Genomic DNA, 72089 nt, shown 5'->3' with positions numbered 1-72089 from the left:
TTTTAAAACAAATGTATGCAATTCAATTAATCCCAAAACTCAAATGAGTCCTCAATATTTCAAGATTCTCTAAATCAATCCTAATGGGCAAAGTTTTTGAAAAACTTTTGAAAAATATGGTTTTGAGAAACAATATATGTATAGTTTTTCATAACAACAATATAATTTAATCAAAACACAATAATTTGAAAAATAACATTTTTTTTATTTCGAAAATTTAAAAAAAATTTGAAAAATTCTTGTGTTTTTGATGAAATTAGTTGTAACATTTAGTTTCTAATCACTAAATAATCAATGCCCGATCACTATTTCAACCTAGAACTAATTAAAACTAATCCTATGTTCAAAAATAATGAAATAAAGAGTTTAGAAAAATTACCTTGAAAGATGAAGATTGAGGGGATTTAGATGTTGTTTGCACGGCTTTAATGATTTCAACAGGTTTAGAAGATGATATATGAAGTAAATTCCGATTAATATCGTCGATTTGAGACAAAAATGGAGATTTGAGGGTGTAGGAGGTGAGAACGGCGGAAGAGATAATAAAATGAGGGTTTTTGAGATTTGGGGTTATTCTGCCCGATTTTAGCAGAACCCCAGGGGGGTATCGATTCCCCTGTGGGGGGAATCGATTCCCCTTCAAATGGGGAATCGGTTCCCTCAGGGGGGATCGATTCCCTCTGCACAAAAATGCTAAAATCCGATTTTTTTTAAGCACAAAATGCTAAATTAATCTTTTCTAGTGGTATTGGCAACTCATATATCAAACATTAATTATGTTCAAACAATTAAATTAATCTTTAATCGATTTTTGAACATAAAATTAATTTTCACTAAGAATCACAAACCCCCCCTAACTAATAGCAAGAATGCAATCAAAAATTATAAGCATTTTTCAAGATTTATTAAAAGTGCTAAAATTATTTTAAACACTAAGTGAAGATAGGTTGGTCAAACCTAATTCTCTCCTAAGTGTCCAAAATCTTTCATTGTCTAAGGGTTTTGTAAAGATATCCGCTAATTGGTGCAAAGTATCAACAAATTCTAGAACTACATCTTCCTTAGTGACATGGTCTCTAATGAAGTGATGTCTTATTTCAATGTGCTTAGTTCTAGAGTGTTGGATGGGATTTTTAGTGAGACAAATAGCACTAGTATTGTCACACTTGATAGGAATAGTACCTACTTCAATTCCATAATCAAAAAGTTGTTGTTTCGTCCATAAAACTTGTGCACAACAACTACCAGCTGAAATGTATTCGGCTTCAGTGGTAGATAATGCAACACAATTTTGTTTCTTTGAAAACCAAGAAATCAGCATATTTCCAAGGAATTGGCAAGTACCGGAGGTGCTTTTCCTATCTAATTTGCATCCTCCATAATCCGCATCAGAAAAAGCATGCAAGCTAAAGCTAGAGTCTCTAGGATACCAAAGTCCTAAACTAGGAGTGTCCTTAAGGTATCTAAAGATTCTCTTAACAGCTAGTAAATGTGATTCCTTAGGACATGATTGAAATCTAGCACATAAGCAAACACTAAACATAATGTCCGGTCTACTTACAGTTAGATAAAGCAAAGAGCCAATCATTGACCTATATAATTTAACATCTACACATTTACCTCCTTCATCTAAGTCAAGCTTTGTTGAAGAGCTCATTGGAGTGTTATGAGGTTTCCCATTTTCCAGTCCAAACTTCTTGAGCATATCTTTGACGTACTTAGCTTGATTAATGAAGATGCCATCTTTTCTTGCTTGATTTGGAGTCCCAAGAAAAATGAGAGCTCCCCCATCATGCTCATCTCAAACTCACTTTGCATTAGCTTAGAAAATTCTTGGCAAAGAACATCATTAGTAGAACCAAATATTATATCATCAACATAAATTTGAACTACTAATAAATCTTTACCTTTTCTCTTTAAAAACAATGTAGTGTCAACCTTTCCTTTTAAAAAATCTTTTTCAATTAAAAAAATTTGACAATCTTTCATACCAAGCTCTAGGAGCTTGTTTTAAACCATAAAGAGCTTTTGTCAATTTTAAAACATGATCCGGAAAATTTGAATCTTCAAAACCTGGAGGTTGTTCCACGTACACTTCTTCTTTTATAAAACCATTTAAAAATGCACTTTTAACATCCATTGATATAATTTAAATTCATTGAAACATGCAAATGCTAATAACATTCTAATTGCTTCCATCCTAGCTACGGGAGCGTATGTTTCATCATAGTCTATGCCTTCTTCTTGAGTATAGCCTTGAGCAACAAGTCTAGCCTTGTTCCTCACTATATTACCACTTTCATCAAGTTTATTTCTAAAAACCCATCTAGTACCTACAGTAGATTTATTACTAGGCCTTTCAACTAATGTCCATACTTTACTTCTCTCAAATTGATTTAATTCTTCTTGCATAGCCATAATCCAATGTTCATCTTTTAATGCTTCTTTGATGTTCTTAGGCTCTATGCATGAAATAAATGCAACATAATTACAGATATTTCTAAGAGAAGATCGAGTAGTTACCCCTTTTGATGGATCACCTATAATTTCACCATCTTTGACATAGTTGTACTCTCTTGGAAAAGATACTTCCCTTTCTTCAATGGTTGGATTCTCGAGGGGATCATGAGTTTCCTCATCTTTTGTTTCTTCCTTTGATGATGATTCTCCAACGTCATATCTAACGTCATTTGCTTGTACAATACCTACATCATCATTAACAGAAGAATCCTTCCTCGGAAGGGGATTATCATCGAAAACAACATGTATAGACTCTTCTACAACTAAAGTTATTTTATTAAATACACGATAAGCTTTAGAGTTTAAGGAATAACCCAGAAAAATTCCTTCATCACTTTTAGCATCAAATTTACCAAGATTTTCTTTACCGTTGTTTAAAACAAAACATTTACATCCAAAAGGATGAAAATAGCTAATGTTAGGCTTTTTATTTTTGAGAATTTCATATGGAGTTTTCTTTAAAATTGGCCTAATCATTACTCGATTTATAACATAACAAGCAGTATTTGTGGCTTCCGCCCAAAAATATTTTGGCAAATTATTTTCACAAAGCATGGTTCTAGCCATTTCTTCTAAAGTTCGATTTTTCCTCTCAACAACTCCATTTTGTTGAGGGGTTCTAGGTGCTGAAAAATTGTGGCTAATACCATTAGAATTACAAAACTCAATAAATCCAAGATTTTCAAATTCAGTTCCATGATCACTTCTAACACTAGTGATAGAGTATCCTTTTTCATTTGGATTATTTTTGAAAATGTGATGAAATTTTCTAATGCTTCATCTTTAGTACTTAAGAATAGAACCCAAGTGTATCTAGAATAGTCATCTACCAAGACAAATGCATATTGTTTTCCTCCCAAGCTAGTAGTTCTAGTTGGCCCAAAAAGATCTAAATGGATCAATTGTAATACTCTACTAGTTGATACATCATTAATAGATTTAAAAGAAACTCGTTTTTGTTTTCCTTTAGCACAAGCATCACAGATTTTATCATTATCAAATTTAAGCTTAGGCAACCCTCTTACTAAGTCTCCTTGAATTAACCGTTGCAAAACACTCATACTAGCATGACCCAGTCTCCTATGCCATAACCAACTATCATGCTCATCCTTAGCAACTAGGCATAAATTAGTCATATCAATAGAATCTAAATGCACCATGTAAATGTTTCCTATTCTATGACCAACAAGCATAATCCGATTAGATGCAATGTCAATGACTTTACAACCATTAATTTCAAATAAGACATTGAATCCTTTATCGCATAATTGACTAATACTCAATAGATTATGCTTTAATCCATTCACATATAAAACATTCTTAATTTGTATGGAAGACGTATTACCTATTGTACCAATACCTTCAATGTAACCTTTTGAATTGTCTCCAAAAGTCACTTCTCCTCCATTTTTGGCGTTAAGCTCAATGAACCGGCTTTTGTCTCCGGTCATGTGTCTTGAGCATCCACTATCAAGGTACCATGAATTTGAATTTGTTTCCCGTGCCTTGTAGCAATGCTCCTTTCCCTACAAACATAGATTAATTTTTGATTTTTGGTACCCAAATTCTTTTGGGTCCATATTCATTAGTTTCCAAAATCTAGTTCCCTTAGGTATCCATTTTTGTAGGATATCTTTATCTTTAGTAGTAATGAGTCCTTTAGGAACCCATATACTTCTAAATATTTTACCATTTAAGGTTCGTTGAGGATTTCTATGATTGTAGTTTCTAAAATCTTTTCTAACAAAGTTGGATTTTGAATTTTCTCCTTTTTCAAAACGTTTTGTTCCAACTTTATCAAAAGAGATTTTAAGATCATCAATTTTCTTTTGATGATCATCATTGACCTTTGAAAGTAAATTTTGCAAATCTAAATTTTTCTTTTCAAACTCTTCTAGTTTGATTTGCAAATCTTTAATTTTACTTTCAAGATCATTGTTGGTTTTGGATATGAGTTTATTTTCATTTTTCAACTTTGAAACATCATTTTTATATTTTAAAAATAATTTCTCATAATCCGAAGCCAACCCATTATATTCCTCTAATAGCTCATCATAAGATAAATCATCAAAATTAGATGAGTTAGAGGTTACCTTAGAATCTTCCCCGAATGCCATCAAGCACAAGTTTGCTACTTCTTGTTCCTCTTCATCGGAACCTTCTTCATCGCTCCATGTAGCCACATGAGCCTTGTGCTTATTCTTTGATTGACCCTTTTTCTTCAATTGTGGGCAATCATATTTGACATGCCCCGGCTTTTTGCATTCATAGCAAATGATTGGGTCCTTATCTTTTGGTTCATTTTTGAGGCCTTCGTTTCGTTTGAATTTTCTTCCTTGGTAAGGTCTCATCATTTTTCTGAACCGTTTGGCAAACAATGCCATTTCCTCGTCATCATCATCATCATTAGAATCACTCTCATCTTTTGTGGATTTGAGAGCAACTCCAATGTTTTTCTTCTTCTCCTTTGGTGTCTCTTCAACTTTATCAAGGTCCACCTCATCTTCAAGCATCATCTCATGAGTGAGGAGTGAACCGATAAGTTCTTCAAGAGTTAAGGACGATAGGTCCTTAGACTCGATGATTACCGTCTTCTTTGATTGCCATGATTTTGGGAGGGAGTAGACTAACTTCCTCACAAGCTTTTCATTTGAGATGATCTCTCCATATGATTTGAGACCATTGACAATCGTTGAAAATCTATCCGTCATAGCTTTGATGTCTTCATTTGGTTTCATCCTGAAATTTTCATAGCTATGCGTTAGAATACTAATTTTTGATTTCTTTACCTCATCGGTACCTTCATGTGTGACTTGAAGCTTGTCCCATATTTCTTTGGCGGTTGTACACGATGAAACTCTTCCGTATTCATCTGGTCCAAGAGCACAAAAGATAATATGGATGGCTTTGGAGTTGAGCTGGAACATTTTTGTATCTCCTTCACTCCACAACCTTGGATGAGTGATAGGCTTAATGTATCCTTCTTCTACGGCATTCCATGCTCCCATGTCACTTGCTTGAATGAAGTACATCATTCTATTCTTCCAATAGGTGTAGTTAGCTCCATTGAAGAAAGGAGGCTTGTTGACGGGCATAGAATCGAGACCGGAGTCGAAGTTTGAAGCGGAGGCCATTGATGACTTTAATAATCGATATAACTCTTCCCGAATCGACTCAAGAGGCGATAAAACCTTCAAATGAGTTAGGCTCTGATACCAATTGTTGAGTTAATCGAATGACGAAATTGGCCAAGAGGGGGGTGAATTGGCAATAAAAATTTTGTGGAAGCTTTTGCAGAAAATTGAAAGTAATTGCACAACGATTTACAGTTGTTCGACTTTCTCAAACAAAGTCTACGTCCACTACCTTAGCTATCCACACTAAGGATTTTCCAACAAATTCACTAATTTGTTCTTTCTTTTGAGGCCAAAGAGATAACCTTACAATTCCCTCAAGAGTATACCCCAACTCTTGAGAACACTCTTTTCTCAAAGAGAAGATTACAAATTTGCAAACTTACAAGAAAACCTCACAAGGTAAGATGTTTGCACAATTCTAGAACAAAGAAAAGAACACTTAAAGATGAATACAATTGAGCACAAAAAGTGTTCTTGAAAGCAAAATGAATATTGAATGAAAATGGGCTTGAAATGCTCAAACTTGAGGTTTGATGCTTTCTCTTTGATTCTCTCTTGATTCTAGTTGCTTGATATTTCTTGTTGTTGATCAATGGCTTCTAAGCTTGCTTAAATACACCTTGGATCACTTCTGAATGTTGGGGATAATTAGAGAAGATATTATAGCCGTTTAGTGTGAAAACATTTAATAAAACAGCTTGGAGCGTGGGGGGAATCGGTTCCCTCTCATAGGGAATCGGTTCCCTAAGTGTAAAATTCAAATATTTCGACCGTTGAACAGGGGGGAATCGGTACCCCCTTGGGGGGAATCGGTTCCCTCCGAGCATTCTGGAAATCTCGGAGCCAAACCATTCAGGGGGAATCGGTTCCTCCTATGGGGGGGAATCGGTTCCCTCTGAGCAATCTGGAATTTTTGGCTTTGAATTGGTTCGAAATACTTTGTAAAATTATTTTGAAATTGTTTTATGATTAAAACTTAATTTTACACTTAAGTAAGGCTCAAAAAAGATTTTTGAAATATTTGGAGTAATGTTTTGATATTCGAATAGTTATATCGAATATACTTAGAAAATCATTAGGAAAATCTTAAAATCCATTTAACTTAATTTGTTATATCGAAATATTAAAATGTTTCAACAATTTCTTTTCCAAATGATAAACCACAGTTATTCTATATGTGTTGAATCATAGATCTTAGCCATACACATTCACGACTAGTTTCATGGATTGCTAAGATTTCTACATGATTGGAAGAAGTTGTTGCAATCGTTTGCTTCATGGAGCACCAAGAGATTGCTATATCATCGTATATAAAAACATATATCGCATGTGATTTATCGTTATGAGGATCTGACATAAATCCTACATCTGCAAAACCAATCAACTCTGTTTTGGATTTATTATGGAAAAATATACCTATATCTTTTGTGCCTTGGAGATAACGAAATATTCGGTTAACTCTTGTCCAATATCTTCGAGTTGGGCATGAATTAAATCTTGCTAGAAAATTTACAGAAAATGATATATTGGGTCAGGTATGAATATCAAAATACATCAATGCCCTAATTGCATTGAGGTATGATACTTCGGGACCAAGAAAAACTTCATCATCTTCCCGAGAACGGAAGGGATCTTTACTCGATTCAAGTGCTCTTACCATCATTGGGGAAGTCACTGGATGTGCCTTATCCATATAAAATCACTTTAGCACATTTTTATATACGTTGATTGATGCACAAGGATTCCATCTCTTATGTGCTCAATTTGTAACCCCAAACAAAATTTCATTTTTCCAAGGTCTTTCATCTCGAATTTTTTCTTCAAACAATCAACTACAGTTTGAATCTCTTCAGAGTTTGAAATGATATTTAAATCATCAACATATATTGCAATAATAATGTATTCAGTTCCAGACTTCTTAATAAAAATGCATGGGTAAATTGGATCATTCTTATAACATTCTTTTAACAAAAACTCGCTTAGGCAATTATACCACATGCATCTGGATTGTTTCAATTCATAGAGGGATCTATTCAATTTGATTGAATAATATTTTTGAGAAGTTGAATTAACTTCTTCTGGCAGTTTAAATTCCTCAGAGAGTTTCATATAAATGTTGGTATCTAGTGGGCTATACAAATAAGTTGTTATTATATCCATTAGGCATAAATCAATCCCTTCTCTTATAGGCAGACTTATCAAAAATCTAAATGTAGTTGCATAAACCACAAGAGAATATGTCTCCTCATAATCAATTATAGGTCTTTTTGTGAATCCTTGTATAACCAAACATGATTTATGTCTCACAATTTCTCATTTTTTTTAATTTTTTATGCACAAAGACCCATTTGTATCCCACTAGTTTCACACCTGCATGTGTATGAATTACTAGTCCTTTCGCTAGCGATTTCAATTCAACTTCAATCAATTCTTTCCATTTTTTCTAATCATCTCTTTGTCTACATTCCTTAATTGATTTTGGTTCATGATCCTCTTTGTCATTCATAACATCTAGTTCTACATTGCAAGCAAAAATATCATTGTCATCGATTTGATTTCGGTTCCATTTAATATCGGACATGACATAATCAATAGAGATCTTTTAATTTCAAGTACTTGAGTTTATTCTGAAACTATTTTCCCAGTCATGTCTAAATTCTCTTCTAGAGATCTTAGTAAACCCATTGTTTCCTCGATTTAGCCATCATTATCCTTTATTCTTTTTCATTTTCGAGGATTCTTATCTTTGGAACCAATTGGTCTACCACGATTTAGAAATGCATTAGATCCATTAGCAACTAAAATTTGTTCTTCTGGGACGTCAAGTTTTATTGGAACATTCACAGTTGGTATATGTGACTTAGTCACTCTCTTTGGATCAGTAAATGCATCTGGTAATTCATTAGCTAAACTTTGTAAATGAATAATATTTTGAACTTCTAATTCACATTTCTTAGTACAAGGATCAACATGAGATAATGATAATTATTTCCAATTAATTTCCTTTACCAACTGTTTGATCTCTCCCCCTAATGTAAGAAAAACTGACTCGTGAAAATGATAATTCGCAAAACAAGTAGTAAATAAATTCCAGTATATGGTTCTAGATATTTAATTATCGATGGAGATTCAAATAAAACACATATACCTAACCTTCTTTGAGGGCACATATTAGTTTTTTGTGGTGGAGCTATTAGAACATATACGACACATCCAAAAGGTCTTAGAGAGGATATATTTGGTTCCTGACCATGAACTATTTGTAATAGGGAGATTTTATGATAACTTGTTGGCTTGATACGAATTAATGTTGCTATATATAAAATTGCATGCCCCTAAGCAGTAATTGGGAGTTTAGACTTCATGAGTAATAGTCTTGCTATCAAGTGAAGTCGCTTAATTAAAGATTCTGCTAGACCATTTTGTGTATGAACATGAGCTACATGTGTTCAACACTTATTCCAATGGACATGCAATAATCACTAAAATAATGAGAAGTAAATTCTCCAGTATTGTCAAGACGAATTGTCTTAATTGAAAAATATGGAAAATAGGTACGCAATCGAATCAATTGAGCAAGTAACCTCGCAAATTCCAGATTTCGAGTTGATAACAAAGATACATGGGACCATCTAGTCGATGTATTGATTAAAACCATAAAATACCTAAATGTCCGCATAGGAGATGTATTGGTCCACATATATCCCCTTGAATTTGTTCTAGAAAAGTAATTGATTCATAATTTATCTTAATAGGTGATGGCCTAATTATCAACTTGTCTAGTGAACATACGGTACATGAAAAAATATTTTGAAGAATTTGTTGACTCTTCAATGAATGCCCACATGAACTTTTGATTATTTTTCGCATCATAATTGAATCGGGATGGTCTAACCGGTCATGCCAAACAATAAAATTATCAGTAAACTTCTGGTTTACTATAACATGTGTTGCTATTGAATTGATCTTCATGTAGTACAAACCAGTAGATAATGTAGGCAACTTTTCAAGAACTTGTTTATTGCCTTACGTAATTCTTGTAATTTGAAGAAATAAATGATTTCCTTCACTTATAGTCTCAATATGATATTCATTTTGGTGAATATCTTTAAAACTCAATAAATTTCTTGAGACTTAGAGGAATATAATGCATCAATGATTTTAAACTTTGTTTCCTTTGACAATATTATATTTGCTCGTCTGGAGTCTTCTACAATGTTTGTACTACCAGATATAGTGGTCATACTTCCTTATTTTATTATTAAGTGAGAAAAATATCTCTTATCTTTGAGTAAGGGCTGAGTAGTTGCACAATTTGCTAGGCATAAATCTTCATCATTCAATGCTAATTGCCTTTGAAAGGTATTCATAATTTTCTTCAAAGAGACAAAAAATAGTCATAAAACAATTATAATCTCCAAAAACATATATCCAAATCCAAATAGTTAAAATATCCCGACAGTAAAATGTCTCATAAAAATAATAATAAATTGTCACTCTAAACATAAAACATAGCAATAAAGTCCGTAAATTATAACCTAGATAATTAAAAAATAAACATAAGCTAAAAGAGCTTAGACGATCAATGAAAATGTGTGGACTTAATAATTTCTTTCAGGGGTAAGACAAAAATCAGCAGTTTCCAAGTGGGTTGTATTGATAGCATCAAAATTACCTTCGCCATCTTTATACACAAGATTTGTCTCTATTTTATTTCCCTTCTGTTTTAGTGACTGCTGATAAAGATCAACTAGATGTTTTTGAGTACGACATAGACGTGACCAATGACTTTTTCCTCCATAATGATAGTATTTATTGGTCACATTGTGTTCATTTTCTTTCTCATGCTTGTTTTTATCTTTACGATCTCACTTTTGGCGGGAAAATGAGTTTCTAAAATGATCATATTCATATCCACATCCGCGACCATAACCACGACCACAGTCGCGTCTATTACCACTTCCATTGGCATAGTTTGTTTCTTTCAATTCTTGCACATTTTTAGTTGTCACATTATCTTCAGGGAATGGAGAAAAACCATTTGGTCATAATTCATGGTTTTTCGTTAATAGTTCGTTGTTTTGCTCAGCCACTAGGAGATAAGAAATTAATTCAGAATATTTCTTGAATCCCTATTCACGATATTGTGTCAGCAGAACTATTATTTGCATTGAAAGTGGAGTATGTTTTTTCTAACATTTATGCATCAATAATTTTCTCTCCACATATATTCAACTGTGAAGTGATTCTAAACATGATCGAATTATAATAACTAACAAATTTAAAATCTTGTAATCTTAAATTCAACTACATAACGAGCTTTAGGCAAAAGTATAGTTTTTTGGTGGTCATACATTTCCTTTATATTGATCCACAGGATTTGAGGGTCTTTAACAATAAAGTATTCAATCTTAAGACCTTGATGAAGGTGATGTCAAAGGAATATTGTGGCTTTAGTCTTATATTGAGGAGTTGTTTTATTTCCTTCATTAATGGTCTCACCAAGACCCTTTGAATCCAAGTGAATTTCAACATCTAGTATCCACGATAAATAGTTATTTCCAGTGATGTCCAAGGCCATAAATTCAAGCTTTGTAAGATTTGACATGATCACTATTATAATTAAAAATAAATCAATTGGGTGAATGTCGCTTACTCATATACATACCAAAAAATTATTATAAACATGAGAACAAAGTCTAAAAAAATGAATAAATTATAATTAAAATGATAATGCATGGATAAACTCTAATCGTGATGGTCGATATAAAAAAGTCAAACAACAAAACATGTTTTATAAGATGAACTAATAAAATATGAGATATCTAAATTAAATCACTATTACAAACAAGAGACTTGTATATTATAACAAATCATGCAAAGTCAAAAATATCTTAAATAGTAAATCTCAATGAATCACTATATACGAGATATCTAGATTAAATCATTATTACAAACAAAAGACTTGTATACTATAACAAATCATACAAAGTAAATGTCTCTTAAATAGTAAATCTCAATGAAAGAAGTCATGTCACATGTCCTTGTAACAATGATAACAGATTACACCTTAATAGATGCTAGATTGGATATCCACATACTTGAGTGAAATTGGAATGTTGAGTTCACTTTTGTTCAGCAGTAATATTTTTGTATCGTTTGCTTTGTTCCTCCAAACGATTTACTAGATTGCTTGAATAATCTCTTTAGTAGAATGTCACGCCGATAACGTCTTTTAAAATAAATGAGAGTTTCCTTTTTATAGTTATTGTCGGTATCTGAAATATTTACCTAGAGAGTCAATAATTACGTATAGAGAAGTAAGTTGAGATTCCCTTTTTATTTTCAAAAGAAGCCTGGAAACTTGAATTGAGCTTTGATACTAAAGGTCTCTTCCTAAACTCACCAACTTCGATGAAAATCATGAGATTCTGTTACTCTATCATGCCCGGTAACATTGAAAATATCAACTGAATGGCTAAGTTTTGTTGTTTATTTAATAAACGTCTTCAACGGTCCAATTAAAATAATGATACCAAATCTCGTAACGTGATAGGATCAAAGGAGATGGCATGAAACGTAAACATATATATTTTATTTTTCTTTTGGCCAAAAAAGCCAAACTCACGGCACAATCCAAGGCACGTGCCTCCTGATGTCATCTCTTCATGCAAATTTTACCCGTTGGATCTACCACGTGGATATTACCCGGTGCCCCACCCAAAAAAAGATAAAAAAAAATAGAGAGGTCGGGTCCAATAAAAGCCAAGGACCACGTGTGCGATTGAGAAAGGTGGCGAACGGTCGCACGCCATTGATGTCCGCGCCTCAATGGGGACAGACCCGCCGTGTATCATGCGATTCATGGCCGCCTGCTTTGGTTAAATTTCACACGGTCAAAAACAAAAAGAAAAGTTAGATAAAAAGTGACTTCTTGCCTTTGGTATTTGGATTTTACATGACAAATATTATATCTATCCTTGTCTTGTTGGATTGAGATGTCAAAAATATATCGTAGCGGATGAAAATGAATGGCGCGTCTCTAGTGAAAGCTACTTGCTGATAAGACTGTTGCTTGAGGTGTAAGACAGAAAATTTCTTGTGACAGTAACATATTTAGGATGAATTACCTTTTTAATACCTTAACTATTAATTTTGGTCCATTTTAGTATGTAAATTTTTATTTTTTTAAATCATACTTAAAATTTAGTTTTTATTTCATTTTGACATCTCATTCAAAATTTAACGTTAAATTTAAAAAAATAAATAAAAGTTGATGTATTAAAACGGAATAAAACTGATAGTTTAGATACTAAACGCATTAAGTTTTTAACGACAAAATATTAAAATGAAACAAAAATGGCACATTAGATATATTTTTTTAAAAAATAAAAATTTAGGTATTAAAATGAACCAAAACCGATAATTTAAATAGTAAATGTAGAATTTACACTATATTTTAATAAATAAATAAAAGTTATTTCGTAGGCTCATTTGTCTCGTTTGCGTTATCCAAGCATAATTGTATGGTCTTATTTAATTGTATAGCTCTCATTGGGCAACCTGCTAGATCGTCTTATTATTCTCTTATACTTCTCAACAGATTTAAAGATAAGAAAGAGAGATTATTTTTTTATAGATTTTAAGTTCAAACAATTAACCATCATCAATTTATTAAAAAAAGTAAACAGAATTAAAAATAATATGCACTTGATTACAGGGGCGGATGAACTAAGCTCCTTAGGGGTCAAGCACATCCCATTATTTAGGGAAAAAAGTGAAATTTAGTATAATATGTTAAAAAAAATGGAAAAAAATAAAAAATTTTGAACCCATTATTTTTAAGAAAAAAAAATTAAAATTTTAGACCCCTATTTATAAATTTCTGGATCCGTCATTGCTTGATTAGGTTTCAAAGAATACGCGTGGGGATGAAAACAAAAGAAAAATGTAATGATGGGGATGATAGTAATTAAGGTGTGTTTATGAAACAGTAGAGAATTGATTGCTCGTAAAAAAGGCAAAAGAGAAAGAAACATGTAAATGAAATCCTTAATTTCCTTGCCCCGGAAGAGTTTGGAACCCAATTATGGAAGCATGCAAAGCTTACACGCAAATTATTACATATATCATATCAGCCTGCCATACCCATTCTATTCATATTTCATTTCAGTATTCTTTTAGTTTGCATTTATATCTCTAACTAGATTTAATTTAAACAATTATTTAATTAATCCTTTAATTATTATGTTGTTTCATTGTTTGTGCCTCACCCCCGCACGTGTATCGACTTTAGTTTTGTCATAATATTTATTTCCGGTTTCCACTCCAATCCCATAACCTAATCCGAATAAAACCCAAAGAAACAGGATCCGATCGTCTTCTCCTTTTCTTTTTCCGCTTTTTTCTGTAAAGGTTTCCGACAGGAAGACGTCTCTTTTTCCCGCCATTGGCAATAGAACATACATCGTCCCTACATATATATCGAGCGAATGAATGGAAGTTCCACCTACCTAATTTAATTAATTATCTAAGAATTACATTAATACAGACTCTATCTTATCTTCTTAAACGAAATTCACAACCGTACACGTTGCCCTTTTTATCTTAATATATACTGATATAGCCTACAAGATTACATGTTAAATATATATTTTTTATTTAACAACGTGTTTAAGGGGTCTGCAATTAAAATCATGAATGTAATACAGAAGTTAAATGGGACTCAATATACATATAATATGTCTAACAGTTCATTTTTCTGGTCGTCGTTTGTTATTTATGTCTTATCTATTCTTAATTCTTTTGCTATTTGAAGTATTGTTTGTTTCACATGTATACAATCAAGATTGCTACAGTTTAATTTGATGTTAATTACTTATACAGCCAAACCAAAGCCTGAAGGGCTATATTATTATTATTATGGCTTACGCCGTAAGAATATCACATGGAGGGGAACTCCGTTCACACCGCGAACCAATTTAAAGCTGATCAAAGATCTACGCATGAATGACAACCGGTACTGTTTCGATTCCGTACATGTATTTGACCTACAGTTGCCCGTCGATCCTTTATTAATTCTCTCTTTTCTCTAATTCTTCCAAGCCAAAAATCTCTCTTCTATTTCTTTCCTTCTCTCGCTAAACAAAAGCTCTCTTTCTTTCTCTGGTGAGTGCAAGTGTTTAGTTTTTTTTTCTTGATGAATGAAAACTGGAGTATTTGATTGATAGGTGGAGAGAAAAGAGGGTATAAAGATCGAAGATGTACTGGGAAACTCATTGTATTCTGACTACACAATGAATAATTTCCCATTACAAAGTACGTTTGATTTGTGTAGCAGTGAAGACGAGAAGATCCGCTCTTTAGGGTTTATGGACTTGCTGGGTGTTCAAGACTTGATCGGTCCTCCTTTCCTGGAGATCATGGCAGCACAGCAGGTTTCCACTCCTCCCTCCAAGAAGATCGAGTCTCCCGAGGTTATTAATCAGCCTGCGACTCCTAAATTTTCCTCTATTTCATCTGCATCAAGTGAGGCTGTTAATGACGAACCAGTTAAAGAAGATGACCAAGAAGAAAACCAGCAAAAAACCAAGAAACAGTGAGTTCAACTCTTTCTCTTTCTATAACCTTTTTTCCTACTATTTACTCATTTTCCGTGTGGGAGAAACACTAAAGAGACAAAGATGAATCCTTTTTATGTGTGTGTTTGAGTCTGTGTTTCTGTTCACTGTCAAGCAAGTCTCATTTTTGGAACTAATTTGGAAAAAAAAGTGAGGGTTTTGTTGTCCATCAAAGTGATTTGAAGCTGATGGAGATTTTCTTTTGGCGTTTGTGGGTTTAGGTTGAAACCCAAGAAGACAAACCAGAAGAGACAGAGAGAACCGAGATTCGCGTTCATGACGAAGAGCGAGGTTGATCATTTGGAAGATGGGTATAGATGGAGAAAGTACGGCCAGAAAGCTGTAAAAAACAGCCCCTTTCCTAGGTACCAACTCCCAATGTTCAAACTTCTAACCTATTTTGCTTCCCTCATTCCGTATGATATTCTTTTCACCAATTTAGATAAAATCTCAGATAATAAGTTTACACTGTTTTATTTCTCCAAGGAGTTATTATCGCTGCACCACCGCCTCATGTAATGTGAAGAAAAGAGTCGAGCGATCTTTCAGTGATCCAAGCATTGTGGTCACCACTTACGAAGGCCAACACACTCACCCCAGCCCGATCATGCCTCATCCGAGTCTTTGTGGTTCTCATCTGACTTCACCCATCTCTGCTTTTGGCATGCCAACGCAAAAAACTCCACCTCACTATCAGCATCAGCATCAACAACGACCATTTACCGATAATATTGGTTCCATGAACGCCCGTTTTCTTCATGAGAAGCTTATTTGCAGCACGTCAGTTCCAGGACCGTCTTTGCTTAAAGACCATGGCCTTCTTCAGGACATTCTACCATCCCATATGCTGAAAGAGTAGACTAGAACACCAATTACCTTTACATGTAATTCTCTCACTTGGGGCGTGAAAAGAAGGTACAGAGAAATGATCAGTTCAGTTCACTGGTATAGTAATTTTCTTGCTGACAGGCGCCGGTTCCTCTTCAAACAAACCACGATGAATATTGCTATATATAACTTTTTGGACTTGGTTTCTTTTTTTGGCCTCATTTGGTGGCTCTGGATCTGTATAGATTATGCAGCAGGGAAATTTGCTTCTTTCTTCTTTAATTCTTCTGACCCCTTGTTTGTCCTGTACCTTTTGTTTTTGTTATTATCAAACGAATCTGTTGCTTGATGGCTAGGGTTCATCAGAGAGAACAATTAATGTGGAAGCTTAGAAAGCCTTCTATTTGTCCGGGAATCATCGAAACCCCGATTGTTCGTATAGCACTATTGACACCTGCACATTTAGTGGGGGCAGATGGAACAATAACTCAACTAGGCCTCATTGATCGACATTAGAACAGCATGTTACCTTTTAGCACGATTGCCTTTTTGTCCTACTTAGAAAGGCAACTGTTACAAAGATTATTTTTAAATAATCAAACCACATTAACGTAAGTGTAGTTATAAAAATAATTTGATCTTTGTGTAAAATCTTTCCAATAAATTGCAACTTAAACCTTCCAAATATGAGCCTCGATTCCCGATTCTCACCAAATTACCTAAAGTAGACCCTTTTCCTCCTCTAAAATATTTGACTAATCACCGTAACGGCATTGTTTCTCTAAATTCGTTAATTTTCAACTACTGCTGTTCATTATAAGGTTAAAATCTAATCAAATTGAATCAGTTTGATTAATCATCAAAATTTGTTCAACAAGTGAATAGTTAAAGTTTTTTTCCCCAAAATTCAATTATCAATTAATTTAATTCGAAGTCGATTAATTATTAAAGAACATCAACAAACAAAGGGCTCCACAAAAGTTGGTATTTAACAATTTCAGTGTTCCATTTTTGCCTTAAAAAGACGTTTCTAAACATACCTGACGCCAAAGACCATAAGCTATGTGCATGAAACGACAACTACATTGAGATCAAAGAATCAAAATAACCTACAGTCGAATCCGTGTATTTAACTACAATAATCATCACCTGTGCAGTGCTCCAGGAATCTTACCATCTTGAACAATAAACCATGCATATCGTACCCGTTGATCATGGCGACTTCCAAGGGGCAGTAGCTAATTTTTTAAAATCACGCAAATTGTTCTGAACCTGTTCATTTAGAACATCAACATGCAACTTCAAACCAGCGATTTTAAGATTTTCAGCCTCCTTATCTGACTGTATGACGGCACGACGTTCTTGTAACTCGGTAATTTTCTTTTCAATCTCTTCCATCTCTTCATCCAATTTAGTTACATCCTCTGTATTCTCAATTATCTCCCTTTCCGTATTTTTTATCTCTGCTGTACGCTGTCCATGGCCTTCCTTGATTGATAGTAATTTGTTCAAGCGATCTCGAAGCAATGTAACAACAAATCCATGCTTTTCCATATAACTAAGACTATAAAAAATGCTATCAAATGTATCTCTAGGATCATCAAAACACAACGCTGATATCTTCTCGAACAAACTGGCAAAGGTTACCATGATACCAATTGCCGATCCTTCGCGAAACTCCTCTCTGTTTTCAGCCAAAGGTTGAAAATGTGGTTTTTGGGGCATAGTTTGGAAGACATCCATAGATTCAATTGTTTGCCAGAGGCTAGATTTCTTTACAAAAGGCAAACTCCGATCGTCTTCCAATAGGCTTCCACTTCTTGCATCCACAGCAAGAGATTCTACCGGAACATCAACCAGTCCTCTATCCTCATTGCATTCCTTGACAAGCGCAGAGGGAAGTCCTAGAACGAAAACAAGCATACTCAACAATTTCATAAATATACAAGCCAAGTCATGATCTACATTCTGTACACATTAGACAAGCGGTAAAAGAGAGGAAATGACCAATAAAAGAAAATGAGGATTCACAAATCTTATGAAGCAGCTTACTTGAATTTTCATCACCTGAAGACTGGATTGCTACTATCCATGTTGAGAGAGGTTGGTCCTCATCAGCCATGTTTGAAATCCCAGCACTTGGCAAGTGAACCTCTTTTGTTTTGGGATCATCACTTGTCCTTCCTCTCAATGCATCTTGAGAGGCTATACCATTAACAAATATAATGTTAGTTTACAATTTATAAAGCGAGCAACCATAAACTACAAAAGAATAAAACATATTCGGCCTTAATTATATTTCACTTGTAATTCAGGTAAATGACAGAAAAATAAGTAAAAAAACAAAGGTGGTTGATAACATGCATTAAATTTCCTCCCAACATCACCCTCCTGTCTCTCATCCCCCAAACTACAAAACTTTCCCCTTCTTCCATGTGAATCACTAGCCCAATGCTTCAACTATAATTCTTCTACAATCATTTAGTAAACCACTTGGAAATCTCATTTAATAAAATAGTAACTCATAAACTAGGGTTAAAACATTGGAAGTGGCTCTACCCCAATGCTTCCTAAAGAACAGACAGCCTCATTTACCTGCCAGCTCCAACCCTTTCTGTTTTGACAAATCATCTTCATTACTTGTACAGTCTTTTACAACATTTTTATCAGCAAGACCTCCAGCACCATTTTGCACCTTACCTAGAAATCATAACAGTAAGTTTACATGTACACTCATAAACGAGCTAGAGCTTAAAGTATCATATACCGGAAACAAAAGCTTTTGGAGTTGTAACTACTGATTTGCGTGGCCTTCCCCTCTTTCCGGTCTGATTTACACCAACTTTATGCTCCCTTATTTCCTATATCAGTAAGACCAGCAGTTAAAAGAAGTATCACCGGAAGATTATGTACGGAAATAAGTCACTAAAGGGGGTTCTTATTCCATGTTTGATACAATAGCAAGATAAAGACAAGACAGGGAGCAAGCTCAAGAAAACAAAAAGCTTCAGCAAAATGAGCTAAGAACGGTTATATAGGCATTAATTATAAAAAAACAAAATCAAATATTTTTGTTTACTTTCTATAAACCATTCCCATTATACCAGTAGCACATCTACACACTTTGCTCACAAGAAAAAAAAAAGATGAATTCATGTTTAAAGAGGGTGGGGAGTTGCAAGAAAATGGATGCAACAACATTTGATTTCCAGGGGTTGAGAATAGCTTACAACAACAACAAAAAACCAGTTTACTTGTGCATATTTTCAGAAACCAAGTCTAAAACCAAGCACACTGCTAAATTGTTCAACTTTTATAAGCACTTGAGAACAATACCGATGAATGTTCAAAATAAATGTTCAGTTGACCATTGGGTGCAATATTAAACACTTTCAACACTTCCTACTAAGAATTTAAGTCACTTCAAATTTAATAGTAGGTTTATCTTGGCCAGAGACTACTACAATGTTGCTTACCATGCTTTTATTTCTGACTGAATCATTTACTCTTTTAAGAAGATCCCTTATCTGAAAAGATTTTTTATCGCATAAAGTCTTTGTGAACTTTGCTGTTAATCCAGAGATGATAGGCATATCAACTTCCTTTGTTTTAACCTCTCCTTCATTAATTTCTTCTGCAGTCTCTAAAATTCCCTCCTTCGCTGAAAATATGTACCACATTATTTAAAAAAAATTATCAAATCAGCACACATTTACCAATGGCTATATGTACCTGCTGTCAAAACCTGTGGGCCTTTACCAGGTGACTTTCTAGCTCTTGTGCTCCTTTTCACAAGGTTATTTGCAATACTGGCAACCGAACCAACTTTATGCTTCTTAGCCTTCTGCATTAGAAAGGAGAAATGGAGGTCAAATAAAAGTAGTAGAGACAGAGATGATCAATAAGATAGCTGGTTTAGCCTACAAAAGCAAAATGCCAATAATCAATGATCATTACCCAGTTAGAATGGTGGTGTTGACAGAAAAGGTGGCCATTCGAAGCAGTTTGCTGCAGAGTAAGCAGGGCACATTGAATATCCCAGTTGGAAAACAACTTCACTTAAACGCTTCAAACAACTCATTAACCAATATAAACTATGTCAAGAAGGCCACGTTTTGATGATATTCAAGTAGACGTGATTCTTTTAGTTAGAAAGTAGAATAATTCTAAAGGGGAAGGAAAGGATAATGTTAATTTCTTCTTTTTGTATATCTTTTTAGTGGTTCCACTTGAAGCCACAGATAATTTTCTAGCATGATTTAGAACAGAACATAAATATACTCCCACACAGAAGTTTGAGAAGCTATATGCTTTGAATAAAAGGCAACTCGGGGAGGCAATACATATCCAAAAGAATACGATAGAATAGTAAAGAATACAAGATTTTTTAATTATATTTATACATTTCTCATCATCAAACAGAGAATGTATTGACATATACAAAAGAAACAGAAATGGAAATAAATTGATTCAAACTTCAAAATGAGAAATCTAACTCACAGTCGTAGCTTCTGTTAAATAGCTCTCAGTCTTAGAACAAGACCAATCACCAGCAGTTTTCTTCGTGAATCCAACTCCTGTACCTTCTTCACATGATGTTTCATCAGGAATTTCTTTTAACCGGTTAGATGTGACTAATAGTGATCCATAATTTCTATCTGAATAATGAGGAGAGGGTCTGATGTGGAGGGAATCTACAACAACTGTTACTGCACCAGACTCATCGCCGTTCTTAGAGTTCTGCTGCTTAACCAAGAAAGTAGTGTCCCCATTTTCTTTTATGACTATTGCAGGGAACCAAACATCACGTAAGTTTTCATCATTGGTATTTACCTCCACTGCTGTCCCTGAGCTAAAAATTGAACCTGTTGATTGCTTTAAAAAAATATTAAAAAAATTCAATTGGGCTGCACATATCATCAATTCCACAAATGACAAAATGAGGGACAACAATACAGTTTAAAGAAATAATAAAGAGATGTATAAACTTTTACAATCAGATGCAGAGTGAAACATATATATAAAAACAACATAAGAACAAATAAATCTGACATAATTGAGAAAAAAAACGTCACTCGAAAAACAAAACATGCATGATTCAGGAAAATTAAAAGTTTGAGCTGCTATAATTACATGTAGCATCCAACTGAATTTGGATCATTTCAAGTAAAAAGTAGATGCCAAGAAAGAATTATCAGAGCTATAACAAATAGATCATAGCAAGAGAAACATGGTTAGAGTTAATTATCCCTTTCAAGCACTAAAAAGAAAAGACGCTAACCATCCCATTTTCTGTTCAACAGTAGTCATAAAAACATAATTCTAATAGAAATCTACAGGCTGTCAGATCCGCAGTTTCAATAGAAAAAATACTACTACTACTACTACTGCTGCTGCTAATAATAATAATAATAATGATTACAATATTCATAAAATTAATGAACCCCGCAAAATACACTTCTTCCTCTACAATAAGAAACACAAAAATTCAACTCGCATTTATGAAATAGAACCCGAAACTCCCATATTTAGGGGGGAAAACAAAAGAGAACAAAAACAAAGATGGCCACGTTAGCACGTACCTGCTTTTCGGGTCGAACCCATTTTCCATCGATCCAATCCCAATGGACCCTCAAATCCTTCCCATCAAACTCGATAACATCAGGTGGATTATCAAAATAAACCATGTATTTCGCCTTTTCCAGAACCTTCCTCACAACCCCGGTCCACCAACCATCTCTATGCCACGCATCGACGATCTCGTTTACCTCAAAACACGAAAGATCATCCTCTTTATCATTAGGCGGCAATGGACGTATAAAATCTGGGTCGACGTATTCTGTCAAAGGGGACGAACCATCTTGAGCTCGTAAAGCCTTGTAGCGAACCAAGGGCCTCTTGCGTTTCTTGGAAATGGACTTAGGAGGGGATTCAAGAATTGTGGCCAAATACCAAGGCCCTCGAAAGCCTTCCTCGCCGCTGCATACCTCAATCAGGGTTCCTTTAGCGGTGGGTTGCTGTTGCAGCGTGTCAGGTTCAGGAGGAGGATTCACCATTTTTGCTGGATAGTGGAGCAAACGGTACGGAATGTTTCGGGATGAAAACCCTAGGTCCCTAGGGGGTTTTGGTCTTTCCAGTCAAACAGCTTGTAGTTGTAACTTCAGCAAATAGAAAAAGGAGTACGCCAAGTATTTGTAAAAAAAATCAATATAACTTTTATAATATATTTTCTCTTGATATAATCTTTTTAATTCACAAAAAGAATATAATATTATTCTTTGATCAAGTTTTTTTTTTCACTAACGTCTCCAACCTTCTCACATTTCATCTATTTTAACCATCAATACTCAACTTAGCGATAACAAAACTCGACTATACATAAAAGATAAAATATTTTCTTTAAATTTTTAGTTATTCGAGTTAAGTTAGAGTCAATTCAAATTATTGATTAGCTTTTTGAGTTTGAATTGAATTGAAATTTGAAAATTTCGAATCACTTACAAAATAAAAAAAATTGAATAAATATTTTGACAAATTTACTATTTAGTGTCTAATTTCTTTATTCCTTCAATCCGTCATTCGTTCTAAGTTTATTTTTTTTCTAAATTTGAACCACATGCTCATAAATAATCATATAATATCTATGTAATTTAAATCTCTTTTTTATTACAAGTTTATATATATTTTTAATTTAGTCCCTCAATTTTTCGTAGTTTCCTTGAAAATGACTGTCCCTTATTCCCACTATAGAATACTTATGTAGCTTCAATTCCTATTTTTTTTTACTAAAAAAACTCTTTTATAATTTAGTCCCTTAACTTTACATTTTACTTGATTTGATCTTTTGACTGTAATTGTTTGTAAATTTTTTATTTCTATCAATTCTTTAATCCATTTATACTCTCATCAATACTTTATCCTCAAAATAACTTATTTAAAATATAATATGTAAATATTAGATTGTATTTGATATATTAAATAGCATTATAATATGAAAAGAATGTGAAGAATTTATATATCTTATATGGTTAGAAGAAGTAAAACAATTAGAACCTTATATCATAATACTATAAATAATTACAATTAAATGTGTATATAAACTCAAACAACTCAACTCAACCCAGTTTTCATAAACGCAACTTGAATAAAAAAAAACTTCAAGTTAAATTTGAGTCATAAAATATGTATTCGTTAATTCAAATAACTCAATTTTTCAACTCGACTCGATCCGATCAAATGCTCACCCCTCAACCAACAAACACGACACAAACTCATTTACAATTGATTGAAATCCATTATGAAACCCAACCCTTAAACTAAATTCGACTTGGTTTAGTTTTCATTTTAATTTATTATATGATAATAATAACTCTATGTGAAGTAGTTCAACGATCATTGACTAATGTAAATGACGTGATCAAAACTCCTTACATGTCACCGATTGCATGAACATATTTAGCGCCTAAGTAGCTATATATATATATATATAATTTCAATCGTACAATGAAGTAGTAAGTAAATAGTTCACCAAACCATTTCTTCCCCGCAAACCAAATGACAAAGTAATTCACAGTATTTTCCTTACAGGAATAATATTTGGTTTTACTTGCATTAATATTGTTGGTTGGCCATGTTAGAATAGAAGGAATAAGCTGACGTGGTTGGGATGTTAATCAGTTGATAGAGATTCTGTTTCAGCCGTTGGGCTTTTGACTTGGTATATTTGGGCTATAAAAAAGCCTGGTTACTTTGTAATCAATTAAACATGAATGAAAAGTAACTTTCCCAAGATCCCTTTTTACTTTTTATCAGTTTAGGTTTTGTTTGTGAAGAAGTTTTAACCGTCTTCATTACTGTTTAGTTCACGGTGGTTCTTCGGTCATCGGATTTATATTTTCTGTTATGGTATCAGGGGTATTTTCGTCTGTTTCCGTTGTTCTTCGTTTCTTTTTCTCTCCCTTGTTTCGTCGTGTATCTCGATAAGGTGTAAGCTCCATTGTTCTTTGTCTTACTGTTCCTGGTCGATTACTCTGTAAGTGCTTCTTGATTTCTTCAATTATGTTGGGCATTGTGCTCTGAGATCTAGTTTCTTTCATTTGTGCTTTAGTTTTTCTCATTTTTGTATGGTGATTGCTTTATTTGGCTACTCTGTCCTTCACGGTTTGCGTGTTAGGGTTTCATTTTTGTTTCCTTGCCTGGTTCTGTTTGGTTGCTGATCATGAAGTAGTAATGTTAATTCGAGTGTTTTACATGGATTTGCTTGCAAAAATTTTTCTACTTAGAAGATTAACGTGGTATTGGATGATCATAATTACTTGTTGTGGCATCATCATGTATTCTTAATCATTAAAACCCATATATAACTTCGTTTTATATATGACAAAGACTTTTATCCTTCTCAATATATTACTCAAACTTGAGTGTTCATTTACTTTGAAAGGAACTGCTAGGGTAACTAAGGCGTCTGCCATTTAATTTTCTTCTCTGGGGAGATAATTGAATGACACCTCCTCAAAATTTTCGATTAACTCTATTATCAACTAACGATATTCAACCAATTTGGGATCTTTCGTTTCTCATTCACATCTGAGTTGATAAATCACTAGAGTTGAATCCCCATACACTTTGAGTGTCTTTACTTTGCGCTCAATAGCAGACCTAGAATACATTCTTCATACTCAACCATGTTGTTTGTGCAGTTAAAGTTCAATCGACTAGTGAAAGGACAGTGATCTCCTTCAGGTGAAACTAGAATTGTCCATATTCTATGTCACAATGCATTTGAAGCACCATCAAAATTCAACTTCCAGTGTCCACTTGTGGAAGTACTCATTTCTTCTACAATATAGCTATCAAATCTTCGTCAGAAAAGTCAAAATTCAATGGTTCATATTCTTCAGAAGTTCTACTTGCTATGAAGTCTGCTATAGCACTTCCTTTAATTATTTTCTGGCTTACATACTGGATGTCGAATTCTGATAACAAGATCTACCAACAAGCTAGCCTTCCAGATAGAGCCGATACACCCATCAGATACTTCAAAGGGTCCAATTTGGAGATCAACTAGGTGTTGTAATACAACATGTATTGTTTGAGTCTACAAGTAGCCCAAACCAATGAACAACACAAATTTTCAATTGGTGAGTACCTTGCTTCGCAATCAGTAATTTTTTTGCTGAGGTAATAAATTGTTCTTTCTTTTTTGTTGGTGCAGTAACGCTGACCTAGTACACAACCTAACGAGTTCTCGAAGACTGATAGGTATAAATCAACTGTTTTCCTGAGATCGATGGCACTAAGACCAGGTATTAGACAAATACGACTTTAGTACTTCAAAGCCTTTTTGGAAATCATCACCCCACACCCTTGGGTTGTTGTTTTTTTTAATAAGGCGAAGACATGATCACATTTCTTGGTCAATTGTGAGATAAATAGAGCAATGTAGTTTAATCTACCTAGGAATCCATAAACTTCTTTTTTGTGTCTGCGGAGGTAGCAAATTTTGAATAACGTTAACTTTTCTGGGTCTATTATAATCCCTTTTTTTATTGGCAACAAATCCCAATAATTTTCCAGAAGTTACCCCAAATGTGCATTTATTCTAATTAATTTTAAATTGACATTTCCTTAATCTTTGAAAGAGTTTTCTCAAGTTTTCAACGTGCTCTTTTTTCTGTTTTGACTTTAACAATCATGTCATCAACATAGACTTCTATTCTTTGTGCATCATGTCGTGAAATAATGTTACCATAGCTCTTTGGTACATTGCCCTTACATTGTTTAGCCCAAATGGCATCACCTTGTAGCAAAATGTGCCTCACATGGTGACAAACGTGGTCTTCTCCATATCATCTGGATGCATTTTTATTTAATTATACCCAGAGAAACCATCCATGAAAGAGAACAGGGAATTCCCATTAGTATTGTATATCAAGATGTCAATTTATGGTAGAGAGAAATTATCATCCGGACTTGCTCTATTAAGATCTCTGTAATCAAATCACATACGAATTTTTCCATCCTTATTTGGTACCAGGATAATATTTGCAATACATTTGGGGTATTTAGCCACTTTGAGGAACCCAGCATCAAATTGCTTCTTCACCTCTTCCTTTATTTTTAGTAATATCTCGGTTCTCATCCTTATCAACTTTTGTTGCAATGGTTTGCATTTAGGCTTTATTGGTAATTTATGTACCACAATTTTTGTATCCAATCCTAGCATATTCTCATAGGACCAAACAAATACATCCTTATATTTATAGAGCAACTCGATCAAATTCTGACGACCCTCAACTGATAAAGTGATACCAATTTTTACTTATTTCTTCTCCTCATTAGACCCCAAATTCATGATTTCTGTCAATTTCTCATGAGGCAGAATCTGCTTATCATAACTCTCCATCATTTTCAGTAATTCAGAAGGCAAATCACATTCCTCCTCATTATCACAATTCTCGACTTCTCCTTGACATATGGGTAACTCGAAATCAATCTCCTGGTCAGAATCATTATCATTCATTCTATTGATATTTGTGAACCTGAAATAATAGATAAAGAAGATATGCATATGCATATGCATATACATATATATATATATATACATATACGTATACATATACGTATAAGTATAAGTATACGTATACTTATACAGGGAACTCAATCCCCATATTGAAATAGAAATAACTATGAACAACTGAATGAAAGAATATTTGCCACTATTACTTTAAAGTAATAGGTAAAATAACAATGTAAACGGATAAAAGTGTTCTGGTATAATGAAAATAGGTGATACTTGTTATTTACGCCTATTTTTATTACACCGGTAGACTTTTACCGTTTACATTGTTAATATAATTATCGATACTTTATAAATGTAGATAACAAGTATCGATAATTGGAATTTTGAAACCTATTACTTTAAAGTAATTAACAGTGTAAACAGATAAAAGTGTTCCGATATATTGAAAATAGTTGTAAATAACAAGTAGCAACATTTTTTATTTACGCCTATTTTTATTACACTAGTATACTTTTATTTACATTGTTAATTTGGTTGAGTATTAATACTTTATACATGTGTATCCTTCAATTCTTTTTATTATTATTAAAAGTTGTACTCTTCAATTTTCGGGATTTTTGGTTGCATTTGGTTACATTCCCCGTGTATCACCTAAATCATAAGTCTGATATGCTTCTAATGCTTTAATTGTTTGAGAACCAGATGCATCACCATCAATATTTTAAATATGCTTCTACATTAGGTATGTTTCTATTCGACGGTTTCGGTTTACGGTTATCCTATCTTCATGAGCTGGATGAAATGGATTCAAACCGAAAGACATTCTTCACATATCCAATCTTCTAGCTTGTGCCTCAAAATGATGATGGTCATGCTATACCTAGAGTTTCATGTAAGAAATAAACAATGAAAATTAGGATTAATCAATGTTAACATGAAAATTGTGTAAGTTAATAAGAAAACAATCTTAAAAATGGCATTTGATGTTACAAACGCAACATATATTGATTAGTTCCTTCCATCCAACATCTTTGCATATATAACAACATTTGGCAGGAGCCTCACAGCAGCAGAACCTCTCGAGGCAATGAGCATGTTGTTGTTTGAAAGGAACAAAGCAAAAAAAAAACTTATATTTATAGTGTAGCTCATTGAAATTAAAGTTAAAATTCAAATTCAAATTAAAATCTGCATAATTATTTCCTACTGTTCAAGTAACATGTGTTAATAGCCAAAAAGCAAGGAAAGACTCACATGAAATATTGCTTCAAAGTTGAGTTGAGTCATAGAAAGAAAGCAGTCACGCGAATAGAAGAGAAGATGAGAAAGTCACATCTTATAATGGATTTTTTATAGTGCCACATTAGAATGAAATCTTTACTGTGTAAGTCGCATGTTGTATTGTGGATAGGAATATTAGAATATACAATTATTGTTTGATATGTTTGAGTACATTAAAATTGAAAATAATGCATTATGTGTATGGATAAAAAATATACACACAAAATAAGTAAACCAAACATACAAAACAATGTTATACATAACAATCATGTAATCAATAAATTAATTAAGCATGTTCTAATTGTCCATTCTCAAAGAAATTAAACTGAAGAAAAATGGTTATTTCTGACAAAGTCCAGAACATTAAGCGTCTTCGACAAATTTTTCAAATACTCACGGATGTTTTCGCCTTTTGCTGAGGACATATATAAATAAATAAAATTAGAAACCCAAACATGTTCAATAATGTAATAATAAACCAAATTCACATAAGTGGACATAAATTTGTGTCATACCTAAAGCATTGTCGTTCAAATATGAAGAGTCAAAGGGATATGGACATATATAATTGTATTACTATATAAATACATAAATTGTGAATGAACAAATGTACAAACATATAGCTTAACAGAAAGAACATATGGAAAACATGTTACTGGATTATAAATCATTTTTCTGCTGAATCATCCACCAACATTGTATTTCCTGGGTTGTATTCTGAATACGCATTACAAACATCTTACAGATCTTTACAATATGTTACTTCATCTTCTTTTTTTTTGTATTTTCCTTGATCATGTTTATAGAAATAGTCAATCATAAATTTGTAGGAATCATAAATAAATAAAAGTAAATAATGCAAAAAACATGCATCTTACCCAAATGAATATAAAGTGGTCAGATAATAAAGGTAGTTTGTTAAGTGCACGATCAATGTTATGCCTGAAATTGTTAACAATTACCATGAGAAACATCCAATTGTAAATTATCCATTTATCTATAGTAATTCAATAGCTTAACAGTGCTTACCTCAACTTCGAATACCAAATGACAATAACAAAGTTTTCTAAACAAAAATGAAGAAATTCATATACACCTGGTCTTAGTATAACATCTACAACATGAACAAAATTACATTAAAATATTACATTTATATGTTAAAATAATGTATAGAAATAAAAAAATACAGAACATTTTGTATTTTTTGAAAAGTAGGCGAGGAATCCATTGACATAAAAAAATGACAAGTTTTCTTGTCGATGGTGTTGCAAACACCATATATTCGTTTGGATCTTCATCCTCATCGTCATCATCTGTAATGTCATCCTTTTCATTCAACAATTGGTTGTCCACCACCTTCTCCACTGTTGTTATAAGAAAAGCAAATACATTTTACAACATGTAAATATTTAGAACATAAAGAATGAATTACCTAACTCGTATGACGTCGTTGATGAAATTCGTTATGCAAGTTTGAGACTTCATCACGCAATAATGAAATATCGGCTCGCATTTCTCCGATTTGTTCGTTAATGTGCCCCACACGAGAATCAAAATGCTCCCGGAAATTAACCATGTACTATATCATTGACTTCATTGTAATATCCTCTTCAGCCTTAACCTCTTCCAACGGAACGTCTTCCATCGGTTACTGGTCTTCATTGTCAATGGGGTCCAATTGCTCTTTCTCTTGTTCTACTCCAATGCCATCTTTTTTAGACCAACCGATATTTTTAATAAATTTGTATCCGACTTTAGTTATAGATAACATGTCAATCTTCCGGGATATGCGAACAAGGTAGTCAAGCGAAAAATCCACTTTATTCTTCTTCAATAGATGGGTAATGACACATCCATATGGTAGTGAAGTTGTAATGGGTTCACCCTTTTTGACTAAATTAACAAGTATCTCAAATATCAGTTGTGCAATGTTTGGAGTTATTTTTAAGCTATTCTTCGCTAACCACTAATAATCGATATCTCGAATTAGGGAAAATTTTCCACTGGAAGGCTGAATAAACCAAGTGAGAATTTTGTGAAACACACTAGCCTCCACATCTAGGTTAATGGGATATTTCTATCCACACTTTTTATTGTAGGATCTAAATCAGTTTCACCGGAATTCCCTTTATTCTTGACATCTATACTCACACTAATAAATTCCGGAGAGATATATATATATCATTTCTCATTACATGAGTATTAATTCCGATGTGTTGAGTTAATCGATCAACGGAATTAGTCAAGAGGGGGGTGAATTGGCAATTAAAAATTCGGTGGAAGCTTTTGCAGAAAATTGAAAAGATTTGCACAGCGATTTAGAGTGGTTCGACTTTCTCAATCAAAGTCTACGTCCACTACCTTAGCTATCCACACTAAGGATTTTCCAACAAATTCACTAATTTGTTCTTTCTTTTGAGGCCAAAGAGATAACCTTACAATACCCTAAAAAATATACCCCAATTCTTGAGAACACTCTTTTCCCAAAGAGAAGATTACAAATTTGCAAACTTACAAGGAAAACATCACAAGGTAAGATGTTTGCACAATTCTAGAACAAGAAAAGAACACTCAAAGATAATTACAAATGAGCACAAATGGTGTTCTTGAAAGCAAAATGAATATTGAAAGGAAAATTGGCTTGATTTGCACAAACTTGATGTTTGATGCTTTCTCTCTTGTTTCTCTATGATTTCTTATTGATCAAGGGCTTCAGAACTTGTTTAAATACACCTTGAATCACTTCTGAACGTTGGGGATGATTAGTGAAGATCATATAGCCGTTTTAGTGTGAAAACAATTAATAAAACAGTTTGGAGCGTGGGGGAATCGGTTCCCCCTCATAGGGAATCGGTTCCCTAAGTGTAAAATTCAAATATTTCGACCGTTGAACAGGGGGAATCGGTACCCCCTATGGGGAAATCGGTTCCCTCCGAGCATTCTGGAAATCTCGGAGCCAAACCATTCAGGGGGAATCGGTACCCCCTTGGGGGGGAATCAGTTCCCTCTGAGCATTCTGGAATTTTTGGCTTTGAAATGGTTCGAAATACTTTGAAAGATTATTTTGAAATTGTTTTAAGATTAAAATTTAATTTTACACTTAAGTAAGGATTAAAAATAATTTTTGAAATATTTTGAGTAATGTTTTGATATTCGAATAATTATATCGAATATACTTAGAAAATCATTTTGGAAAATCTTAAAATTCATTTAACTTAATTTGTTATATCGAAATATCAAAATGTTTTCAACAATCTCCCCCTTTTTGATATAACAAAACATTTTAGTAATTTTAAGATTTTGAAATCAAGTTTTGAAATTACTCCCCCTTACTTTAACACTTCTCCCATTTATCATTTTAGAAACACACTTAAAACACACTTCTCCCCCTTTTTGTTAAATCAAAAAGATTCAAATAAACGTGAAAAATATGTAGCCAATTGATTAGGTATATGTATGCATAAGCTGCTAAGATCACAATCAAGAGAACCGTTAGCCATTAGTTCCATAATCATTATTCATAAACAATGTGATATGGTAAAATTGGTCATATTGCTAATAATGATGTAAATGATACAATAATGAATAAATCACACCAAACATATAAGTTCACACCATCCATAAATTCAGACATTCCAAAATATTCAAAATGTTTAAAAAAAATAAGTTTGGAAAACAAAGTAAAACATTTAATCACATATCCGGATCAGAAGGAGGAAAACGAGCTCGCATATCGGCCATTTTGTTAGTGAGGTCATTAATACGTACGTTGGTTGCTTCATTATTTGCACGCATTTCCCGAAGAATTTCTAATTGTTGAGCTCCCATTGTGGATAAATGGGACTCTATAGAATTAAAGCGTGAATCTATGGTCGCATATCGGTAATCAAATGTCTCCATAAAAGATTGAAAATATGGAGGCATTTGAGTCGATTGTTGTGCTTGCTCTTCGGGCTGCTCAGGTTCATCTTCAGCTTCATCGATGTCTCGCATTAATTGCTCAAGCTCGAGATCTTCGTCAGCTTCGGGTGGAGCTTGTGAAGAACTAGCTCCCGGAGTAGTTGCAGAAGATCGAACCCATTCCCCGGTTTCCTTATCCTTAATCCATCCCGCTCTCGTTAAGGAAAGAAGGTTAATTTGTTTCTTAAGAGGAAAAACGGCATCTAGACCGACTCTAAGCCCAGCTTTGGAAAACAGATTACTCAAAATACAACCGTAAACAAGAGATGAACAAAGTTTTTTATTAGGAACAAGATTTACGGTTTCAACAATTTCAGCAAAAATAATCTGAGGTAGGTTGATTTTAATATTGTTTTCGAAACAATGTAACCACCAAAGATTTAAGGCTCTAAGAGTAGAATAACGACCTCCAGATGGTCGAAACCACCAAGAAATCATTAGATGAAGAAAACGTTCATGAAGGTCTAGGACACTTGCACTATCCCTTCTTTTATAACGAGATCCTAAAACCTGTTTTTCATTTGAAATTCCTTCATTATCTAATCCGAATGTTTTGGCTATGTAAGCCGAGTCAATATATAAGAATTGTCCTAGAAGGTAGGAACGAATTCCTATGGTTTCGGTTTCAGTTTGGTCTTTAACACAAACGACATTAGAATAGAAAATACGAACAAGTTGATGGTAAACGATGGGTTCAAGGTCAAAGAGTTTATCAAATTTCCACTCTTGTAAAAGAGGAAGATATTTAAAATTGATAGCTAACATAGCTTGACGAGAAGGAATACGTTCTTCCCGGATTTTGTAAGAGTCGAAATATTGATAATACCAAAAACGATGATTTCTAGGACCAGGATGATTGAAACACGAATTTTGAATAGTCAAATTAGGATCAATAGGATTAGGATTAGAAATTGGAATAAGTGGAGGATTTGGAGGTGGATTTGGTTGTCGGTGTGAACGACTAGATGAAGACCTAGCACGTTTAGGATTAGACATGGTGAAGGAAATCGGAATAGATTGGATAACCTGCAATTTTAAAAACAAATGTATGCAATTCAATTAATCCCAAAACTCAATTGAGTCCTCAATATTTCAAGGTTCTCTAAATCAATCCTAATGGGCAAAGTTTTTGAATTTTTTTTGAAAAATATGGTTTTGAGAAACAATATATGTATAGTTTTCATAATAATAACATAATTTAATCAAAACACAATGATTTGAAAAACAACAATTTTTTTTTTAATTTTGAAAATTTAATTTTTTTGGAAAATTTTTGTGTTTTTGATGAAATTAGTTGTAACATCTAGTTTCCAATCACTAAACAATCAATGCCCGATCACTATTTCAACCTAGAACTAATTAAAACTAATCCCATGTTCAAAATCAATGATATAGAGAGTTTAGAAAAATTTACATTGAAAGATGAAGATTGAGGGGATTTAGATGTTGTTTGCACGATTTTAATGATGATTGCAAGTTTAGGAGATGATATTTGAAGTGTTTTCCGATTAAAATCAATGATTTGAGGCAAGAATGGAGATTTGAGTGTTTGAGGGTGAGAAACGGCGGAATAGATTTTGGGGTTTTGGGGGTTTTGGGGTGTTCTTGCCCGATTTTAACAGAACCCCAGGGGGGTATCGATTCCCCTGTGGGGGGAATCGGTTCCCCTTCAAAGGGGGAATCGGTTCCCTTATGGGGGGATCGATTCCCTCTGCACCAAAATACTAAAATCCGACTTTTAAGCACATAAAATGCTAAATTAATCTTCTCTAGTGGTATAGGCAACTCATATATTGAAAAATAATTATGTTCAAACAATTAAATTAATCTTTAATCAATATTTGAACATAAAGTTAATTTTTCATCAAGAATCATAAACTCCCCCTAACTAATAGCAATGAATGCAATCAAAAATTACTATTATAAGTATTTTTCAGTATTTATTAAAAGTGCTGAATTATTTTAAACACTAAGTGAAGATAGGTCACTTAAACCTAATTCTCTCCTAAGTGTCCAAAACCTTTCCTTATCTAAGGGTTTTGTAAAAATATCCGCTAATTGATGCAAAATATCAATAAATTCTAGAATTACATATTTCTTAGTGACATGGTCTCTAATGAAGTGATGTCTAATTTCAATGTGTTTAGTTCTAGAGTGTTGGATGGGATTTTTAGTGAGACAAATAGCACTAGTATTGTCACACTTGATAGGAATAGTACCTACTTCAATTCCATAATAAAAAAGTTGTTGTTTCATCCATAAAACTTGTGCACAACTACCGGCTGAAATATATTCTGCTTCAGTGGTAGATAATGCAACACAATTTTGTTTCTTTGAAAACCAAGAAATCAACATATTTCCAAGGAATTGGCAAGTACCGGAGGTGCTTTTCCTATCTATTTTACATCCTTCATAATCCGCATCAGAAAAAGCATGCAAGCTAAAGCTATAGTCTCTAGGATACCAAAGTCCTAAACTAGGAGTGTCCTTAAGGTATCTAAAGATTCTCTTAACAGCTAGTAAATGTGATTCCTTAGGACATGATTGAAATCTAGCACATAAGCAAACACTAAACATAATGTCCGGTCTACTTGCAGTTAGATAAAGCAAAGAGCCAATCATTGACATATATAATTTAACATCTACACATTTACCTCCTTCATCTAAGTCAAGCTTTGTTGAAGAGCTCATTGGAGTGTCATGAGGTTTCCCATTTTCTAATCCAAACTTCTTGAGCATATCTTTGACGTACTTAGCTTGATTAATGAAGATGCCATCTTTTCTTTGCTTGATTTGGAGTCCCAAGAAAAATGAGAGCTCCCCCATCATGCTCATCTCAAACTCACTTTGCATTAGCTTAGAAAATTCTTGGCAAAGAACATCATTAGTAGAACCAAATATTATATCATCAACATAAATTTGAACTACTAATAAATCTTTACCTTTATGCTTTAAAAACAATGTAGTGTCAACCTTTCCTTCTGAAAAACCTTTTTCAATTAAAGAATTTGACAATCTTTCATACCAAGCTCTAGGAGCTTGTTTTAAACCATAAAGAGCTTTTGTCAATTTAAGAACATGATCTGGAAATTTTGAATCTTCAAAACCTGGAGGTTGTTCCACATACACTTCTTCTTTTATAAAACCATTTAAAAATGCACTTTTAACATCCATTTGATATAATTTAAATTCATGAAAACATGCAAATGCTAATAACATTCTAATTGCTTCCATCCTAGCTACGGGAGCATATGTTTCATCATAGTCTATGCCCTTTTCTTGAGTATACCCTTGAGCAACAAGTCTAGCCTTGTTTCTCACTATATTACCACTCTCATCAAGCTTATTCCTAAATACCCATCTAGTACCTACAGTAGATTTATTACTAGGCCTTTCAACTAATGTCCATACTTTACTTCTCTCAAATTGATTTAACTCTTCTTGCATAGCCATAATCCAATGTTCATCATTTAATGCTTCTTTAATATTCTTAGGCTCTATGCATGAGATAAATGCAACATAATTACAAATATTTCTAAGAGAAGATCGAGTTGTTACCCCTTTTGATGGATCACCTATAATTTCACCATCCTTGACATAGTTGTACTCTCTTGGATAAGATACTTCCCTTTCTTCAATGGTTGGATTCTCAAGAGGATCACGAGTTTCCTCATTTTTCGTTTCTTCCTTTGATGATGGTTCTCCAACTTCATGTCTAACATCATTTGTATTTATAACACCTATTGTACCAATACCTTCAATGTGACCTTTTGAATTGTCTCCAAAAGTCACTTCTCATCCATTTTTGGCGTTAAGCTAAATGAACCGGCTTTTGTCTCCGGTCATATGTCTTGAGCATCCACTATCAAGGTACCATGAATTTGAATTTGTTTCCCGTGCCTTGTAGCAATGCTCCTTTCCCTACAAATATAGATTGATTTTTGATTTTTGGTACCCAAATTCTTTTGGGTCCATATTCATTAGTTTCCAAAATCCTAGTCCCCTTAGGTATCCATTTGTGTATGACATTTTTATCTTTAGTAGTAATGAGTTCTTTAGGAACCCACATACTTCTAACGATTTTTCCATTAGAGGTTCTTTGGGGACCTCTATGATTGTAGTTTCTAAAACTTTTTCTAACAAAGTTGGATTTTGAATTTCTACCTTTTTCAAAATGTTTTGTTCTAACTTTATCAAAAAAAGTTTTAAGATCATCAATTTTCTTTTGATGATCATCATTGATCTTTGAAAGTAAATTTTGCAAATCTAAATTTTTCTTTTCAAACTCTTCTAGTTTGATTTGCAAATCTTTGATTTTACTTTCAAGATCGTTGTTGGTTTTGGATATGAGTTTGTTTTCATTTTTCATTTTTCAATTTTGAAACATCGTTTTTATATTTTAAAAATAATTTCTCATAATCCGAAGCCAACCCATTATATTCCTCTAATAACTCATCATAGGATAAATAATCAAAATCGGATGAGTTAGAGGTTACCTTAGAATCTTCCCCAAATGCCATCAAGCAAAAGTTAGCTACTTCTTGTTCCTCTTCATCGAAACTTTCTTCATCGCTCCATGTAGCCACATGAGCCTTGTGCTTATTCTTTGATTGACCATTTTTCTTCAATTGTGGGCAATCATATTTAACATGCCCTGGCTTTTTGCATTCGTAGCAAATGATTGGGTCATTCTCTTTCGGTTCATTTTTGAGGCCTTCATTTCGTTTGAATTTTCTTCCTCGATAAGGTCTCATCATTTTTCTGAACCGTTTGGCAGACAATGCCATTTCCTCGTCATCGTCATCGTTATTCGAATCACTCTCATCTTTTGTGGATTTGAGAGCAACTCCAATGTTTTTCTTCTTCTCCTTCTCCTTTGGTGTCTCGTCAATTTTGTCGAGGTCCACCTCATCTTCGAGCATCATTTCATGAGTGAGGAGTGACCTAATTAGCTCTTCAAGAGTTAAGGACGTTAAGTCCTTAGACTCGATGATTGCCGTCTTCTTTGATTGCCACGATTTTGGGAGGGAGTAGACTAACTTCCTCACAAGCTTTTCATTTGAAATGATCTCTCCATATGATTTGAGACCATTGACAATCGTTGAAAATCTATCCGTCATAGCTTTGATATCTTCATTTGGTTTCATCCTGAAATTTTCATAGCTATGCGTTAGAATACTAATTTTAGATTTCTTTACCTCATCAGTACCTTCATGAGTGACTTGAAGTTTGTCCCATATATCTTTGGCGGTTGTACACGATGAAACTCTTCCGTATTCATCTGGTCCAAGAGCACAAAAAATGATATGGATGGCTTTGGAGTTGAGCTGGAACATTCTTGTCTCTCCTTCACTCCACAACCTTGAATGAGTGAGAGGTTTGATGTATCCTTCTTCTACAGCATTCCATGCTCCCATGTCACTTGCTTGAATGAAGTACATCATTCTATTCTTCCAATAGGCATAGTTAGTTCCATTGAAGAAAGGAGGCTTGTTGACGGGCATCGAATCGAGACCAGAGTCGAAGTTTGAAGCGGAGGCCATTGATGACTTTGATAATCGATATAACTCTTCCCGAATCTACTCAAGAGGCGATTAAACCTTCAAATGAGTTAGGCTCTGATGCCAATTGTTGAGTTAATCGATCGACGGAATTAGCCAAGAGGGAGGTGAATTGGCAATTAAAAATTCGGTGGAAGCTTTTGCAGAAAATTGAAAAGATTTGCACATCGATTTAGAGTGGTTCGACTTTCTCAATCAAAGTCTACGTCCACTACCTTAGCTATCCACACTAAGGATTTTCCAACAAATTCACTAATTTGTTCTTTCTTTTGAGGCCAAAGAGATAACCTTACAATACCCTCAAGAATATACCCCAATTCTTGAGAACACTCTTTTCTGAAAGAGAATATTACAAATTTGCAAACTTACAAGGAAAACCTCACAAGGTAAGATGTTTGCACAATTCTAGAACAAGAAAAGAACACTCAAAGATAATTACAAATGAGCACAAATGGTGTTCTTGAAAGCAAAATGAATATTGAAAGGAAAATTGGCTTGATTTGCACAAACTTGATGTTTGATGCTTTCTCTCTTGTTTCTCTATGATTTCTTATTGATCAAGGGCTTCAGAACTTGTTTAAATACACCTTGAATCACTTCTGAACATTGGGAATGATTAATGAAGATCATATAGCCGTTTTAGTGTGAAAACAATTAATAAAACAGTTTGGAGCGTGGGGGAATCGGTTCCCTAAGTATAAAATTCAAATATTTCGACTGTTGAACAGGGGGAATCGGTACCCCCTATGGGGGAATCAGTTCCCTCCGAGCATTCTGGAAATCTCGGAGCCAAACCATTCAGGGGGGAATCGGTTCCCTCTGAGCAATCTGGAATTTTTGGCTTTGAAATGGTTCGAAATACTTTAAAAGATTATTTTGAAATTGTTTTAAGATTAAAACTTAATTTTACACTTAAGTAAGGATTAAAAATGATTTTTGAAATATTTTGAGTAATGTTTTGATATTCGAATAATTATATCGAATATACTTAGAAAATCATTTTGGAAAATCTTAAAATTCATTTAACTTAATTTGTTATATCGAAATATCAAAATGTTTTCAACACGATGATTTGTTCCTATTAGGCTCGCGGTGTAATTAAGCATTATTGTAGAACACTCGAACAAGGTTTGAGAAATATTTTGGTTCTACACCAAGAAATTCAAGTCAACCCCAATCTATAAATATAAGTTTAAAATCAAATTTATATTTTTCATTGAACATGAAATCCATGTCAATAACACGTTCAGGACGAATCTTTCTTGCTTTGAAATGCCTATAACATTTTTCTTTCTCTTCATCGCTTTTAAAGTTGTTTGTATCAAACTACCTGATTTGATCAGAAGACCTTAATTGAGAAAAGGACATTGGTTGAGAAAATGACATTGGTTGAGAAGAAGGTTTTGGTTAAGAAGAACTGTATCTCGGACATTTTGGAACCATTTTTAGGAGTGGATATAGAGGATTTTACATGAAATACAAGTATATTAAGAAAAAAAACTTTCAAAACCCTAAATCATAAACCCTAATTTATGGCAAAATCTGTATAACTTTACCTGCAAATTTTATCGTAATAGTTGCAAGAAATGTCTCCAATGGATGAGATATTTAAAGAAGCTTGACTGGTGCAATTTTCGTGAACGATGATATTCGTCGGAGTGGAAGAGATATCTGCCTTTTGGGAGAGTGACGTTTCGATACAAATATGAAGGATCGATTATTTTTTAAATAACTAAGACAAAAAAAACGCGCCTATAGAATAAAAACGAAGCGCGACCTAATACTTGACCATTTGTACCTATTTGTTTATAGGTTAATCATTATATAACAAGTAAAATATTGTTAACCTAACCAATTAATTGGTTTAATATCGATACTTGTGTTGAAAGTATCGGTGTTGTTTAAATAGAAAGTATCGATACCTATATAAAAAGTATCGGTACTTGGAATTTATGCATATTATCATTAAACTGATAGACTTTTACCGTTTACATTGTAAATTTACCTTTAATTAAAGTAATATGTTTCAAAATTATAAGTATCAATACTTTATATATGTGTATCGATACATTTTGCGTGCAATTTGTTTGAGAAGTATATTGGAATAAAAATATCGATACCTATATAGACAATATTGATACTTGGTATTTACACTTATTTATATTTAATCGATACCATTCCCCAAGTGTCAAGACTTTTGTGTAAGGTATCGATACTTTCAAGTTGTTTTCCTTTTTTTCAATTCCTAAAATGGTACATATACTTATAAAAGTATCGATACTTTCAACAATTCTGGTAATGCTTTACCAGTTTTGTCTAATTGAAACTGGTTTTGTCAAATTTCAACATGATATATTGTCATGTATCGATACATGTTTCTAAGGTATTGATACTTTAGAGGCGCTGTTATTCAATTCTTTTCAATTTTTTCAATTCATACAGTACTGATATTTTGGTACACATACTTATAAAAGTATCGATACAATCAACAATTCCGGTAGCTCTTTACCGATTTTGTCAAATTTGAACATGTTATATTGTCATGTATCGATACATATGTGTAAGGTATCGATACTATTTAGCCGATATTATTGCAATTCTTTTAAATTCTTATAAGTATCGATACTTTGTTACATATACTTATAAACGTATCGATACAAATTTCAACAATTCTGGTAGTTCTTTATCGATTTTGTCAAATTGAAACCAGTTTTGTCAAATTTCAACCGGTTTTGTCAGCTACCAACCAATTTTGCCAAATTCGTTACCTCTTTTGTCAATTTGAAATCGAATTTGTCAAATTTCAACCTGTTATATTATCATGTATCGATACATGTCTATAAGGTATCAATATTTTATAGGCGCTTTTATTGCAATTCTTTTAAATTACTAAAGTGTCGATATTTTTATACATATACTTATAAATGTATCGATACATGTCTACTTTTAGCTGGTTTTCTTCACTTTCTTATATATTACTATATATATATATCAATACTTCTGTGCAAGGTATTGATACCTACTGATAAGCAAAGTTTGTCGGTTGCCAAATTTTTTAATATTTCTTCATGTCTTCCACCTACAACATTATTATTAGTCAACATTTCCCGTAACGCTTAACCGACTTTGTTAAGTATCTTATTAAATTTTTGGTCATGTAATTTCTTAGCCGTATATTAGTTCGCCTTTCCTTAGACAAACCCGTTACTCCACTCATTCCTTATTCTTCCACTTTTTCACCATCTCATTCACTATCACTCGTCTCACAGTTGCTTCAATATGTTAGCATCTGTATGGATATACTATTTTGATTATTGGATTTTATTATTATCATTTACGTATAATTTTATTATAATATCCTTGAATAATATTATTTATCATTCTAAATATCTCTAATCGATTATTATTGTGGGAACAATAATAAAATAAGATTGGTATAAAATTTGATAGATATTCATGAGATGAATATATGAATGAGATTCAAACCAAATTCATATGTTTTTTTTGAGAACTAATATTGGATTGACTCATTTTAAGATTAATACATGGATTATAGTTTTATATTAATTTTAAGACAGTGATGTCATTAAATCCTTAGACCTGAAATTACTACAATTTTCAGCATGATGATTATTAATCGAACAATTATAAAGATTATGTTTGAATGTGACATGAATCATGTAGTGAGATGTGAATGATTAAGATGAAATTTATCCCTCTTATCATAAGATAGATATCTAAGGGTCCATTGATAATTAAGATTGAAAAAAATGCATGGTGGTGCTTTAATGAGTTGATAGATATCAATATAATTTATTTTAATCATTTCAATTGGGTATGAGAAATTGAAGATAGAGCAATATAAGGTCGACATTTTCCATGTCTTATGTTTTATCAAGATATCATGAGATAAAAGGATTATGGCATAAGTTGTATTAAGGTTGTCTCGGATCATGAGTTTTTCATTTAACTTGGGTAGTCATAATGTCTTGCTGGAGGTCACTTATGACTTGTATGATCAAATGTGATTTTATCTAATGTCAACGTTAACTAAACCTATAAGGTTGCACACTTAGAATGGATAAGCATGATCGTGGTTATTACTATAAATGATAAATTAAGATAATGATTATTTTAAATTATATTATAAAACATTTGTTGAGTTAATCGATTAACTGAATCGGCCAAGAGGGGGTGAATTGGCAATAAAAATTTTGGTGGAAGCTTTTGCAGAAAATTGAAAGAAATTGCACAGCGATTTAGAGTGGTTCGACTTTATCAACCAAAGTCTACGTCCACTACCTTAGCTATCCACACTAATGATTTTCCAACAAATTCACTAATTTATTCTTTCTTTTGAGGCCAAAGAGATAATCTTACAACTCCCTCAAGAATATACCCCAATTCTTGAGAACACTCTTTTCTCAAAGAGAAATATAAATTTACAAACTTACAAGAAAAACCTCACATGGCAAATATGTTTGCACAATTCTAGAACAAAGAAAGAACACTAAAGAATAAATACAATTGAGCAATATAAATGTTCTTGAAAGCAAAGTGAATATTGAATGAAAAATAGGCTTGAAATGCTCAAACTTGAGGTTTGATACTTTCTCTTTGATTCTTTCTTGATTCTAATTGCTTGATGTTTCTTGTTGTTGATCAATGGCTTCTAAGCTTGCTTAAATACACCTTGAATCACTTCTGAATGATGGGGATGATTAGAGAAAATAATATAGCTGTTTTAGTGTGAAAACAATTAATAAAACAGTTTGGAGCGTGGGGGGAATCGGTACACCCTATGGGGAATCGGTTCCCTAAGTGTAAAATTCAAATATTTCGACCGTTATACAAGGGGGAATCGGTACCCCCTGGGGGGGGAATCGGTTCCCTCCGAGCATACTGGAATTCTCGGAGCCAAACCATTCAGGGGGAATCGGTTCCCTCTGAGTAATATGGAATTTTTTGGCTTTGAAATGATTCGAAATACTTTGTATAATTATTTTGAAATTGTTTTAAGATTAAAACTTAATTTTACACTTGAGTAAGGATTAAAAATGATCGTTAAAAGATTTGGAGTAATGTTTTGATATTCGAATGGTTATATCGAATATACTTAGAAAATCATTTGGAAAATCTTAAAATTCATTTAACTTAATTTGTTATATCGAAATATCAAAATGTTTTCAACAATCTCCCCCTTTTTGATATAACAAAACATTTTAGTAATTTTAAGATTTTGAGATTTTGAAATCAAGTTTTGAAATTACTCCCCCTTACTTTAACACTTCTCCCATTTATCATTTAAAAAACACATTTAACACTTCTCCCCCTTTTTGTTAAATCAAAAAGACATTTTAAAGAATTAAACAAGGTTTTGAAATCATTTAGCCAATTGATTATATTTTAAGCTGCTAAGATCACAAGCAAGAGAAATATTAGCCATTAGTTTCATAATCAATATTCATAGTTAATGTGAAATGGCAAAAATTGGTCATATATCTAATCATGAAGTAAATGATGCAATAATGAATAAATTTAATCACACCAAATAGATAATTTCTAACCATTCATAAATCCAAACAAATTCAAAGTCAATCAATCCACAAATTCAAACATTCCAAAATATTCAAAATGTTAAAACAATAAGTTTGGAGTTCAAAGCAAAACATAGAATCACATATCAGGATCAGGAGGAGGAAAACGAGCCCGCATAGCAGCCATTTCGTGAGTGAGGTCATTAATACGTGCGTTGGTTGCTTCGTTGTTTGTACACATCTCCCGAAGAATTTCTAATTGTTGAGCTCCTATTGTGGATAAGTGGGACTCTATAGAAGTAAAGCGCGAATCCATGGTAGCATATCGAAAATCGAATGTCTCCATAAAGGTTTGAAAATATGGAGGTATCTGAGGTAGGTTAATTTTAATATTGTTTTCGAAACAATGTAACCACCAAAGATCTAAGGCTCTAAGAGTAGAATAACGACCTCCGGATGGTTGAAACCACCAACAAATCATTAGATGAAGAAAACGTTCATGTAGGTCTAGGACACTCGTACTATCTCTTCTTTTATAACGAGATCCTAAAACCTGTTTTTCATTTGAAATACCATCGTTATCTAATCTGAATGTATTGGTGATGTAAGCCGAGTCAATATATAAGAATTGTCCTAGGAGGTAGGAACGAATTCCTATGGTTTCAGTTTCAATTTGGTTTTTAACACAAACGGCATTAGAATAGAAAATACGAACAAGTTGATGGTAAACGATGGGTTCAAGGTCAAAGAGTTTATCAAATTTCCACTCCTGTAAAAGAGGAAGATATTTAAAATTGATAGCTAACATAACTTGACGAGAAGGAATACGTTCTTCCCAGATTTTGTAAGAGTCGAAATATTGATAATACCAAAAACGATGATTTCTAGGACCAGGATGATTGAAACACGAATTTTGGATAGTCAAGTTAGGATTAATGAGATTAGGATTAGAAATTGGAATAGGAGGAAGATTTGGAGGTGGATTTGGTTGACGGTGTGAGTGACTAGATGATGACCTAGCATGTTTAGGATTGGACATGGTTTAGAAAATCGGAATAGAATTGATAACCTGCAATTTAGAAAACACATGTATGCAATTCAATCAATCCCAAAACTCAATTGAGTCCTCAATATTTCAAGGTTCTCTAAATCAATCTTAATGGGAAAAGTTTTTGAAAAACATTTGAAAAATATGGTTTTGAGAAACAATATATGTATAGTTTTCATAACAACAACATAATTTAATCAAAACACAATAATTTAAAAATTAACATTTTTTTTAATTTCGAAAATTTTAAAAAAAAATTGGAAAATTCTTGTGTTTTTGATGAAATTGGTTGTAATATCTAGTTTCTAATCACTAAACAATCAATGCCCGATCTAAAGTTCATCCTAGAACTAATTAAAACTAGTTCTATGTTCAAAATCAATAAAATAGTGAGTCTAGAAAATTTTACCTTGAAGGATGAGATTGAGTGGATTTTGATGTTGTTTGCACGATTTTAATGATGATTGCAAGTTTAGGAGATGATATTTGAAGTGAATTTTGATTAAAATCAATGATTTGAGGAAAGAATGGAGATAGGGAGAGAGTTGAGAGGGAACGACGGAAGAGAGAGGAGAGAATTTTTTGAGGATTTTGAAGGGTTCTTGTTAAACTATGTTTCGATATAACAATTTAAGGCAAAATGGTTTTTGGACTTGAATTGAATTTACAAAATGGTTTTTGGACTTGAATTGAATTTACAAAATGTTTTTAGACTTAATTGAATTTATTCAAAATTTACAAAAATAATTCAAAGTTCTTTTAATTTAAAATTGAGCACAACAATGTTTTTATGAATAGTAATTTACTATTTGAACAGTAAATAACTTTTCGAACAGTAAATCACTGTTTGAACAGTAACCCGAGGCTCAAAAATTCCAGTTTGTAAAAGGGGAACCGATTCCCCCCAAGGGGGTACCGATTCCCTCACTGTTCATCAGCCCAACGGTCATAATATTTGAATATTATGAAGGGGTATCGATTCCCTATGAAGGGGTACCGATTCCCCCCATTATGGGCAACCTTTTTGAGTAGAAAAATCATTCCCAAACGGCTCCAAAACATCCCCAACGGCTAGATATGACTTCAAACACATTCCAAGCTATAAATACAAGCTAAGGACACTTGAAGAAGTAAGAGAACAACTATCCAAGCAATCAAACACAAGAGAATAGTTTTTCAATCTTATTTCATCTTTCTCTTGTAAATATTTTGTTCTTGTGAGCTCAATCTTGTAAACACCTACCTTAGAGAGGTTTTCTTGTTTACACTTATTATCCTTTTGTAAAGGGGAAAGGTTCTAGCTTAGCCCGTGTAAAAGCTAGGGAAAGGTTCTAGTTTAGCCCGGAAAAACTAGGGAGTTGTAAGGTTATCTCTTTGTCCTCAAAAGAAAGAACAAATTAGTGAATTTGTTGGAAAATCCTTGGTGAGGAGCTAAGGTAGTGGATGTAGACTTTGGTTGATAAAGTCGAACCACACTAAATCGCTGTGCAATTTTCTATCTTTCAATCTCCTTACTCCCTAAACACAAAACCATTCCGACCCCTCTTTGCAAACCGTTTCGGTTGTCGATTCGAGCTTCCGAAAATTCCAACAGTTCTGCCATGTATAACCAGAACCCCAGGGGGTATCGATTCCCCTGTGGGGGGAATCGGTTCCCCTGTGGGGGAAATCGGTTCCCCTGTGGGGGAAATCGGTTCCCTAAAGGAGGAATCGGTTCCCTAAAGGAGAAATCGATTCCCTCTGCACCAAAATGCTAGAATCCGATTTTAAACACCCAAAATGCTAAATTAATTTCCTCTAGTGGTATTGGCAACTCATATATTGAAAATTAATCATGTTCAAACAATTAAATTAATCTTTAAACGATATTTGAACATAAAATTAATTTTTCATCAAGAATCATAAACTCCCTCTAACTAATATCAATGAATGCAATCAAAAATTACTATTATAACCATTTTTCATTTATTCTTAAAAGTGCCAAAATTATTTTAAACACTAAGTGAAGATAGGTTGGTCAAACCTAATTCTTTCCTAAGTGTCCAAAATCTTTCATTGTCTAAGGGTTTTGTAAAGATATCCGCTAATTGGTGCAAACTATCAATAAATTCTAGAACTACATCTTCTTTAGTGACATGGTCTCTAATGAAGTGATGTCTTATTTCAATGTGCTTAGTTCTAGAGTGTTGGATGTGATTTTTAGTGAGACAAATAGAACTAGTATTGTCACACTTGATAGGAATGGTACCTACTTCAATTCCATAATCAAAAAGTTATTGTTTCATCCATAAAACTTGTGCACAACAACTACCAGCTGAAATGTATTCGGCTTCAGTGGTAGATAATGCAACACAATTTTGTTTCTTTGAAAACCAAGAAATTAGCATATTTCCAAGGAATTGGCAAGTACTAGAGGTGCTTTTCCTATCTAATTTGCATCCTCCATAATCCGTATCAGAAAAAGCATGCAAGCTAAAGCTAGAGTCTCTAGGATACCAAAGTCCTAAACTAGGAGTGTCTTTAAGGTATCTAAAGATTCTCTTAACAGCTAGTAAATGTGATTCCTTAGGACATGATTGAAATCTAGCACATAAGCAAACACTAAACATAATATCCGGTCTACTTGCAGTTAGATAAAGCAAAGATTCAATCATTGACCTATATAATTTGACATCTACACATTTACCTCCTTCATCTAAGTCAAGCTTTGTTGAAGAGCTCATTGGAGTGTCATGAGGTTTCCCGTTTTCCAGTCCAAACTTCTTGAGCATATTTTTAACGTACCTAGCTTGATTGATGAAGATGCCATCTTTTCTTTGCTTGATTTGGAGTCCCAAGAAAAATGAGAGCTCCCCCATCATGCTCATTTCGAATTCACTTTGCATTAGCTTAGAAAATTCTTAGCAAAGAACATCATTAGTAGAACCAAATATTATATCATCAACATAAATTTGAACTACTAATAAATCTTTACCTTTATGCTTTAGAAACAATATAGTGTCAACCTTCCCTTTTGAAAAACCTTTTTAATTAAAAAATTTGACAATCTTTCATACCAAGCTCTAGGAGCTTGTTTTAAGCCATAAAGAGCTTTTGTCAATTTAAGAACATGGTCTGGAAATTTTGAATCTTCAAAACCTGGAGGTTGTTCCACATACACTTCTTCCTTTATAAAACCATTTAAAAATGCACTTTTAACATCCATTTGATATAATTTAAATTCATGAAAACATGCAAATGCTAGTAACATTCTAATTGCTTCCATCCTAGCTACGAGAGCGTATGTTTCATCATAGTCTATGCCCTCTTCTTGAGTATACCCTTGAGCAACAAGTCTAGCCTTGTTTCTCCTATATTACCACTCTCATCAAGCTTATTCCTAAATACACATCTAGTACCTACAGTAGATTTATTACTAGGCATTTCAACTAATGTCCATACTTTACTTTTCTCAAATTGATTTAACTCTTCTTGCATAGCCATACTCCAATGTTCATCATTTAATGCTTCTTTAATATTCTTAGGCTCTATGCATGAGATAAATGAAACATAATTACAAATATTTCTAAGAGAAGATCGAGTTGTTACCCCCTTTGGATGGATCACCTATAATTTCACCATCCTTGACATAGTTGTACTTTCTTGGATAAGATACTTCCCTTTCTTCAATGGTTGGATTCTCAAGAGGATCATGAGTTTCCTCATTTTTCGTTTCTTCCTTTGATGATGGTTCTCCAACGTCATGTCTAATGTCATTTGTATTTATAACACCTACATCATCATTCACACAAGAATCCTTCCTCGGAAGGGGATTATCATCGAAAACAACATGTATAGACTCTTCTACAACTAAAGTTCTTTTATTAAATACACGATAAGCTTTAGAATTTAAGGAATAACCCAGAAAAATTCCTTCATCACTTTTAGCATCAAATTTGCCAAGGTTTTCTTTACCGTTGTTTAAAACAAAACATTTACATCCAAAAGGATGAAAATAACTAATGTTAAGCTTTTTATTTTTGAAAATTTCATATGGAGTTTTCTTTAAAATTGGCCTAATCATTACTCGATTTACAACATAACAAGCGGTATTTGTGGCTTCCGCCCAAAAATATTTTGGCAAATTATTTTCACAAAGCATGGTTCTAGCCATTTCTTCTAAAGTTCGATTTTTTCTCTCAACAACTCCATTTTGTTGAGGGGTTCTAGGTGCTGAAAAATTATGGCTAATACCGTTAGAGTTACAAAATTCAGTAAATCCAAGATTTTCAAATTCAGTTCCATGATCACTCCTAACACTAGTTATAGAGTAACCTTTTTCATTTTGGATTACTTTTGAAAACGTGATGAATTGTTCTAATGCTTCATCTTTAGTACTTAAAAATAGAACCCAAGTATATCTAGAATAATCATCTACCAAGACAAATGCATATTGTTTTCCACCCAAGCTAGTAGTTCTAGTTGGCCCAAAAAGATCTAAATGGATCAATTGTAAAACTCTACTAGTTGATACATCATTAATGGATTTAAAAAAAACTCGCTTTTGTTTTCCTTTAGCACAAGCATCACAGATTTTATCATTATCAAATTTAAGCTTAGACAACCCTCTTACTAGGTCTCCTTGAATTAACCGTTGCAAAACACTCATACTAGCATGTCCTAGTCTCCTATGCCATAACCAACTATCATGCTCATCCTTAGCAACTAGGCATAAATTAGTCATATCAAAAGAATCTAAATGCACCATGTATATGTTTCCTATTCTATGACCAACAAGCATAATCTGATTAGATGCAATGTCAATGACTTTACAACCATTAATTTCAAATAAGACATTGAATCCTTTATCGCATAATTGACTAATACTCAATAGATTATGCTTTAATCCATTCACATATAAAACATTTTTAATTTGTATGGAAGAGGTATTACCTATTGTACCAATACCTTCAATGTGACCTTTTAAATTGTCTCCAAAAGTCACTTCTCCTCCATTTTTGGCGTTAAGCTCAATGAACCGGCTTTTGTCTCTGGTCATGTGTCTTGAGCATCCACTATCAAGGTACCATGAATTTGAATTTGTTTCCCGTGCCTTGTAGCAATGCTCCTTTCCCTACAAACATAGATTAATTTTTGATTTTTGGTACCCAAATTCTTTTGGGTCCATATTCATTAGTTTCCAAAATCCTAGTCCCCTTAGGTATCCATTTGTGTAGGATATTTTTATCTTTAGTAGTAATGAGTTCTTTAGGAACCCACATACTTCTAACGATTTTTCCATTAGAGGTTCTTTGGGGACCTCTATGATTATAGTTTCTAAAACTTTTTCTAACAAAGTTGGATTTTGAATTTCCACCTTTTTCAAAATGTTTTGTTCCAACTTTATCAAAAGAAGTTTTAATATCATCAATTTTCTTTTGATGATCATCATTGATCTTTGAAAGTAAATTTTGCAAATCTAAATTTTTCTTTTCAAACTCTTCTAGTTTGATTTGCAAATCTTTGATTTTACTTTCAAGATCGTTGTTGGTTTTGGATATGAGTTTGTTTTCATTTTTCAATTTTGAAACATCATTTTTATATTTTAAAAATAATTTCTCATAATCCGAAGCCAACCCATTATATTCCTCTAATAATTCATCATAGGATAAATCATCAAAATCGGATGAGTTAGAGGTTACCTTAGAATCTTCCCCGAATGCCATCAAGCACAAGTTAGTTACTTCTTGTTCCTCTTCATCGGAACTTTCTTCATCGCTCCATGTAGCCACATGAGCCCTGTGCTTATTCTTTGATTGACCCTTTTTCTTCAATTGTGGGCAATCATATTTGACATGCCCTGGCTTTTTGCATTCATAGCAAATGATTGGGTCATTCTCTTTCGGTTCATTTTTGAGGTCTTCATTTCGTTTGAATTTTCTTCCTCGTTAAGGTCTCATCATTTTTCTGAACCGTTTGGCAAATAATGCCATTTCCTCGTCATCGTCATCGTCATTCGAATCACTCTCATCTTTTGTGGATTTGAGAGCAACTCCAATGTTTTTCTTCTTCTCCTTCTCTTTTGGTGTCTCGTCAATCTTGTCGAGGTCCACCTCATCTTCGAGCATCATTTCATGAGTGAAGAGTGACCCAATTAGCTCTTCAAGAGTTAAGGACGTTAAGTCCTTAGACTCGATAATTGCCGTCTTCTTTGATTGCCACGATTTTGGGAGGGAGTAGACTAACTTCCTCACAAGCTTTTCATTTGAAATGATCTCTCCATATGATTTGAGACCATTGAGAATCGTTGAAAATCTATTCGTCATAGCTTTGATATCTTCATTTGGTTTCATCCTGAAATTTTCATAGCTATGCGTTAGAATACTAATTTTAGATTTCTTTACCTCATCGGTACCTTCATGAGTGACTTGAAGTTTGTCCCATATTTTTTTGGCGGTTGTACACGATGAAACTCTTTTGTATTCATCTGGTCCAAGAGAACAAAAAATGATATGGATGGCTTTGGAGTTGAGCTGGAACATTCTTGTCTCTCATTCACTCCACAACCTTGGATGAGTGAGAGGTTTGATGTATCCTTCTTCTACGGCATTTCATGCTCCCATGTCACTTGCTTGAATGAAGTACATCATTTTATTCTTCCAATAGGCATAGTTAGCTCCATTGAAGAAAGAAGGCTTGTTGACAGGCATCGAATCGAGACCGGAGTCGAAGTTTGAAGCGGAGGCCATTGATGACTTTGATTATCGATATAACTCTTCCCGAATCGACTCAAGAGGCGATTAAACCTTCAAATGAGTTAGGCTCTGATACCAATTGTTGAGTTAATCGATTGACTGAATCGGCCAAGAGGGGGTGAATTGGCAATAAAAATTTTGGTGGAAGCTTTTGTAGAAAATTGAAAGAAATTGCACAGCGATTTAGAGTGGTTCGACTTTATCAACCAAAGTCTACGTCCACTACCTTAGCTATCCACACTAAGGATTTTCCAACAAATTCACTAATTTGTTCTTTCTTTTGAGGCCAAAGAGATAACTTTACAACTCCCTCAAGAATATACCCCAATTCTTGAGAACACTCTTTTCTCAAAGAGAAATACAAATTTGCAAACTTACAAGAAAAACCTCACAAGGCAAATATGTTTGCACAATTCTAGAACAAAGAAAGAACACTCAAGAATAAATACAATTGAGCACAATAAGTGTTCTTGAAAGCAAAATGAATATTGAATGAATAGGCTTGAAATGCTCAAACTTGAGGTTTGATGTTTTCTCTTTGATTCTCTCTTGATTCTAATTGCTTGATGTTTCTTGTTGTTGATCAATGGCTTCTAAGCTTGCTTAAATACACCTTGAATCACTTCTGAACGTTGGAGATGATTAGAGAAAATAATATAGTCGTTTTAGTGTGAAAACAATTAATAAAACAGTTTGGAGCGTGGGGGGAATCAGTTCCCTAAGTGTAAAATTCAAATATTTCGACCGTTATACAAGGGGGGAATCGGTACCCCCTGGGGGGGAATCGGTTCCCTCCGAGCATACTGGAATTCTCGGAGCCAAACCATTCAGGGGGAATCGGTACCCCCTTGGGGGGGAATCGGTACCCCCTTGGGGGGGAATCGATTCCCTCTGAGTAAACTGGAATTTTTGGCTTTGGAATGATTCGAAATACTTTGTAAAATTATTTTGAAATTGTTTTAATATTAAAACTTAATTTTACACTTGAGTAAGGATTAAAAATGATCTTTAAAAGATTTGGAGTAATGTTTTGATATTCGAATGGTTATATCGAATATACTTAGAAAATCATTTGGAAAATCTTAAAATTCATTTAACTTAATTTGTTATATCGAAATATCAAAATGTTTTCAACGACATTATTAATTGTTTGAATTTAAATAAGTTAAATTCATATTCTTTTGATAGAATATTTTGTTTATTATTATTTCTTTATTTTACAGGTGTCTATCCAGCTCAGTTGGTAGAGCACAAGGTTTTTAACCTTAAGGTCGTGGGATCTAGTCTCACGGAGGGCATTTCATAATTCGAAGGTCTTCTACGGAAGCTGCTCTCAACCTGGTATTGGGGGCAGCCTACTATCTTACCTCCCCCTTATCCCATTACATATGGGAACAAGGGACAACCATATTATTTCTTTATTTGATTTATAAATAATATTAAATAAATAATATAGTTAAATAATATTAGGATTTGGATGAATTTGAATTTCTTATCGGATGTTATTATTATTTACTTAAAAGTGTTTTAGATAAATAATAATTATGTTATCATTTAACTTAAAAGAGTTTTGAATTAAATATGATTTTTAAAAATGGAGGATTAATTAACCCTAATTAAGTCATATATATATATATATATATATGATATATGATTAGAGTTAAAGGTTAATCTTCCACACCCTTCTATAACCAAAAACCCACAAAAACAGTTTTTGAGAAAAATGTATTAGAACTAGCATTCTATAACCATTCTTCGTTCGTTTATGTGTGGATATTTGTAAAGGGTGATCGTCTTTCAGAAAGACAACACTTTAAAGATATAAAGAGAATCATGGAAAAATCAATAGGATTTTCGAACCAATGATTAAGGTAATCCCACGGCTTTATTTTAGAGCAACTAGTATGATATGTATGAGATCCTACGATTGATTGAGGTAATTTGTTGAATGTCCGTTGTTTTCTTTGCCTCGATTTCCTTTACCTTCCACCCTTTCCACTTCATCGCCATATGTTTCGCCACCACCATTGGTTCCTATTTCTTAGAACGTTCATTCCATGGTTACGAGAGCTAAGGCTGGCATCTTTAAGTTGAAAGCGTATCTGGCTGAAGACACTACTGAGCCCTCGACTATTTTTTAAGCTCTCAAGCAGCCTGCCTGGAGAGAAGCTGTTCAGGCTGAGTTGTCTGCTCTTATCAGAAATGGTACCTGGGAGCTTTAGCCGTTGCCACCGACACGTAAGCTAATTGGGTATAAATGGTTGTTCAAGGTCAAGAGGAAACCGGATTGATCTGTTGATCGATTTAAAGCTCGGTTAGTTGCCAAGGGTTATTCTCAGGTGTCTTGAAGTGATTTTTGTGAAACGATCAATTTGGTTGTTCGATCCACCACTATAAGAGCTGTGTTGGCTACCTCGATTCTTCAAGGAGCTCAGATAAACGCCTAGAGCCTGGTACAATACCTTAAAGGCTTTTCTCACGACCAAGTTGGGGTTTCTTGGGTTAAAGGTTGATTCTTCACTTTTTGTTCGGAATGGTTCTGCGTCCCGCCTCTTGTTGATGGTTTATTTCGATGACATAATTATTACAAGCAACAATTCTGATGAAGTTGATAGTTTGGTAATTCGTCAGATCAATCTAAAGCTCATGCTCAAGGACATGAGACAAGCTGAGTTTTTCCTTGGCTTGAAATTACAGCAGCATCCTGATAGGTTGTTACTTACTCAAAAGCGTTATGTTACTGAGTTGTTGGCCAAGGCTAATCTAACTCGTATGAATCCTACTCCTACGCCTATGGTGGTTTCTCCCAAGCTGGTTGCGGATGAGAGAGTTGCCTTTACAAACATTCATTTGTATTGTAGCATTATTGGAGGGATGAAATGCGCTATCTTGATGAGCCTGATATCGCTTTTGTTGTCAATAAACTCAGTCAGCACATGAATAGGTCGTGTGAAGTACATTGGAGTGCTGTCAAGCGCATCCTCCGGTATTTGTGTGGAACTTTGGATTATGGTTTATATTTTCAACAGTCTAGAACATTTGATCTTGTTTGTTATGCTAATGCTGACTGGGCGGCATCAGTTGAAGATAGGGGTTATTGTATTTTTCTCGGTGGAAATCTCGTGTCGTGAAGCTCTAGGAAGCAGCATGTGGTGTTTAGGTCCACTTCGGAGGCCGAATATCGTAGTCTAGCCAATAATGTTTCCGAACTTGTTTCGCTTGAGCAGTTGTTGAATGAAGTTGGTGTGTGCCTTGTTGGCAAGCCAATAGTTTGGTGTGACAACTATCTACAGTCTCCATTGCCGCTAATTCTACTCATCATGCTCGGGTTAAGCATACTGAGATAGATTTGCATTTTGTTAGAGAAAGAGTTTCGGTAGGACAGTTGATGGTTAACTTTGTTCCTTTAACCGAGCAAGTTCTGACATTTTGACAAAGTCTATTCCTCCAACTCACTTTCGTCCGACGAGGCATCGCCTTGGTGTTGTTTCTTTGCTCGAGGTTCAAGAGAAGAAGAGAACCGAGAAAATGTTAGAATAGAAGGAATAAGCTGACGTGGTTGGGTTGTTAGCCAGTTGCTAGATTCTGTTTCAGCCGTTGGGCTTTGACTTGGTATATTCGGGCTATATAAAGGCCTGGTTACTTTGTAATCAATTAAGAATAAATGAAAAGTACGTATTTTTCCCAAAATCTCGTTTTACTTTCCATTGGTTTAGGTTCTGATTGTAAAGAAGTCTTTAACCGTCTTCATTACTGTTCAGTTCACGGTGGTTCTCTGGTCACCAGATTTATAGTTTCTGTTAGGCCAAATTCATAACCATAGATAAGGAGATAATGATTTTTATACTAGGGGATACTAGGCTGAGCAGCTAATTAGAAGCCGTTGATGATATATTCAGGAGAACAAAAGCATGGCGTCTTTAATTTTATTAATGAAAGCGTTTGTGATGAGATACCAGAATCATGATCTTTTGTCGAACCAGGTCGACAAGGAAGCTGACTGTTACGCCATAAATCAAGGGTTCCATGACTGCATTCTGACGACTACATGCAAGGAGCTAGAACACGACGACTATGCCCGCACTTGAAAAATACCTCCTGATCGTTGAATTTGGCCTTGAATTCAAGATCTGTGCGGTGTTTTATTTATGTCTCTCTTTTTTCCCCTTTTGCCCCTCTTGCATTTCTATCAGTAAAGAATAAGTGTATGTTATTGTATAGTTGTAAGGATATGGATCACGAGTCTACAGTAATAGTCGTTTCTCGGAAAATTATAGCAGTAAATTTATATAATTTAGATACTTTATAATTTATTTCCGTTTTTAATGTTTTATAAATTGATCATCTTTAATTAAAACTTTATAAGTTAGTCCACTATTTTAAAACTCTATATTCATTTTTAGTTATATGCTATATAAAGGCATCGGCTCTTGAACCGGGAAAAATAATTGGAGCATGTTGATTTATTTTTCCTGATGAAGATTAGTAAAGAGTAAATGTATGATCCAAGCCCATGACACTAAGGTTGTTGGTATTGTACTTGTACGAGGATTATATTGAAAATATACTTAAAAATATAAAGACAAAATATTGCATTATTTAAAATATTATACTTATGTATTAGTGTGTGCCGATATTGGTTAATATTAATTAAATAAATTAAAACAATCAAATTACATTGAATTTAAACTCAAAACACGGGGATGGATCCATGTTTGGACCCGGTTCGGATTTTGTTAAAACTTGAGCATAGTTTGAAGGGCTAGGCCGATGTATTGTTTACTTTAGTTCAACTCATAATTGGACTTGGATTAAGCAGATGGGTATTGAACATGGATTCGGTTTGGTCTTTAGAGTATGGGCCTGGATTTGAACCTTGACTTAAACGTGATCAAGAACGCATCAATAGGATAACGAACGGAACAGTCGTACCCTAAAATTTTTTGCTTCTATTGATAACATATTTTCAGCTCCTGGAATTTCTTAAATTTATCTTCTTTTAAAAATTAAAAAATTCATCTCTAATATAAAATTTTACACCCATCTCTATTGGTGTTTAAAAAATTTATAATCAAATAAATATATAAAAAATAAAATTTGGTAAAGTTTGTAGAAAATCAAAGGAGCGGCCATCTTGCTAACGTAAGGGGTGACAGCATTTTGATAGAAGAAGAAAGACCATTTTCAGCCCACATTCCAATTTTTAAAACCCCACTAAAACGTTTACTTGGAAGGAATTAGCATCCGGAAAGGCGTTTCCATTCTAATTTCAATTTCGTTAATTATTACATATTATCCTATGATTAGGCTTAACCCTACAAGAGTCAAGCCTGGCACCAATGCCTGCCTGCCTACTGTTTAATTGTTTTGGCTTTCCGTAATCTGGCTCATTTGGCTTTTAAAATACATATGTTACATGTATGCGGTATGCCCGTCTTACACTCTTAATACACTTTGTTTATGCATTCAAGATTTTCGTGGACCGTTTATCTTCCATATTTTCCATTCCATTTTATTGGCGTTTTTTAATAAAAGTATATTTTTAAAAGTTTACTTTTATCGAATCACGAGTTTTAAAGTTTTATATTCTATGATCAATCGTACTTTTCTTAAAGATCCCTAATAAGTTGTATGATTGTCAAAATCAAATCTATTATTAGGCAATCATATTTATTCAAGACGTCAATCTAGAAATAATGATGATCCTAAATTTGACATTGATATTAAGAGTCACTATTATTTTTTTTAGTCAATACTGAAAAGAGTATTCTTTCCTTCGAAATCTCTCGGTTATTTTATAAAAAAATTAGGTCAAAGAACATTGATTATCTATAACTATTTCTTAAATTACCGGTTACGATTTTCTTCTCAAATAAAAAAATAAATTGTTTATAAATTTCAAAACTCAAAAGTTATCATCAACGAACGATAATATTTAATTCATATATATTTGCATTTTCAATGAATTATATTCGTGGAAAATGTGAATGGGAATTAGGATATGCAACATGCATCCCATATGTTTGATGAAAAAATGAGCAAAACCGAGAAGATTATTAGATTCATTGAAGTAATTATGGCCCATGGGAGTTAAGAGTTGACTGGTAGACTGTTGGAACTGGATATGATTTCAAGGGTTTCGGTGGTTGTTGCTCGGAACCCTTCGGCTAACGTTGAAAATCCAATAAAAACTGTGAGGAAGGCAGCACAGCCGGGGAATGTTTAGGTTAGGGCCCCCTCCTGTTTTTTTTTTTCTTTTCCAGTTTTAAATTAACTAAATCAATGCCTTCATCATTGATTGACAAAGCTGCATTTTCTAGAATCTCCAAGTTGCAGCAGTCGCGAGCTGTAATTCTTTGCTTGGATAAACACAAAGATGATGTGAAAAAGAAAGTGAAAGAGAATCATATAAATGAATTTATAAATAAGTTTATAAATAAATTTATAAACCAGATAATAAATAAGTTTGTTGAATCGAACACATATTTATTTTAACGTTAGAAAACGAACGCTCACATAAGTGTGTATCTTTTCATCAAGAAATTGTGTAATTTTAACGTAGTAAAATTTAAAATTCAAGAAGAAATAAACTATGAATGTTGGAACATGAAAACACAAAGAACAGAGCAGATGATATTTTTGCTCAGAACCCTATAATTACTGCATATCCCTGTCCCTATAAACCCTGATTGTGTAGCGTGAACCATTTGCATTCCAAAACCAACCGTCTTTAGTGGTGTTAGCCGAAGTTTAGTTTCATTTTCATAATCCCCATCATTAGATAACAGTATGGCGACAATGTTTTGAGAATATAGTAAAATCTGATGCGTCACGTAAGCGAATTCCTGCCATTAGACGACCTCATCATGAAGCTGCTGCTCTAAAAACCAAATATTCTCTTCATTCCACACCGTCTCCATCGACGACTCCCATGCCTCCGCTGCCGCGTTTCGTATGTTATTAGGGTAGTTCGAAAGGCTTTGTGGATTGTAACAGTCTGGCAGGTCCGTGACGGAAGAGACTTGGGAGTCCGATGATAATTCGGGAAGGAGACTTGGGTCAACCTGGACCGAACCAGACTCAATTGTTATGTTGGTTATGGTGGACGGTTGACCTGACGTTGACTGTGATGAAGCACGGATCCGTTCGATCAAACGGGGGATCCAAACGTAGCGCATGGCATCCTTGAATTGTTTGCTGTTAACGTCGCATTTAAGCTGCTTGGCCTGTTTCTGGACCCTTGTTCTCCAATAGTTCTTTATTTCATTGTCTGTCCTTCCAGGCAAGTGTTGTGCAATTTTCGACCACCTTCGAAGTTAGCTAAAATTAGCTAAAATCATTCATAATTCCATCTGTTTATTGAATTTCAGGAACAAAGAAGAAGAAAAAAAAACCTGTTGCCCCAACGAGAATGGAGTTCAAGAATCAGAAGCTGCTCTTGGAGGCTGATGTTCCCTCGTTTGATTTCTGGTCGCATATAGTTCAGCCATCTCAATCTGCAGCTTTTTCCCGTTCTTCTCAATCCTGTAAACCCATTTCACATCACAATGCGCCGAACTACAAATGAAAAGCTAAAAATACTTGGGTTTCTATGAAACCATATATTAACCTGAATAGCGAGCAACAGAGTTCCAGCGACCCTCGCCATGGATATTGACGTACGTCTTAAGCACTGAGTCCTCTTCTTCAGTCCATGGACCTCTCCTTACATCCATCTCTTCTTCACTTTTTGAATTATCGTATCTGAAACTTTTCATGTAAACATCCATTTTTTTCAACTCCAAGAGAGCCAAAGATGAAAATATAAGCTAATAGAGAGAGAGAGAGAGAGAGAAAGATGTTTTGGGATTTAAATTAGTGTTGAAGTCATGGCACATAAGATGAGCTTATATAGAGGGTGGCAAAGATGGGATTAAGACTAACTTTAAAACTAAACAATAATTATTTATTGAAGAACTTAACACGACGACCCACGAGATTGATCATAGTAATCCCAACTGATTAAGTTAATAGCAGCAAATTATATACTATTTTATTGAACCCATTTGTGGGTTTTTATTTATTTTGGAATTCGACTGTCTGACTCTTCCATATCTCTTTCACGCGCAGAATTGGACAAAATATTTGAACGTGAATGGTGAACCATGAAGACCAAAGAGACAGGCAAATGGCAAGTAGGAAATTGAGGATAAAGAAAAGGTTGGTTGTGTTTGTTTATTATTTACGTGCCTAATATTTTCACTTCGCTGTTCCGATATGGTTTTGCAACATGTTAAGATACCAGTTTCCTTGAAATTTCTTTCTCGGATTCGAACGCCATTATTTTAGTTTTCTTTCCACTTAACCAACCAAATTGTAAGTGTCAAATGATCGGCCTCTTTGAGACTAAACACAAGATTTTGTATCCTGTTTTATATGACAAATGGCTTTGCAAAGGAAATTTTGTTTGCTTTTGTAATCTGTATCGAGTTAGGTGAAGTAGGCTAGTAGGAAGAATTTTAGTCTTCATAGAGCAAAGGGAAGTCAATTTCTGGTGGAGGATTATGACATGCGTAAACTGTCTTTCACTAATGAATTGAAAGCTGAAATGGAGGAAAACTGAAGCAAATTTCATATATTTTTTCTGCAAATGGTGTGCTGACAGACGGAAAAGCAGTAGTCGCCTAAGTTTTGAATATGGAACAATCCCCTCCAAGTCGATCAAATAAAATATACCATTGTTTTTTACCACAAATTGCGTTGATAAATTGATGAGATTTTGGTGTGGGTCTTCAAAATACAAGTTCAATTGAAAACCAAGTAATTGTAGTAATATAAATGTTATCTCCTTTTGACATAAGAATGGAATTAAATAGTAGAGTTCCTTTGATCAAATGTAAGGGAGAATGTCACTAAGCCATAGTTCCAAATAAATAATTTGAACTCCCCTTTCTGGATGCGTGCATGGTAAGAGTCCATCGCAATTTAAAAATCTTATATCGACTTACCAAAAGGGAGGATAAAGATCATGGTCAAAGGAAGAAAAAATCATTATAATTACATATCTTTTCTCATATTAAAAAAAGTTGCAGCAAGTGATGCCATTACTCGGCTGATATTTGACCATTAACATTGAGGAAAGAACAGTGATGTACTTGCTCATGGCATTAACTACAAGACAGCTGCCTCACTTTCAATCTCAAACAAATAAACCCAAGCCCAATAAGCAAGAGCAAGGGAAGGGACCTTCTATAGGGTTATAGGCCAGTGGACCCAGACAAAAAGAAGCAATTTAGCTGCCAACGGACTTGGTCCATAATTGGGTCAAACTTTCCATACAAATAGAAATTTAGCTGGCAAGTTTTTATTAATATAATATTAAATAGAGAGTTATTACATTCTTAAAACATATATTAAGATTCGAACTCACACATAAAATAATACGAGAATATTTAATCATTCAACTAATAATAGGTCTATTAATTTTGAAATTGCATTCTTGCTTGGCAAAAATCGAAGAAATAGAAATAGAAATAGGTTTGTGACTAATATTTTAATTTATAATTTAACCTTTTAAGAATCAACTTGAGAAACAAGCTGGGCCTTGCGGTCCACATTTTAACGTGTAAAATGACTGGATGTTGGGAGTAGACATCGTGTTCCGTGGAGTTATTGTCTTAGAAGTGGACAGATTGGTCGTTTATCATAATTTGATCACTAGCAAGATTCGGCTTGCAATTCAGAGGAGAAGGAAGCATATCAACCCGTCTGTAACTATTTATAATGTACGAGTTTTAATATATTAAAATAACCAATATTTCACATATATTCTTCCTCATGTTCAACATTCTTTTTCATCGTCTGTAACTATTTATAATGTACGAGTTTTAATACATATTTTCTCTCTTCTTTCGTATTCTCGATTTCATTTTTCTTAAAATAAATAAAACTCAAATCAAAGCTTCAACATTATCTTGATTTAATATGCAATCTCCATCGTCTAATCACCATAGGATCAATATGTGTTCTTTTTTCTCCTCTTAAGAAAATATTCTTACGTCGTCAATAATAAAATGGAGTTCGAAAATCTAAGTATAAGATAAATGTTTTTGGTTTTCTTTTCTTCATAAATTTACCCCCAAGATTAAACGAGTTAGACTCTTTACTAGGTGCAAAAAAATCAAAAGTTGGGTAGTAAAGTATTTTTTAAAATTGGATGACCAAAACAAAAGTACTATAGCAATTGAGTGACTAAATGTGTAATTTATCATTAATTTTGTGAAAATTTAATATTTTATTTATATCCTTCAAATATTAGCATATATCAATCGGGTCTTTGAAACCATTCGTTCTATCAGATGTGGGGGTATTTATAAGCATGGTTAACGGTTCACTGGTTCAACCGATTGAACCGGTTAGACCAGTCGTAAGAATCGGACGACGTCATAATTATTTAAAAAATTAAATAAAAATATCAAAAATATTTAATAAAAAATAAAAAAAATTTAGGTTGAACCGGTTCACGGTCCGGTCCGATTGGAGCGGTTCAAAGCCAGTTCGAACGGTTCCTTGCGAGTCACTAGAACCGGTTCAACCGGGTTAGAATGGACCGGACCAGGTAGCGGTTCCCTGTTGAACCGACCAGTCCGGTCTGATTTTCAAAACACTGTTTATAAGGTAAAAAAATTAAAAGGGTAAATCATTCTAGATATCAATGAACTTTAATGTTTATCTCTATTTTATCATTAACCTTTAAATCAATACAATTGCAATATTGAACTGTAGTTTTGAGTTATGATTTAATGATACCATTGGAGTCCTTAATCCATTAATAATAAGATGACATGGCGGTTTGATTCTTAAATGGTGCTGATGTGAAAATCAAAAAAAAAAAATTATTGTATTTCATCATATTTGTCATCAAAATTAAGGTTTTTTTTTCCGTTCATTTTTAGTTGTCTCCAAAAATCGTCAAATCTCATACCTTACTAGACACCGATAAACTCGTATCATCCTCATCTATCACTCCATCTATTGATTTTCTCAAAACATCTTTTAGACTCATAAAATTAAATATAAAATGATGTAATTTAAATATTTATTTTATAATAAAACTTTATATTATTAAAATATATTTACTTTTGTAAAATACATTCTTACTTAAGATGTGTTCAAATTTGAATTTAAAAGTATACTTCTAAAGTATCACTGTTCAACGTTTATTTTAAAGATATAATGAACATAATTTTAGGACGGCGTTATCAATAATGGTAAAAGGAGTCACGTTAGTGCTGAGACATTGCACCAATCAATACTATTGTTCATATTACTTAAAATCAATTTTAACTATTAAAAATAATTAAAAAAAGAAGAAGTAAAAGAAGGTAATGAATCGTGGATCAAATTGGACAATTATTAGGCTTTGATCCGACCGATAAACAATTTTTAAATACAAATATTCCGACATATGCTTCTCGTTTTGAATCATAATGTATCTTTTAGTTATGATTTCCGACTGAATTGATTTAAGGCAAAATTTTGACAGAATGGCTTCGTATATTAACAAACAAATAAAGGTTACCCCAGAAGATTCTATGCTAATTAAGGATTGAGCACAATATTATTTTTATTAACAAAGAAATTTAACTAAATCAGGACTGGAAATCGTTTACTTTATTAAAAAAAGTTCTACAGATTTTAGTTTAGTGATTGAGATGTGAGATCTATCCTATTTAATATCTAATATAGATAAAAAAAGGTTAATTAGAAGCTAAAAATATGTTTTTTTTTTTGTAAAAAAGAAAAATATACAATAACGGATTTAAGCCATCTCCAACCCTCATCTTTACTCTACAACATCTCTATCTCTACTCTAAAGATAAACATAAATTCATCTCCAACACTATCTCTACATTACCACCAACTCTACTTTATTCACAATACATAGCTATTAGTATGTTTATTTATCTAATTTCAATGTACTTTTATCTATCTTGCAATTTAATCTACTTGAATTTATTATATTATGTTTAATTTTTATTTTATTGTGTAGAAATTACAATAAAAAAACATAAAAGTTAGAATAAGAGAAAATAATGTAACGAAGAAAAGAAAAAGAAAAAGAAAATAACAAAAGAAAGTAAAAAAAAACAAAAATCATAAAAATAACAAAAAAATGTTGCGCAACTACAGTACAATTATAGATGTAGAGTATCACTGTAGTTTTTCTCTACTCTAGTGTTGAAAATGGAGATGAGTTAGAGTTGAAATTTATCTCCAAAGTGGAGATTTTCTCTACTCTAGCGATGCGCTGGAGATGGTCTTAGAAATACTTTTAAGGATTAATATATATTATTTTCGAGATCTACAATTTGATAAGGAGTTTAATGAGGCAAATTTTTTTTAAATAATGCATTGGAAAAGATAGCTCGAATAAGACTAAGTTAAAATTATTTGTTCGAATGGGATGAATAGTACCAATGGGAAACGTATGGTGTTCTATGCGATATTTTTAATTTTGGATGGGAAACACATGGATTTCCATGTGTTACCCTGATTAAGTTGTTCGAACCATGCCCAGCTATTAAGTTGCTCAAGCCATGCCCAGCTATTAAGTTGCTCAAGCCATGCCTTGTTGCACTGAAACTACAAGTTGTTCTTCCTACTACCTCGATAAAGTTACTCAAATCATGCCATGTTACTAAGTTTCTCGAACCATGCCCTGTTAGCTACTCGAACCATGTCTTGCTACCAAACTGCTCAATCCATGCCCTTCTACCCTAACACTTCAACAACTTGTAGTATCATGGTAGCAGAACATAGTTCGAGCAACTTGGTAGCAAGACATGGTTCGAGCAACTTCATCAGGGTAACAGGGCATGGTTCGAGAAACTTGGTAGCATGGTATTATTTGAGCAACTTTTTCGGGGTAACAAGAAGAACAACTTGTAGTATCATGGTAACGGAGCATGGTTCGAGCAACTTGATTAAGATAACATGGTATGGTTCAAACAACTTGTATTATCCATAAGTAAAAAAAAACCCTAAATTTAACAAACACATGGATCTTCGTGGTTTCTAATCTAAAATTAGATATATCGCAGGGACAACCATACATTTCCTATTGGTACTATAGCATTCACCCTATTCGAGCAAATAATTTTAACTCAACCTTATTCGAACTATATTTTTTTCTTAGTGCATTATTAAAAAAATTTAGCCTTAATTTAATGCATATTGTTACTATTTTTGTCTTGAACAAATTTTATATTTTAGATTTTCATTATTTATTTTTAATTTTTGACTTCATTCTTTCTTAATATGTGAGACTTAAATATTCAATTTTTATAGAAACATATTATTATTTAGGGTAAAATATACAAATAATCCTCTGACTATAAGGTGTTGCGTTGTTGAGTCACAGGTTATTAAAAATTATAAAATGATCCCTCGACTATTGGGTGTTGTTTTGTTGAGTCTCTCGACTATTAAAAGTTGAAAAATGGTCATTCAACTATGTATGTACCGAAATTGTCTCTTATTGTTAAAAAATTGGTGGTCGTCTGAGCTGAACGTTAACATGTTGACTAGGATATAATAATGATCCTAAAATTGTTTGAGTTATATTTTGTGAATGGACTCTCTTTTTACATTGTCGTAGAACTAGTGCAAGAAATATTATGTTGTTGAGCCCGTGCTTAAAAGCAACGACGATGTTTATAGACATCATTAAAATATAATTCTATAATATCCAAGCCAATATGTTGACGTACGTACAAATCAAACGACATTATTTTTTTAAGATAAAAGGATGAGTTCGGAACATATGAATAGTTGGATGACCATTTTATAACTTTTAATAGTTGAGGAAATCAATAAAATAACGTCATACAATTGAATGACCAATTTATAATTTTTAATAGTCGAGGGACCTAAGAAAGTAATGTCCTATAGCCTAGGACCATTTGTATATTGTACCTTTTTTTTATAAAGATTTGATGTGTAACTTTCTATAAAATTTGTAGAACTTTAGTTTGGCCCTTGTATTTTTAATTTTCTTTTCATTTTGGTCTATTTATGTAGTATACATTTTATTCAAATTCAACTTGCCTAAAGTTTACCAACTTCAAAAATATTGACAACAAATTAAAAAATAGACATTATTTTTTATAATAAGCAGAACGCATAATTTTATTTTAAACCTTTTTATTTAGGGTTAGTTTTTCATAATTTTATTTTAAACCTCACAATCATTCAGAAATGGAAAATCAACCTCCGAGGGTTAGTTTTTTTTTATTTTTTTTTTTTGAAAATTTTGCATTATTTTAGGTTTTTCATATTGAGATTGATGATAAGTTTACTGGTAATTTCAATAATAGATTAACCATTTCACTTAGATTTCTTATTAAATTCATTCGATTGCTGTCAATACTGCTAAACTGTTTAGCCTGTGAAGTTAGTATTTGTCTTTGTTTTGTCTTTTGGTTGAAGTAATGCAGAAGAAGAATAGTTTCGAGAATGAAAATCGCAACGCGAAATAAAAATCGCAACGTAAAACCAAAATCGCATTGCGATTTTCATTTCGCGTTGCGATTTTCATTTCGCGTTGCGATTCTCTCGTCGCGATAGTCATTTCGCGTTGCGATTCTCTCGTTGCAATAGTCATTTCCGCGTTGCGATTCTCATTATCTCGTTGCGATTTTCATTTCAACCAAAAGACAAAACAGTGTTGCAAATTTTAGTTTCAAGAATAAACTACTATTTATGTTTATTGTTTTTGGTATATCTTGACAGTGTAGTTTTTGGTATATCTAACTTGGTATGTTTATTGTTTTTGTAGAATTTTTTTTCGGCTTCATTGACATTAAGGAATAAAGTTAGCCTAGCCACTACAATTGCTTCGAAGCTTTCACCTGCACAAAGAAAATTGTTTGAAGAAACCTGCTTCGGGCCATGGCTGAGAGTACAGCATCCGGGTGGAGATGCTAATTTGACCCATTTGTGGCTTCAGACCATGACTAGCGATCTACCCGACACTATACAACGTGGTGAGGAAGAGATATGGTTTCATTTTCCACCGGCGTATACTTGTTTTGGGCGGAAAGAGTTCTGCTTAATCACTGGTCTACGATTCGGACACGATGATGTAGGCCGGTACACTCATCATATCACCCGCCCATCATGGTTATCCAGGGTTTTTCCTGATGAGTCAATAGAGAAGCCGAACTTACACGTCGACGACATGAAGAAATTGTTTAATAAGAAAGATGGTTTTACTCGGATGAATGACGTCGCTGTTGTCCGAGTATGCCTTCTACTACTTTTGTATGCCGGCTTTTTAGGCAGAGAGGCGAGACAACCTATTCCTCAGGAGCTAATATTATTGGTAGAGGACCTAAATGCATGGAATCTGTTTCCGTGGGGTTCGTAGATATGGAAAGCTACCTGGACTAAGTTGTCGTCTGCCTTTGATGACCGCAAAAGTTTGCGGGGCGATGGGTCGAAATACACTTTGTCAGGCTTTGTTTGGGCCTTTAAGGTAAGAATTTCTATATAATGTTTTCAAAATTATAATTAATTATTTAACAATTACTAATGTTTGTTATTATATTGTTTGTAGATTTGGATATTCGAGGCCTTTCCCGCCATGAAGACATATGCAATAAAAACTTCAAATGATATTCCCAGGGCTATTTCCTGGAAGAGGAAACGTCTGTTGGATTGGGAAGACTTAATACCATATGCGACAATAAATAATGTAAGTTAACACAAATACTATCATATATAAACAAGTTATTAATAGTAGACGTTTAACTTTGTTTGAGTTTTTATATTTTTAGGAGGCCAACATTCTATTAATTAGACTGACACCCACGGAGGCTGAGCTTGCCACTGATTGGTGGCAAGCTAGTCAGCGTTTTCTTGATGGCACGAATGATGAGTAGCCTCCACTTCCTCCACTTCGAGAGCCATCACCTCACCCAGAGCCATCACCTGATCGACCCGACTATACACCTCTACAACGAGAGCCATCACCTATCCAGTCACATCATCGAGCCTCTTCTCCACCATCACCTCATGATAGGCGACCGACAAAGATGCCACGACTTCTATCTCCCTGTTCTCCACCTCCACGGGATGAGTCAAGGGAGTTATGTGATGAGGTCAATGCCTTGCGTGAGGAGATCGGTACTCTACTCGATAACGATGGTGCATGGCGTGTGGAGGTGTCTACTTTACGTGGTGAGGTTGCCGCTCTACGTGAGATGGTAGTATCGTTACAGAATGAGGTTCATACTCTACGCAACGAGGTAAGTTTAAGATTTTCCATATTTAACTTGATGATAAATTTACTCGTAATTTCACTTAAATTAACCATTTCACTTAGATTGCTTAGTAAATTTATTCGGTTGCTGCCAATACTGCTAAACTGTTTATTAACACTGTGAAGTTAGTATTTGTCTTTTTTTTGTCTTTTGGTTGAAGTAAATTTATTCGGTTGCTGTCAATTCTGCTAAACTGTGTATTCTTTAACACTGTGAAGTTAGTATTTGTCTTTGTTTTGTCTTTTGGTTGAAAGTTTGAAATATATTTGTCTTTGTTTTCACTGTTTAAATATCATGTCTGTTTATTTACTGATATTTGTATTTAATTATTTAGCGGACCGATAAGGTGGATGCTTTACGTCGGAGTTTTTCTTGCACGACAGAGTTCACGCATCAGACGGCGTGCACGTGCTATTAAGTCTCCGTATACCCCAATAGTGCGAAGACACCGCAAGAAGAAGCCCGACTCGCCTGTCATCCCTCAAGAGTCCACTCCTATCGTTAAAGAGGCTCCTATCATTCCTCGAGAGTCCCCTCCCACCGTTCAAGAGGCCACTGTCATCCCTCAAGAGTCAACTCCTATCGTTGAAGAGGCCCCTATCATTCCTTGAGAGTCCCCTCCCACCGTTCAAGAGGCCACTGTCATCGTTGAAGAGGTCCCTCCCACCATTCAAGAGCCCGATTCACATGGCGTCATATGTAGGATTCTTGAGAAACCCTCTAACGTGCCGGACATGATGGATTCAAGTTGGCTCTCGTATGAGTTACCGGCCAGTACCATACTGGTATCTGAAGTGGAGAGGAAACAACTACCAGACACAACTCTGGATAACACCCTTTGGGCTAAGACCGCAGTTGATTTTTATCTACATGAGCGAAGCCAGGGGTGTTTCACTGACATATGCAAGCTCAACGATGATATCTATTTGTTGCTTGATCGGTCTTGGTGGGGCGTATTATTAGGGGTCGAAGACAATAGCTATTTCGATGGAGGGGTAAGTCTTATATTTTTCTTATATTTTAATTTGATTATTTTTTTATAAATTTATGTAAGTTACTAATATATGTCTTTTTTTGTAAAACAACATATCGATGCGTGGGTGTCACGTCTTCTAATAATTAGGAAACTTAAGGAAAATAAAAGAAATACACGATATACAATTATGCCGACGTCTTTTAACGCCGTTCACTTGAAGAATCAACGAGATGAATCATTTGCGTTGGGCAATGGACAAGCTAAACTTTATCCTGCATGGTAGGAGGTCGATAAGGTTAGTGTTTATTTTAGATTGAGTTTAAAGGTATTCATAAATAAGTGCGCAAATGAATGAATTATTACTTATGATTGCAGGTGTTTATCCCTGTTTTGAAACGTAACCATTGGCTTCTCGTCGAGCTTCAGATCCCATCCCTTAAGGCAATAGTATATGACAGCATGATAAATTACATATCATTGGCTGATTTAAGAGATATTATTAAGGGATGGAGCTCTTATTTGGCTAAATTCTTGGATGCGATAAATTATTGGACTCATTCTGGAAACAAGAAGCCAAAGAAGCTCAATATTACAGTTAGCAGAGACGAGACCGCACCACAACAAACGAAAGGACCCAGAGGGGATTGTGGTCCTCTCGTATGCTTGGCGTTGGACCGTTTGATCACAGGAAGTATAAAGTATCTACCTCCCACCGATATAGATAGAGCTGCAGTAGGCTTGTGGTTTCGACATTATATGGCTAGATCGATATATACGAGACGCTGCCTACCTGTATCCGCGTTATAAAAATGTCCATAAACAATTGGTATGTTTATAGGCTTGTGGTTTGAAAATGTTTGGTTAAGTACCTAGAATTCAATAATTTGCTGTTTGTAGGTTTTAGATGTGTAGAAAGTGTTGTTTGAGCAAATGTTTGGTTTATGCAGGTTAATCTCAGAAGTGAGCTGCGTGAAAATGATGTATGGATGCAAAAGTTGATTCAATAGTAGAAGTGTTATTTTCTCTAATAATTATTGCTTATTTTTTGATTGTTTAATTGATTTGTAAAAGGTGATTTGTAAAAGTTGATTTGTTTAATTGATGTTAACATAATTCTTATTTGTGCTTGTTTAATTGATTGAAATATAATGGTTGATTTTGTTGATTTCAATCTGCATTATGTTGAAGGCAAAAAGTACTATCGCAATGCGAAATGAAAATCGCAACGAGAGAATTGCAACGCGAAATGAAAATCGCAACGAGAGAATCGCAACACGAAATTAAATTCGCGTTGCGATTTTCATTTCGCATTGCGATTCCCTCGTTGCGATTTTCATTTCGCATTGCGAAATTAGCGTTGCGATTTTCATTTCGCATTGCGATTCTCTCGTTGCGATTTTCATTTCGCATTGCGATAGTAATTTCCGCGTTGCGATAGACATTAAGATGATTGCCTATTAAGTGATAACAACTGAACAGATCATAGCAATTTTCAAACTCAAGTTACTAATACATGCCTAACTGAAAATGTTAAAAGTTCACACATAAAATCTACATAATACAACGTTTGCATTTAAAAATCACCTAAGTTAACAGTCCCAAAAGGTGAAGCCAGTTGTGATTGGGATTTTAAAGATGATTGCGATTTTGATTGCCTTTTTCTTGACACCATATGAGCTTTGGATTTTGATGATGATCCATATTTTGGTAGAGGAAAAGATGATTGTGATGGCACTGGTGATCCACATGTCAACCTTGTATGACCACTTTCCTTGCACCGACTACATGTCGATCTCTTCTTCTCTTCACCCTTAGACGGTATACGATCTTGACTTTTTGGTCGGCCAGGTAGCCTTCTGTCCATGGCTGGTGGCAAAACTGTTTGTAAGTTATCTGGTATGTCCCACTCAGAAGGATGTGGAATAGGGTAGACAATCTCGGCATAAGTCTGTCGATATACTTCTGTAGTGTAGCAATCCATAGCGTATGTGCTTGAATCATCTTGGTTTAGATGAAGAGCAACTTTTATAACATGGCCACACGGATAACCAGATGTTTGCCATTTCATACAACTACACGTCCTTTCATTTAGATCGACAAGCCCATTTAAGTTATTATTCAGTACTTCAAACAAAGTGTTTGAACATGGTTCAACTCTCCATGACGTTGACTTCACAACACGTTTCGTTATCTTTTTTTCAGTCCATGGTGTAACACGATGTTATAATGTTCCTGTAAATTTAAATAAATAATACTTAGTAAAATATATGATAAGTTACGAATTCAAAGAAATAATACCTGCATGGTTTCTTTTCTTGTAGTACCACTGTTGAATAGAGGCTCGAAAAAACTCAATTAACATAGTAATGGGTAATTTCTGGGAATGACGACTTAGAGCGTTGATTGATTCTGCACTATTAGATGTCATGAAACCATATCTTGCTCCAAGTTGATGTACTCTTGACCATCTTTCAAACCCGACATCTTCTAGTGTTTGAGCACACTGAGGCAAAACACGTCTTAAACAGTTTATATGCTTATTGAAATCCACTTCCCGATAAGCTTTTACAGCCTTCCAGTATGTCCAATTGTGCTTTTTTATACCAGCAGACCTTGATTTTAGATTTCTATACAAATGAACACCACAAAGTCCATGGAAAGCATCTGGGAAACACCTTCTAACAGCGTTGTCAATTGAGTTTGCCCTATCGGATATGATTTTCAGATTGCTAATAGGACCTATACAATCCCTAAGATGCCCCATAAACCATGTCCATGAATCAGAGGTTTCAGATTTACCAACCCCGTAAGCTATTGGCAATATCCCATTGTTAGCATCCATGGCTACTGCTAATAAGTTTACTCCAAGGTATCGACCTTTCAAATGTGCTCCGTCAACTATAATAACTGGGCGCATGCAAGTAATAAACGAACGAATCTACAAAATAATATACACAAGAAATATAATCATTTAAATGTGAAATGCATGTAACTAACAGAAATGAGTCAACAGAATTATATTGATTTACTAACCGCAGCACCAATGGCGATAAACAGCAACTCAAAGCGTCCATCTCTATCTGTTTTGATATGAGTTACTGACCCAGGATTTTTCAACTTTAAATTGTTACAATAAGCCGGCAGTTGGGCAAACGATGCTTCTGGCGACCCCTCAACAATTCCAAGGCATAACATTTGGCTCTCCAAGCTTGAGAATATGATATACTAATCTTGAACCGAGCATTCATGTCAGTCATAATTTCATGTCCCCGATATACCCTGCCATTCAAAAACATTAACTCAGCCAGAAAACCACCCAACACCTTTTTGTTTACCTGTCTATGGTTAGGAAAAACTTGGGTTCTTGAACATGTATGTTTATCAATAAAAGTCCTAACTTGAAATATTTCGCAATCTTTTATCCTCTTTGCAATCATACGCCACGTACAGTTTTTGTCAATCATACACCTTGTTTCGAAACGATCTTTGCTTGATTTGTTAACTTTTAGTTGATAGCCATCTTCCACACATTTCGTATACAAAGCTATCTTCAAGTCTTCCTTTGTATCAAAACAATCATCTTTCTTGATACGAATAACTTTTGTGTAACAATCAACTGCTTTCTTTACCAACTCTTTTTCCGGTATCTGAAGTAATTCTGGCATATTCCAGTTATACTCCCGTGGAATTTTCTTTTCTTCGGGGACTTTTTCTTCTTCTTTTTCTTCTTCAGGATTATATGAATTACAGAATGGATGTTCAACATGTTCATTCACAGCCTCCACTTCCTCCTCATTATCATCAACAACATCTTCCTCGGCAACGGTTGTTTCATCATCAAAATTCGGGTATTGACCAATATCAAAATCATTACACGCAGGGTCTGTTTCTTCTTCTGAAACATCATCAAAATCCGAGTATTGACCAATATCAAAGTCCGGGTATTGACCAAGATCAAATTTCGAATACTGACTAGTACTCACAATTTTTTCTCTTGGCTCATCATCGTCTAATTGGTCAATACGAAAACCGGAATTTGGTGCTGAAAGTTGATTGGGATT

At 33.9% G+C, this 72089-nt stretch overlaps 3 protein-coding genes and 1 long non-coding RNA gene across 7 annotated transcripts; 2 read left to right on the top strand and 2 right to left on the bottom strand.

Annotated features, from left to right (window-relative positions):
* Positions 1-14928: 14928 nt before the first annotated feature.
* Positions 14929-16291, top strand: LOC120133052 (WRKY transcription factor 23-like). The gene is made up of 3 exons (XM_039149714.1): positions 14929-15255; positions 15499-15642; positions 15764-16291. Exons 1-3 carry the CDS (start codon positions 14954-14956, stop codon positions 16134-16136), a joined length of 819 nt encoding a protein of 272 aa, XP_039005645.1. The 5' UTR covers positions 14929-14953; the 3' UTR covers positions 16137-16291.
* A 769-nt stretch (positions 16292-17060) lies between these two features.
* Positions 17061-22267, bottom strand: LOC120133050 (DUF724 domain-containing protein 6-like). 4 transcript variants are annotated; one of them, XM_039149710.1, is made up of 9 exons: positions 21688-22267; positions 20606-20980; positions 20063-20113; positions 19838-19949; positions 19582-19766; positions 18873-18966; positions 18701-18805; positions 18158-18310; positions 17061-18009 (listed from the first exon to the last, which is right to left on the bottom strand). In XM_039149710.1, the coding sequence occupies exons 1-9, from the start codon at positions 22159-22161 to the stop codon at positions 17318-17320; spliced, it is 2241 nt and encodes a 746-aa protein (XP_039005641.1). In that variant the 5' UTR covers positions 22162-22267; the 3' UTR covers positions 17061-17317. The 4 variants fall into 4 exon arrangements, with proteins under 4 accessions (XP_039005641.1, XP_039005642.1, XP_039005643.1 ...); XM_039149711.1 differs by having other exon boundaries at positions 19582-19763; positions 21688-22265; XM_039149712.1 differs by lacking the exon at positions 20063-20113.
* A 1666-nt stretch (positions 22268-23933) lies between these two features.
* Positions 23934-25640, top strand: LOC120133053. The gene is made up of 3 exons (XR_005517068.1): positions 23934-24137; positions 24805-25245; positions 25320-25640. It is a non-coding gene; the product is annotated as an uncharacterized LOC120133053 (long non-coding RNA).
* A 31867-nt stretch (positions 25641-57507) lies between these two features.
* On the bottom strand, positions 57508-58554 carry LOC120133007 (transcription factor MYB78-like). Its single transcript, XM_039149678.1, has 3 exons — positions 58358-58554; positions 58143-58272; positions 57508-58056 (listed from the first exon to the last, which is right to left on the bottom strand). The coding sequence occupies exons 1-3, from the start codon at positions 58515-58517 to the stop codon at positions 57600-57602; spliced, it is 747 nt and encodes a 248-aa protein (XP_039005609.1). The 5' UTR covers positions 58518-58554; the 3' UTR covers positions 57508-57599.
* Positions 58555-72089: the final 13535 nt, after the last annotated feature.

The sequence above is a fragment of the Hibiscus syriacus genome, unplaced genomic scaffold (genome assembly GCF_006381635.1).
Source record: "Hibiscus syriacus cultivar Baekdansim isolate YM2019G1 unplaced genomic scaffold, ASM638163v2 tig00110575_pilon, whole genome shotgun sequence".
Lineage (NCBI taxonomy): Eukaryota > Viridiplantae > Streptophyta > Magnoliopsida > Malvales > Malvaceae > Hibiscus > Hibiscus syriacus.
This window is presented reverse-complemented; position numbering and strand designations above follow the sequence as displayed.

Bases quoted from the DNA above. Each gene is read 5' to 3' on its own strand.
- LOC120133050 (XM_039149710.1), bottom strand. From the start codon at position 22,161: ATGGTGAATCCTCCTCCTGAACCTGACACGCTGCAACAGCAACCCACC. The intron at 19,950-20,062 runs GTAATGATCATT...TTTCTAATGCAG, and splicing joins AACACCACCATTCTAACTGG to AAGGCTAAGAAGCATAAAGT. The intron at 18,967-19,581 runs GTAAGCAACATT...TTACTGATATAG, and splicing joins CAGTCAGAAATAAAAGCATG to GAAATAAGGGAGCATAAAGT.
- LOC120133007 (XM_039149678.1), bottom strand. From the start codon at position 58,517: ATGGATGTTTACATGAAAAGTTTCAGATACGATAATTCAAAAAGTGAA. The intron at 58,273-58,357 runs GTTAATATATGG...ATGGGTTTACAG, and splicing joins CTCTGTTGCTCGCTATTCAG to GATTGAGAAGAACGGGAAAA. The intron at 58,057-58,142 runs GTTTTTTTTTCT...CTAACTTCGAAG, and splicing joins CATTCTCGTTGGGGCAACAG to GTGGTCGAAAATTGCACAAC.
- LOC120133052 (XM_039149714.1), top strand. From the start codon at position 14,954: ATGAATAATTTCCCATTACAAAGTACGTTTGATTTGTGTAGCAGTGAA. The intron at 15,256-15,498 runs GTGAGTTCAACT...TTGTGGGTTTAG, and splicing joins CAGCAAAAAACCAAGAAACA to GTTGAAACCCAAGAAGACAA. The intron at 15,643-15,763 runs GTACCAACTCCC...TATTTCTCCAAG, and splicing joins AAAAACAGCCCCTTTCCTAG to GAGTTATTATCGCTGCACCA.